General features: G+C 43.9%; 4 protein-coding genes across 5 annotated transcripts in view; 3 read left to right on the top strand and 1 right to left on the bottom strand.

Annotated features, from left to right (window-relative positions):
• The window catches only part of LOC311241628 (amine sulfotransferase-like), a gene marked incomplete at both ends in the record, with an annotated part of 39,175 nt that extends 32,950 nt beyond the window's left edge, over positions 1–6,225 (top strand). Inside the window, one exon of the mRNA XM_084330504.1 lies at positions 6,095–6,225. Within this exon, the coding sequence (XP_084186630.1) occupies positions 6,095–6,225 (131 nt within the window). The remainder of the gene's footprint in view (positions 1–6,094) is intronic.
• An 18,216-nt stretch (positions 6,226–24,441) lies between these two features.
• LOC311241627 (amine sulfotransferase-like) lies at positions 24,442–39,902 on the top strand (the record flags this gene model as incomplete). The annotated part of the gene is made up of 8 exons (XM_084330503.1): positions 24,442–24,543; positions 26,389–26,508; positions 27,993–28,122; positions 33,108–33,316; positions 38,208–38,334; positions 38,518–38,612; positions 38,779–38,956; positions 39,772–39,902. The coding sequence occupies 8 exons, from the start codon at positions 24,442–24,444 to the stop codon at positions 39,900–39,902; spliced, it is 1,092 nt and encodes a 363-aa protein (XP_084186629.1).
• A 23,825-nt stretch (positions 39,903–63,727) lies between these two features.
• On the top strand, positions 63,728–66,185 carry LOC311241862 (transcription termination factor 2, mitochondrial-like). The gene is made up of 2 exons (XM_084330795.1): positions 63,728–63,776; positions 64,503–66,185. The coding sequence occupies exon 2, from the start codon at positions 64,552–64,554 to the stop codon at positions 65,725–65,727; it is 1,176 nt and encodes a 391-aa protein (XP_084186921.1). The 5' UTR covers positions 63,728–63,776; positions 64,503–64,551; the 3' UTR covers positions 65,728–66,185.
• Positions 66,186–66,349: 164 nt separating this feature from the next.
• The window catches only part of LOC311241861 (cryptochrome-1-like), a 39,580-nt gene continuing 33,840 nt past the window's right edge, over positions 66,350–72,089 (bottom strand). The window contains exons 12-15 of one of the 2 annotated variants that reach the window (XR_014620583.1): positions 71,628–71,705; positions 70,549–70,597; positions 69,955–70,060; positions 66,350–69,050 (exon numbers count right to left, since the gene is read on the bottom strand). Coding sequence is in view for 1 of the 2 variants with exons in the window: in XM_084330794.1 (XP_084186920.1) it covers positions 69,960–70,060; positions 71,628–71,705 (179 nt within the window). In the remaining variant the exon portion in view is untranslated. The remainder of the gene's footprint in view (positions 69,051–69,954; positions 70,061–70,548; positions 70,598–71,627; positions 71,706–72,089) is intronic. The other variant, XM_084330794.1, reaches the window with a different exon arrangement.

Below are 72,089 nucleotides of genomic sequence, written 5' to 3'. Positions count from 1 at the left end.
ACACCGTTAGCAAAATCCAAACACAGTCCCAGTGAATATCTTCATGTAATATACACACAGTTAGTGAAGTCCAAAACAATCCAATAGTGAAATAATATCTTCGGTGTGAGCAACACACAGAGGGAGATGGAAGGTCCCAAAAATATTATCCCATAAGGGAACAAGCAAAAATAGAAAAGCTGGGTGAGTGACTGTCTGACAAAAGGTGGTAGTCTTCAGTGTAATAGTTACACACGAAAAACAGAATAGATCAAGACAGTCAATAAAAACTCACCCAGACGCAATGCGTAATGGTGCTGGAACAAACAGCGGAGCGAGGGCGCGCCACGGGAACAGGTGTCCAAGGGAAGGCTTCTTGGAAATTCCTGGAGATAGCACAAGGAGCAAAGCAGCAGCAGCAGCAACACGGGGAAATGCAACCAGAGAAAAGTCAAGACGATCCAACAAACTTAGAGTGGAGAAACGGGGTATAAATAATAAGGGATCGATTGATTGAAAAGCAGTGACAGCTGGGGAATGTGATTGAAAAGCGTGCGGTCCTGAGAGAACCAATCAGCGACGTCTCTGATGACGTCACTGGGGAGAAGCGTGTGAATGAGGGAATTGAAATAATTAACAGAAAAACAAATGAAAACAGAGCGAGGGTGGTTAAAGGAACAGAACGAGTGAGAGAGCAAGGACAGAAACCTCACAGTTCTTCTGCAATGCTGGGGTGTCTAGCACTGTCCTGTGGTGTCTACTAAATCAAATCAAATCACATTTATTTGTAAGGCCCGACAACACACGTTAATGTCCCCGTGGGCCGTACACGTCTTCTTTAAACAAGTCAAGAAGAAACATCACAATAAGTCAAGAACAAAACAAGAACACCATAGGGTAAATTTTTTTTTTAAATAAATGCAAAATAAATGCAACACTCCCAGACATACCCCACGCGAAGGTAAGGAAAAACTCACTAAAACCTAGCTTCTTAGATGTCGGTGATAGTAGTGTTGCAGTAAAAACAGGCGAACAGTTGGTAAGCATGCACTCATGTGTGTAGTGAACATCCCCCTTGAACGGCCCTTCTAAAGTTTCTCTACTCATGATGGGTTTTTGTTCTTGATTTATTGTGATGTTTCTTCTTGACGACTGGTTTAACTCATTCACGGCCACTAGCTTTCGCCATCTGCACTGTTTGGGTCCAGCGTTAATGACCATTTTAGCTATGTTTGCAGACCCATCGTGTGTTCTGTATTATAGCTATGGAGACAATAGTCATTTTACAGGCATTGTTCATAGTCCATTACTGACTAATCAGCTCATTTCTACACACTGTAGTTTGTTACACGCTACACACAGTGGCCCATTTCCGGAATAATCCAGTATTTTCCCATAGATCGCGAGATCTATCATTATATGCAATAAGCCCGAATCGTTCTGGTTGATTCTGGTATATAACATGTATATTATGTACCTTCACAAAATCATCTAGGGGGGGGGGGGGGGGTAGTCTTAACCCGAAAATACAATTGTTCCAAAACGCTTGGTTTATGTCCGGTAAAGTAATACACTGTGATCGTCATTTGAACGTTGCGGCGGAGATGGCGCCACAACGACCGGCTGCCTGTCTGTGCGCTCCATCGAGACTGTGCTTACTTTTGTTAATATTTATAGTTTTAAGAGTTTTGTTTGTACCAACTGTTGGTGCATTTAATGTGTATGACCGTCAGTCACTCATAGACATTGGATTACGGGAAATTTACCAACTGGATTACTCTCTGGATCAGCTCTCTGAACCACAACAATGGCCTGTTGAGATCTTGAGAACATCAGGACCAGACCTCGACCCACGGAACAAAGGGACCAGGCGTCGAGGAAGGAGAGCGGGTGTCCGTAACAGATTGAGAACCAGGCGACACCGAACGCCACTACCCAGTATATTGCTAGCCAATGTACAATCAATAGACAATAAACTTGATGTCATCAGAGCAAGGATTCAATTCCAAAGAGACGTTAGAGACTGTAACGTTCTCTGCTTCATCAAGACGTGGTTGACGCCGGACGTCCCAGACCACGCTATTCAACCGGCCGATCACTTCTTCATTCACCGCAAGGATAGAACAGCAGAATCCAGAATTGGAGCGATCCAGCCAACGTGAAGGAACTTTCGAACCACTGCTCCCCCAACCTGGAATATATATCCATCAAGTGTCGGCCTTTCTTCCTCCCGAGGGAGTTAACGTCGATCATCCTGGTCGGAGTGTATATTCCACTACAAGCAAACACTGGTGACGTGCTCTCGAAGCTCCACGACGAGGTAAACAAACTCCAGGCAGCTAACGTTGATGCTGCTATTGTGGTTGTGGGTGATTTCAATAGCGCCAATCTGAGAAAGGTATTGCCAGACTTCTATCAGCATGTGACTTGTAACACCAGAGGCGGTAACATTTTAGACCACTGTTACTCGCAATTCAAGTGTGGATACAAGGCTCATTCTGCTGGCTGGCTTCGGAAAATCTGATCATGCGGCCATCCTTCTTTCACCAAAATATAAACAAAGGATCAAGAGTGCCCCGGTAGTCTCGCGAGAGGTGCAGAAATGGGATGTGGAGTCAGAGGAGACGCTACAGGCTGCACTTGAGTGTACAGACTGGAGTGTGTTCCGTGACAACACAGATAACATTGATGACTACACGGAGACACTGCTGGACTTTGTTCGTACTTTGGTGGAAGAAACAATCCCCACTACCATAATTAGAGTTTACCCAAATCAAAAGCCCTGGGTAGACAAATCCGTCCGTGAGGCTCTGAAAGCGCGCACCACAGCATACAACGCCGGGCTGGTGGCAGGCAACATGAATGACCACAAGGTGGTGCGATACAACGTAAGGAGGACAGTAATAGAGGCAAAACGGCGCTACAGGAATAAAATTGGCTGACTCCAGAGCTATGTGGCAGGGCCTCAAAACGATGACAGACTACAAAGGCACCTCCCTCAAACTGAACAGTGACATCTCCTTAGCAAATTATCTCAATACCTTCTATGCGAGGTTTGAGGCTGGGAATAACAACACCAGCCTACAAGCCACGGCAATGGGGGGGGGGGGGGGTCTGCTGATGGAGACTCAGTGTTCAGGGTAACAGAGCATGAGGTGAGGTGGACCTTTAAAAAAGTGAATATCAGGAAGGCAGTAGGACCGGACGGCATCCCCGGCCACGTCCTAAAAGTCTGTGCCGACCAGTGTTGGGACTAACGCAATACAAAGTAACGCGTTACAGTAACAAAGTTACTTTTGGCGATAACTAGTACTCTAACGCATTACTTTTGAAATTCATTAACGCTACTTACGTTACTGAATGGTTCGCTACTGCGTTATTTGCGTTATATACGGCGTAGATTGATAACGAGCGGTAGTGATTATTATTATTATTATCCTCATATCCTGTCTGGTTGCGGGGAAACGCTATGCTGGGGGCGTGTTTTGTTTACTATTCCTGATCCTGACTGATAATGGCAGCGCCCAGCTACTCGCGTATTTCTCTTTTGTCGAGCGAAAAGAAAATAACGTTTTAGTTATGTCATTTGTGTTTTGGCTCAAAGATACTGGAGTCTAACGTTAACTACCAGGACTCATCCAAATCCACTCGCCACCCGCGTAGAATGATACCAGGCGACACACAGCAAATGGGACGGAACACTTTTTCCAACTACTTGGAGAGAGAATATACAGTACAACATAGAAATGAGATAAAGAAAATGTTTAAGGGGCTGCTGGACTAACGTTACATGATGGGTGTAAGTAACTAGTAACGTAACAGTTACTTTTGAAATGAGTAACTAGTAAAGTAACTGAGTTACTATTTTTCAGTAACTAGCACAACACTGGTGCCGACCAACTGGCCCCAGTATTCACTGACATATTTAACCTGTCCTTAGAACAGGCTGTCATCCCCACCTGCCTGAAGAAGTCCACTATTATCCCTGTACCTAAAAAATCCAAGCCTGCTTGCCTCAACGACTACCGCCCTGTAGCTCTCACCTCCATAGCCATGAAGTGCTTTGAGAAGCTAGTAAAGGGCTACATCTGCTCCTCCCTCCCCATCAACATGGACCCCCTGCAATTTGCATACCGCCAAAACAGGTCCACGGAGGACGCCATAGCCCATGTGCTGCACACAGCAGCATCACACCTGGACAAGAGGCAGGGGAACTATGTGAGAATGCTATTCATCGACTACAGCTCAGCATTCAATACCATAGTCCCCTCCAAACTCATAGCCAAGCTCAGGGACCTGGGCTTGAACTATGACCTCTGCCAGTGGGTCTTGGACTTCCTGACGGGCAGACCCCAGGTGGTGAGAGCAGGCAACTGCACCTCCTCATCCATCACCCTCAACATAGGGGCCCCCCAGGGCTGTGTTTTGAGTCCCCTCCTCTACTCCCTGTACACACATGACTGTGTGGCTCAGCGGAACAACAACACAATCATCAAATTTGCTGACGACACAGTAGTGGTGGGCCTGATCTCTGCAAACGACGAGAGGGCCTACCTGGAAGAGGTCAAGGTCCTGGCGGGATGGTGCCAGGAGAACAGCCTCTCACTGAACGTCAGCAAAACAAAGGAGATGATTGTGGACTTTAGGAGGTCGGGGGTCAGGGACTACAGCCCCCTCAGCATCGACAGGGCACCGGTTGAGAGAGTGAACAGTTTTAAGTACCTCGGAGCCCACATATCCGAGGACTTGACATGGACCACACACTTTGACAGTGTTGTGAAGAAGGCACGGCAACGCCTCTACTACAGAAGCAGACTACAGAGAGTGACACGTTCAGCCGAATGCACAATTGGATGGGGGCTTCCCACCCTCCAGAACATTTACAACAAGCGGTGCAGGGGTAAGGCTAAGAGAATCATCAAGGACTCCAGCCACCCAAACAACTGCCTCTTTGAACTGCTGCGGTCAGGCAAGCGATACCGGAGTCTCATGGCAAGCACAGAAAGACTCAGAAGAAGCTTCTATCCCCAGGCCATCAGGCTGCTCAACGAACAATAACACTATGCAACAACCATCAAATGCACACAGCACACACATCCACACGCACACACTCACTTTAAACAAACAACACACTGCAGCACCCACTCTCCACATTTTAGAACACCTAAACACACTTTATATTTATTGGTAAAGGATTTGCACTACAACCCATGTAAATTGTACCTAAATTGTACCTCATCCCATTTCTGCTTTGCACTATATAGTATTGTATATTAGTACATTGCATAGTATATTGTATATTGTATGGTAACTCAGTTACTTCTATTCTGCATCGAACATTGTACATATGTCTATACTGAACACTGTGACTTCTATTTTTACTTCTATTTTACATGCTATACTATTTTATTTCATACTTATCTTGTCTAGCACAGTCTCTGGAGCGTAACAGTAAGAAGCATTTTGTATAAAAGTATTCTGTACTTCTGTATGACAACTATTAAAGAAACTAAACTAATAAACATGTTTCAGGTTCGGTAAAATAGACATAGGGGTCCTTACCTTAGCCAGACGGTAATCCAAAAAGAATAATTCCAATGATCCCATCGGCGATCGCGATTACTCGTTTATATGTAATTACACGTGTTTACGGGACACTATAGGTTTTGAGGCGAGCAGATCTGCTAGCGATTGCTTTGGAAGAGCTCCTCCCCCTCAGAGCGAGTCTCGATAGTCCGGTTCATTCATTGACCCATTTCTTTCCGAGTTCAAAAGGTAGGCGATACTGCCACCTGGTGATATTCAATCGGCATTGCAATTCCAACGTAGGTAGATGAATCATAGACACAGAGGGCTCCGGGTGACCGTATAGAACGTGGATCAAAGGAAAAGATCAAAACCCGAGTATAATCGGGTTTCTGGCGCTCAACGCATGGCGAGATAACCTGACTATGGCCGTGAAAGAGTTAAAGAAGACTTGTCCAGCCCATGAGGACATTACCTTGTGATTTCGGGGTTTACAAATACATTTGATTTGATCTGTAAAACTACCCGATACATGCTGTGTTGTTTATGTTTAAGATTAAAAGATCTCTCTCTCTCCCTCCATTACCAGGCACCATTGGTGACTGGAAGAACCACTTCACGGTTGCTCAGAGTGAGAGGTTTGACCAGGTCTTCCAGAGGGAGATGAAGGACTTCCCCCTCAACTTTACATGGGACATCAATGACATCGTACCTGTGTGATGTCATCAGTGTAATGCCATCAGCAGTCACACACTGAGGCTGGAATTACAAGAGGGTGGGTGGGTCAGTGTTGTCATAGAAACGTTCTGCGAGAACGCTAGGGGGCGCAACCTCATCCTCTTCTTATTATTCTACTACCGAGGAAGGAAATAGATGTTGTCTTTATGGCAGCGGTAATACGCATACGTCTGTCTCAAAGAGTCCTGCATGTATAACAAATGCGCATGTTGGTGAATTTATGACTGTGTGCCATTATTACTATCAATGTAATAATTGTGGAATATTTTTTTTTTATATTTTTTATTATTATTGCAAAACAAAAATTATTAAAAGTCAGTACTCAACACATAATGCATAATGAAATTAACAGTCAAGGTGGTTAAAGTTACATGCAAGTACAGAAACAAGACAAAAAAAAAGTCTATAATAACATTTTAGCCGTATACAGTGTATATCCAGCGAAATTAACAATTATATAAATGTTATATAGGACATACCCCTAATACCTATTTTCTAAAACCCTACACACATATGCTCTAGCTCGAACCCCCCCCTCCCGGACCCCTCCTTGGATAGTACCTCCATTATCCCTCACTCCTAACCAGACACTACCATTATAAGCTAGCTTTTATTCTCTCCACCACTTCTACCCACATTGACATTTTGGATTCGTTGAGACCCAGAATTCTTGCTGTAGATATTTCTTGATATATCACATCGAGATATGTAAGAGACCAAACTTTCCGGCACATTTTTTCCGGTTGAAACCAGCGTGATGCGATCAGTTTTTTAGCTACTGTGATACCCGATAAGACCAATCTCTTTAGCTGTGGATTTACTGCAAACTCAAAAACATCATTTAAAAGCAATACAGAGGGGTGTACTGGTATATTCCAAGATACGAGTTTTGATAATTGATGGGTCACATCTTTCCAGAATGCCTTAACTGGTGGGCAGTCCCAATACATGTGCATAAATGTCCCTTCGTCTCCATTTGTACATTGGGAGCATTTTGAGTCCTGTTTCAGGCCCATTCTGTTCAGCCTTATAGGAGTCAAGTATGTCCTGTGAATATAGTTAAGATTGATTTGTTGATGGTCCGGGTTCCTTGATGTAAGACGGACATTTGCCCATACTTCTTGCCAATCAAAGTCTCTTTCCAGGTCTGGAATATCCCTCCTCCAGACAGTGTCTAGTTGAAGGGTTTCATACGAGGACGTTAGTAATTGATAATAAAAACCTGATACAAAACCTCCCAATGTTTCTCTTTCATAGAAAAATGTGTGGTATCTGTGGTGTTCAACTGGTATGTGTAATGGAACACTGTGAGACCTCAAACATAGGCGTAACTGTATGTAAAAAAGCCATGTGGACTCGGTGAGGTTAAACTTTGTGCATATTTCTCCATAACTACAGAAGCCCTGGTTATTAAAAATATCCCCCCATAATTGTGGAATATTACTATAATGAGCTGTATGTGTATGAACCAAGCATCCTTTGTGAAGCACTTTGTTTGACAAGTGTCATGTTTAAATGTGCTATATAAATAAATTTGATTGATTGATTGATTTATGGTTACCGATTTCATGGTATTGTATAATTTTCTTATGAACTCATTCTCAAATGAAGTTGCGGCAAATTATGCATCAATGAAAACAAGTGTGTACCTCACTGCTGGACTGGAATTAAAACATGAAAAAGAATTGATCAGTATGAACAAAAAAAAGATTACAATGTATTTCACTAGTCGCCTGCGATGCATCGACTGCACTAACATTGCGCAATGTTTAATGCAAGAATGAATTGCTAATGTTGTACTTTTATAAATGCGTGTATACATTTATAGTACTACAATTGTTTGTTTATATTAATTCATCTGAATCAAGGGTCTAGTCACTAACCATGTTTCCTCGACAACATGTGGCAGTTCAGCATCACAGCAGTGCTGGGACCAGATCCTACTTAAAGGTGCTATAGACAACAGTCACAGATAATTCAACCACTAGAGCACCAGCTCTAGTCTTTCATCCAATCAGGTGCATTCCACATGGGGACATGGGATGTAGGGAGGGGATACATGCCTGCAACATGTAAACAACATTCATTTTGGACCCGCAAAACATTGGAATCATAAATGTTTTTTTGGGGGGAAAACAATACTTTTATTCTGCACCTATCTAAAAGCTCTGTGGATGTACTTTTTTTGAAGGATTACTCTACATTGGGGAGGCAATGGTACGTGTATTCGTCCCGCGACTTCACGGTACGGACGTCACGGTTCGGTACATCCAGCCATACGATCAATACGTCTCATACCACTAGGTGAAACTAGGGTTGCACGTTTTACAAATGTATGCTCAATATCTTTACTTTACACTGGCTTACTAACAGTCTTAACACAGAGGGTAATTCATTTAACGTTGAATATCAAGCTTGTATTGCCACATTTAGATGATGAATAAAACGTTGAAGCTTGTAAAGGCCTGCACTGGGCTGTTTCTCCCCTCATCCCCTCACTACAGGGGTCCCTGAAACAAAACCATGAATGAATGATGTTTGTCATTACAATAGGCTGAAAATGTTCATCGTTTTCTTGTTCGCCTAATAATGTTAACCAATGAAAAGACACACACACCAACGTTCTTCCGCGATAATTTCCCCCCACAGCTGTCAAGAAAGAAAGAAAATAAAAAACGCTAACGTACTTTTGCTGATCTGGATTGGTCCTCTGAGCTCCTCTCCAGTCGAGCTGGGTGTTTAAATCCAAAATATTGATAAATCCTCTGCCATTGTTGTGTAACATGGCATCTCTTCTCTATAGTCTTCTTTCTCTGCTTCACGTCAAGTTAAATCTACGACTAGAAGTGAAACTGAAATGAATATATAAATTATGAATAATTATTTTTCTGTTGTACCGAACTCGTACCGTACCGTGACCCCAAAACCGAGGTACGTACCGAACCGTGGCTTCTGTGTACCGTTACACCCCTTACTCTACATACAAATTGTATCTATAGCACCTTTAAGTGAATGAAACTGATCCCAGTCTACGCGCTGGTGGTTGTTCATTTCCGCATCGGTGACCAAATCCCTGTTGTGTAGAAACCCTGATCTGAATGTGTTCTGCTTTTACATCTCCATGGAAACAGAACTGATTGTTACAACGGGATAAGAAGGATCTTTATTATTGTACAGGAAGTGAAACTTGTCAAGGATGCGTCTACAAAAACTAGGCACATAGCGTGTCTTGTAGTGAGCCGGTTTAAGGATATTTAACTGCCATGAAGAGGAAGGGAAGCATCTAGGGTTATCAGATTAGACATGAAATTAGAAGGAAAAAAATGATTCCAGGTTACAAAATACTGTCAATACCAGTCGGAACAGACTGGTAACTTAACCTAGCCATTTTGAAAATGAAATTTAACACCTGAATATATTGGAATGATGATGATCCAAATAAAATGGCTAGGTTAAGTTAAGAAAGCTGGAGGGAAAACAACATTGTATTTGAAGTTACTGCACTTTGCCTGTACATTACCTGTATAATTATTTAAGGGAACTGTGCAGCAGAGTGCAGTATCTGCTTTTTGGGGGTTAATTAAAATAATTATGTCATATTTTTGTATGCCTAAAGATTACTTCATTAATACATGTTAAATCTGGGTACTATCATCTATCTACCTATAACACATTTTGGATGGCAAGTCAAAACACTTTAAAGCCATTTTTCACTGTTTGGAAGTTACTGCGGTCTGCCTGGTTTTTGAGTGTGATTTTGTAGTTACTGCAGTTTTTAAAACCCCATATCTCCAAAACTGAGCGACATTAACATCTGAAACTTGGTCACAAGATAAAACATTTATTGACAAGTTCAATTTCACTCATAACTCAATTCTGACTTTTTTTGAGTTACTGCGGTCTGCCTTGACAGGGCAGTATGGATGCAACATGTAATAGCCTTGTGACAAACCGTCAAAAAGGGCTTTCGTTTTTGAGATACCCCGACCAGAGGTAGAACAAAACAGAACATTTTCCTCATCTCTAAGGCCTCCCATATATGAAGTGGATTCTTGTATACATTTTTTTTACTGCAAACATTTTTTTATTTTTTAAATGAAAATTTGATACACCCCAAAACTAAACAAAGAGCTCAAATAAAGCCTGGCCATATGGGAGTTGAGGCATATGAACTCACTTAAATTAATAACACAAGCTTGGGATATACCTCTACATTGATTGATTGATTGATTGATTGATTGATTGATTGATTGATTGATTGATTGATTGATTGATTGATTGATTGATTGATTGATTGATTGATTGATTGATTGATTGATTGAAAACAGATTGCAGAATGGGTACAATACAGTACGGCTCAATACACACAATTGTTAACCCTTTCACTGCCACACGACAGAAGGTTAACCCTTTACTATCACACAACCGACGGTCGCCGTGAAAGGGTTAACCGGTTAGGTAGTGCAGCAGCGAAAGGGTTAAGGGGATGCAGACCAGAGAAAGACTTTCGTCTTGTTTACATCAGGGTCCCCCATTTTCAATTCACAAGGACATTTATGACATACACAACATACAGATATACAGATATATATCATGACATTTATGACATACAGGTATACAGTACTGTTACATTTGTGACATACAAGATATGTAAATATACAGTAACAGAGATCCTACCAGAAATATATACATACGCGGGGGAGGAAACTGTACATTTACGGGGGCCAGTTTCGAGTTGCAGCCTCCCGTAGCTGTTTTTAGAGAGCGGTTTTGAAGGTGGGTAGTTTTTTTTTACGGCTGTGGGTAGGGCGTTCCACATTGATGTGGCATAATTGCGAAACGTGTTTAGGCCCTTGTTTGTACCGAATCTGGGTTTAACATGATTTGTGGAACTCCCTCTGGTGTTGTGGTCGTGGTATTCACTGACCTTTGGGAAGTATTTCGACATGTACATGGGTAGCTTAGTGGTGTAGTGTATCTTGTAGACCAGGCCCATTGCAAGTTGCTGTACTCTGTCGTCTACTCTAAGCCATCCTAGGTTGTTAATGGGCAGGGGTGAGGTGGGTTCTAGGAGTAAGGTCAAGCAGTAGTCTGACCAGTTTGTTTTGTGATGTTTGTAATCTTGTTTTTAGTGCCTTTGAGGAGCATAGTTGTAACTGAGGGGTACAATTCCCTGACTGTATTACTAGATATGATACTTACTACCACTACCTTTGTACTTAATATTCGGCCACCCAGTACACGGCATAAATATATTATCATGAACACTCTCACGTAGATGAAACGGATCCAACACAAATGTACGAATTAGAAACAGGTCTTTATTTCCTACACAGCGATGGTGTGTAGAATAAGCACTTAATCACTTAATTACATTTATGAATTGAAATAGTATGCACTTTTATGGCAAGGAGTATTCGTCGGTATATCAATAGATAATGTCCAATCTCTGAAGGCGCAGGTGGTAAATATACGACCTGGAATAGTTAAGGAATAACAGCAATGATACTTTAATGATTATAGGCTGGATACACTAGAGGGGGTTAATCCGGTCGCTTGTAAGCCGACAGGAGTAGGAGGGGGGGGGGGGGGTAGAATCCAGCTGCCTCGTCCGGCCAAGGGTATCCCAGGAGAACCCACTGTAGTGCCGTTCAATGCGCCGGCGATCCTTGGACCACAGATGAAAGCAGGTGGACTCTTTGTGGGCCGGCTCTCTCCGGTCCACGGGGGAGAGATGTGGAGAGACCTCGTCTTGCAGAGCGTCTCCTCACCTTGCGTCCTCTCCAGGGGGGGGGGGGGTTCCAACACACGGTAGTGTCGGGGGTCTTTATCCATAGAATAATCAAAGTATCCAAAGCATAATCCGTGCCTGGGAAGGCGGGCTGTCGTCGGTAGAATAATCCGGTATACAGGTCCACTCGCTCGTCGGCTCTGGGGCTCCTCGGGTGCAGCTTCACATAGGGTCAACCACCCTGGGTAAGCAGCCAGTTCTCTGCCCGAAACGATGGGGTACTGACTACGGTAGTATTCTCACCGCACGAAGCACTATATATTAACAGACTATTATTAGCTTAATAGACTACGTCCAACTCGACGATATAGTGCCAAATATGACTATTCAAATATTAATATACACGATGTCTCAATACCGATGGTAGGCCGAACTTGGCCTTACTCCCACACGTGGCATCGCGGGGAGGCTTTACGTCTGTGACTCTATTGGAGGGTAAGAAACTGGACTGAAAAGAAAGTCCTACTTTAGTAGCGCAGTATATATACGCACTATGAACAAATAGTCCCATTAGTGGTGCGGTAGCCAAATTCCTACGCGGAACTAGGACTTGTTCGTACATGTCGAGCGGTACGTTTGAACTGGGTCTGAGGGGTATGGCAGCCTGGCACCAAGGTCTCGACCAATAGTAAAATGGAGACTATTATGGGATGTTCAGTAGGCTAGAATGGATATTCAATGCATATTGTACAAGGAATATACAAGGGATATCAGGGAATATTAGAGAATATACAAATACAATTAAATATATATATATAAATAAATATATATATTCGGTTTAATCTGGCCCTTCACAACAGCCACCCCCTGAATAGGTCCCAGACCTAATCAGTTAAACGGAGACAGATTAATCGTGTTGTCTATTTACACATAAGGGTTTGCTGTAGGGGTCAGTCAACTTCACAAAGTCATAGGGTTGTAGGGTCATGGTCATCATCGATTGTGTCTGGGAGTCGAGGCAGTTCTATGAGCCTTGCCACGGGACGGGTGTAAGTGCGACCCTGGACGAGCACTTCAGCTGTTCGGACCTTGCCGTCGGCACCGGTGATCACTTTGCTTACGCGGCCGGCCGGCCACATAGCTCTGGGCAGTGATTGATCAATAATCATGACGACTGTTCCTTCTGTCAAATTGTCTCTCTCCTTTACCCACTTCTGGCGGGTCTGTAGAGACGGTAGGTAGTGCAGTAGGAAACTGTTCCAAAACTTGTCGGCTAATACTTGGCTGTACCTCCACATTCGTCGGCCGTTCGCTTCTTCAGGCCGGTACATTGTCTGTGGTAATGCAGGATCTAGCCGCCCCATCAGGAGTGTGTTGGGGGTTCTGCGTAGGCGGCCACCCACTCTGATGAGGGTATGAGCGTCGCTCTCGGGGGCCAGATGAATTAATCTGCTGTCGGATGGGACGGGCTTTCCTCCCTGTAGACAGGCCAATTCATCGGGGAACGAGTCTCTCTGGGCTCGCTGCAGTAGAAGCAATTCTGCTTCCTCGTAGTTAGCTGCTGACATATCAGCGGGGGACTTGCACTCCGGGTGGTACCGCAGGAATGTTCTTTGTTGTGCACTCTCTATGGACGTGCAATCGTTTATGTTAGGGTCGGTGGAGGCTACGGTGCTCAATCCACAGAACACAGACTTCTTAATTTCCACCTCCTCTGGACTTGCTTCCCTCGGGATAGGCATGGGCCACTGTCCTTCCGGGAGTCTTAGGAATGCGGGGCCGTCACTGTAGACATTGCGACGGGTGAGGTCATCCAGGGGCATCCCCCGGGTGATGACGTCAGCTGGGTTCTGTTTTGTATCAACGTAGCGCCACTCTGTTTCTCCGGTTAACTCTTCGGTTAAGTCTTGAATCTCTGTGACTCTGACTCCCACGAAGACTTTGTACTTGCATGAGTCCGATTTGATCCAGGCGAGTACTGTCGTGGAATCTGACCACAGGATTGTTCTAGACACCGGTATGGTGAGCTCACGTTGGATGAGCGTGGCTAGGTGCGCTCCGGCTAGGGCTTCGCAGAGCTCTAGACGTGGGATAGATTGTTGCTTGCGTGGGGCCACTCTCGAGCGGGCGAGGACAAATGCTGTGTAGATCTCTCCCCCCTGGTCTTGGGCCCGCAAGTAGGCCACCGATCCGTATGCGACCTCTGAGGCGTCACTGAAGACGTGTAAGTCCATTTTACATGTCTCTGGCCTCACCGTGGGTGGGAAGTAGCTTCGGCGCATATTAACGCCTGGGAGTGAGTGGAGCTCCATCTCCCACTCTCTCCAGGTGGATGTAAGGTGTGCGGGAATGGGGTCGTCCCAGCCCTGGTCCTTGTCCCACAATGCTCGTACAATCATTTTTGCCCTGGTGGTGTACGGTAGAATACATCCTAGCGGGTCATATTGTCGGGCGAGTGTTGTGTACACACTCCGTCTGGTGGTCGGCGCCGCCGCCGGCCTTCCCTGCTCCGTAGTCAGGGGCTTGTGTCTGTAGTGAAGCGAATCTGTTTTGAATCGCCACACCAATCCCAGGGTCATCTCCTGGGCTTCTCCCGGGATTGTAGCCATCCAGGTCTCGCTGCTGGCTGCCTTGTCCTCGGAGGAGAGGCTGCGCAGTACTTGCGGATCGCTGCTGGCCCACTGCCTGAGATCAAAGCCGCCTTTGATCAATGAGGCGCGGAGTTTAATCAGGAGAGCCTCGGCTTCTTCCTGGGTTGAAAGGCTTTGTAGACAGTTGTCTACGTAGAAGCTGTTCTTTACGCTGTGTCGGACCTCTTCGTCCGCTGCTGGGTCCTCTGCTACATGTTTCTGTAGTGCAAATGTCGCACAGCAGGGGCTGCACGTCGTTCCGAAGGGGAGGACTTCCCATTGGTAGATGGCTGGGTGCTCATCTCCTGGCTTCTCTCTCCATAGGAACCGTAACAGGGGCTTGTCCGCCTCTACTAATCTCACCTGCAGGAACATTCCTTTAATGTCCCCGCTGATGGCCACCTTTTCCTGGCGGAAGCGGAGTAGAACGCCGAGTAGGGAGGGGCCGAGTGTGGGACCGGGCAGTAACTCTTTATTCAGATTTTGGGATCCGATCTGGTAGCTGCAGTTAAACACTATGCGGTCTTTACCGTTGTGATGGACCTTGTGGTGGGGCACGTACCACGATTCAGTGGTCTGGTCAGCCTCTTTAATGTCCATCTTTGTGACGTGTCCCGCTGTGATGAGCTTCTCAATCTCAGCGCGGTATACACTCTCTTGGGCGGGGTTCTTGGCTAAGCGCCGCTCCGTGTTCAGCAGGTACCGTTCTATGGCGTCTGTCTTGGCGTGGAAAGTAGGCATTCCTTCTCGCCGCAGGAGTGGCGTGGCGTATCTCAACACGCCGTTGACCGGGACTCTCTTGGTCCCTGTCTCGAGGAGGTGAATGGCGTAAATGTCATCTTTAGAGCGAATGTCTTTCTTTCCATTCTTAAAGGGCATTTGTTCCAAGCTCCATAGCCGCTCTACGTGTTGCAGGAGTGCGGTTTCTCCCTCTGTGACTCGGGAGTGGAGACATCTAGTGGCTGTACTTCGGTTGAGAGATTTGGCGAGCGGGCCTTGGAGAGTCCATCCCAAACGGGTCTCGACTGCTGCAGGACAGCCTCGGGGTCCGGTATGAACCCGGTCTATCGGGACAATGAGGTCTGCATGGTCGGAGCCTATCAACAGGGTCGGCATAGCATTGTCTATGAGCGGGATCGGTAACTTGCGCAGATGTGCATATTTCTCCATCAGCTTGGCGACGGGGTATGTGTACCGCGACAGTCCTATTTCTTGGCTGGTGAAAGCGTCTGCAATCTGGTACCGTCGCTCAGGCTGGCCGCTTGCTGCGATAGAGAATGAGACATTCTCGCCCTTTATCGTCTTCAAATCTCTTCTTATTGTCCGAATTGTCATTTGGGTTTCGCTTCCCCGCAGCCCTAGCTGGGCCGCAGCGGAGGCGAGCAGCAGGGTCTTCTCTGACCCGTCATCGAGGACGGCGTAAGTGTCCAGGACTTTATTCTGGTAGCTTAGTGTCACACGCACTACTTTTAGGAGTACTCGGGCTCCACTGCTGCTGGCGGGATCGATGTACATGACGCTCGCTTTGCGGCTGGATGGTGCAGGTGAAGGGCGCCGTCTGTTACTGTCGTGAAGTATGTCCAGATGGGCTCCATCGCACTTGGTGCACCTTTTCTTTAAGCGGCATTCGGCTGCCATGTGTGAGCGCGCACAGCGAAAACAGCGCTTGTTGGACTTTATCCATTGACCTGCTTCCTCCGCGTTCAGCTTGGGGAAGGAGTCACATTGCGCTAGCCAGTGTTCTTTCTCACAGTAGGGGCACACTATCTTCCACTTCTCCGTTCTGGAGGGGGTACTGTGGCTCCTGCTGCTCGGTACTGACTCCGATTGGTGCATCACAGTCACCGATCTTCTTCCATCATTTAGTCGTCTGGTTCCTTCTCTGGAGCCAGGGGTGCTCCGTCCGAATGTATCTAGCCGTAGGCTGCTGACTTCTCTCGCCAGGAAGTCTGCTAGATCGAGGAGGTTCGGTTCGGGGCCATTCGGGTCTCTGTGGTCCCTCTGCCGCCTAAAGCGCTCCTGACGAGCGGGCGGCAGCTTCTCCAGGATCCTTTCCACATTTGAGTTGGCGTAAAGTTCATACTTCCCCTTCTCTCTTTGCGCTCCCAACATCCCTACCAGGGACTGCACTCTGATGGACAGGTCGTCCAGTGCTCGATTGTCTATTGCTGGGGGTAAGCGGTCGATGTGTCGGATCTCCTGGATCACGTAATCCCATATGCGCCCATACCTCTGGTCCAATGCTACCAGCGCTGCTGTGTATGGGGTGGTGGAAGTCGCGTAGGCGAGCGCTATATTATGTGCGCGTGGCACCTTTAAGTGCTGCAGTAGGATGGCATATTTGTGGCGTTCATCCAATACATCCACCAACATGGTCTCCAGACACATGCAGAGTTCTGTATACTGGGCCCGGTTCTCTTGGGTGAAGTCGGGTACCATAGGCGTGCCAATGTATGACGCTGACTGTGGATACATCGGCGAGCGTTGGGGGGGAGGCCTCCTAGGCGAGTCTCCTCCCGCTCCTTGGTATGGGCTGGTACCGGCAGTGTACCATGGCCCGCTTGTCCAGGTGCTGTTCCTCGGTGCGGGTCGTGCGTCGTGCTCACCCGTGTATAGAGTCGGGGGTCTGTAGCGCAGCTCCGCGGGAGTATAGCCTGGGCTGTACCGGACCTCCTGGTCCGGTAGAGTACTGTGCTGTCTTCGGGCGCGGTTCTCCTCCTCTTCCTCTTCGTCTTCAGTTAGGTCATCCAGTGCTTGTAGTCTCTGGTTTAGCCTCTCCACAGGATATGCTGCTCCTTCCCGGTTGCTAGGTCTCGCTTGGACCGGTGGGGGGAGGTGGTCTGTGGGGGGTATAGACCTCGTCTGTTGGTCAAGTTCAGGGTTGTTTACTCGGCTAGGGGATGCCGCCCTGGAGGTGTGTCTAGACGAGTTCCTGGAGCCTCTGGCGGAGGGAGAGGGTGTTGTCCGTCTGATCAGCTGTTCTATTAGTTGCGCTTGCTGTCTGTCGCGCTCTGCGTCCCGTAGAGCACCAGCAGCTGCTCGCTGGCTGTCTGCTCGGTCTCGGGCCACATTCTCTTCCATCTGAATGCGTCTTATCTCCAGGAGTATGTGCTCTTCTTCGCTCCGTTGCTGTATCTGCAATCGATCGCGTTCACCCTGGAGTCTATCGCGTTCAGTAGAGGCTTTCAGGCTGACGAGGAATGCCTGCTGTAGGGTCCTCTCTGCCTCGCTGGGAGAAGGCGGTTGTATAGGGGAGCCTTCCCTCGGGGTACTCCTTGCGGAGCCTTGGAGCTCTATCTCCACGGTGCTCTCCCCGTCTTCTTCCGTGCCGAGTTCTCTCTCGGTAGCGTTGTATTCCTCCCGGGACTCATCGGGGACTACTTCTTCAGTACTGGCGGGGTGTGAAGTCATGTCTGGTTCCCACTGGTCCCCACCGTGAACTTGGTCAGCCACATTAGAGCCCGTAGGGGCCTCTATGGTCGGGGCAGTCTGGGCGCTGGGGCTAGACATACCTTTACTTTCTAGTTTTACCGCGTTTACTGTTAGTAGAAGACTAGGTTGTTGACTGACAGCGTAAGCCTCTAAGTACTGAGGGAGCCGTCGTTCGCGCTGCGGGCGTTGGTTAGGAGGATCGTTTCGTGGAGTGTTCATCATAGGCCACTTCAATATTAATAACACTATATTAATACTACACTGATTACCATCCGGCTCGAAGGACCAATTGTAACTGAGGGGTACAATTCCCTGACTGTATTACTAGATATGATACTTACTACCACTACCTTTGTACTTAATATTCGGCCACCCAGTACACGGCATAAATATATTATCATGAACACTCTCACGTAGATGAAACGGATCCAACACAAATGTACGAATTAGAAACAGGTCTTTATTTCCTACACAGCGATGGTGTGTAGAATAAGCACTTAATCACTTAATTACATTTATGAATTGAAATAGTATGCACTTTTATGGCAAGGAGTATTCGTCGGTATATCAATAGATAATGTCCAATCTCTGAAGGCGCAGGTGGTAAATATACGACCTGGAATAGTTAAGGAATAACAGCAATGATACTTTAATGATTATAGGCTGGATACACTAGAGGGGGTTAATCCGGTCGCTTGTAAGCCGACAGGAGTAGGAGGGGGGGGGGGGGGTAGAATCCAGCTGCCTCGTCCGGCCAAGGGTATCCCAGGAGAACCCACTGTAGTGCCGTTCAATGCGCCGGCGATCCTTGGACCACAGATGAAAGCAGGTGGACTCTTTGTGGGCCGGCTCTCTCCGGTCCACGGGGGAGAGATGTGGAGAGACCTCGTCTTGCAGAGCGTCTCCTCACCTTGCGTCCTCTCCAGGGGGGGGGGTTCCAACACACGGTAGTGTCGGGGGTCTTTATCCATAGAATAATCAAAGTATCCAAAGCATAATCCGTGCCTGGGAAGGCGGGCTGTCGTCGGTAGAATAATCCGGTATACAGGTCCACTCGCTCGTCGGCTCTGGGGCTCCTCGGGTGCAGCTTCACATAGGGTCAACCACCCTGGGTAAGCAGCCAGTTCTCTGCCCGAAACGATGGGGTACTGACTACGGTAGTATTCTCACCGCACGAAGCACTATATATTAACAGACTATTATTAGCTTAATAGACTACGTCCAACTCGACGATATAGTGCCAAATATGACTATTCAAATATTAATATACACGATGTCTCAATACCGATGGTAGGCCGAACTTGGCCTTACTCCCACACGTGGCATCGCGGGGAGGCTTTACGTCTGTGACTCTATTGGAGGGTAAGAAACTGGACTGAAAAGAAAGTCCTACTTTAGTAGCGCAGTATATATACGCACTATGAACAAATAGTCCCATTAGTGGTGCGGTAGCCAAATTCCTACGCGGAACTAGGACTTGTTCGTACATGTCGAGCGGTACGTTTGAACTGGGTCTGAGGGGTATGGCAGCCTGGCACCAAGGTCTCGACCAATAGTAAAATGGAGACTATTATGGGATGTTCAGTAGGCTAGAATGGATATTCAATGCATATTGTACAAGGAATATACAAGGGATATCAGGGAATATTAGAGAATATACAAATACAATTAAATATATATATATAAATAAATATATATATTCGGTTTAATCTGGCCCTTCACAACAATAGTCGTGGTACGTATTGAGCCGTACTGTATTGTACCCATTCTGCAATCTGTTAAATAAAGTTTTCATTCATTCATTCATTCATTCACCCTTGAATGAGTGCTCCTGTTAAGAGTCTTCAGGGTATTCTTGTTTACCAGAGAGGATATCCGGTACAAGGATCTTGTTCGTTGGTTGACTTTTTTGATTACGTTGGACGCCATTTTGTCACAGGAAAGATTTGCCTCTAGGATGGAACCCAGGTATGTAATTTCATCTTTCCTTGTGACAATATTGTCACCCACTGTAACAGAGAAGCCACATAACAGAAAATACTGGATGTGAATATCTGATCTATGCATGTAGGAAATATAGACCTATGAACACGTAACCTAACATAAGGAGAAATGTAAAAAAGGTTTATATCTATGTTAAATGTTGTCATTTACTACAAGAATTGTCATAGAAACAATGTGTTCATGTGTTGAAAATACACATATTTTCAATGTGTTGAAAATGTGTCATTGTGATGAATCAGACAATGTGTAGATGTAACATTAATAGTGAGGGGGTTACGTCACTAAATGTCACTTGTGAAACACTGACAAATAGCGGCTCCAATCTAACACCACCCAGTACCTGGGGTGAGAACAATACTAATACATTCAACTAATGTAAAACGTGTCATCAGCCAATTTGATGATTGTGTTGTTGTTCCACTGTGCCACACAGTCGTGTGTGTACAGCGAGTAGAGGAGGGGACTCAGAACACAGCCCTGGGGGGCCCCTATGTTGAGCGTGATGGATGAGGAGGTGCAGTTGCCTGCTCTCACCACCTGGGGTCTACCCGTCAGGAAGTCCAAGACCCACTGGCAGAGGTCATAGTTCAAGCCCAGGTCCCTGAGCTTGGCTATGAGTTTGGAGGGGACTATGGTATTGAATGTCGTCGATGAATAGCATTCTCACATAGTTCCCCTGCCTCTTGTCCAGGTGGCGTGTATATTTTACCTAACGGAGTTGCACTTCTGCGTTCGGTTTGCATGATCTGATTGGCCACTGACGTTTTTCTCAGCGCCAATCGCATTACTCCTAACAAACTGGTTAAGCTTGGCGACTCTTTCGAAGTTGCTCTCTTTCGAAGTTGGTTAGGGTTAGGGTTAAGGTTAGGGTTAGTTGGTTAAGGTTAGGGTTAATGTTAGGGTTAGTTGATTAAGGTTAGGGTTAGCCGGGTAACAGCCTGCTGGCACGATTGTTAGGAGTAACGCGATACTCTCTTTTCTGGACTCTTTTTGTATCACAAACAGTACTGTATTTGCAAATCTGGTATGTCATAAATGTATAGATGTAGCAGTACTGTCTATCTGTATGTCGTGTATGTCATATATGTTATGATGAATTGAAAATGGGGGACCTTGATGTAAACAAGACGAAAGTCTTTCTCTGGTCTGCATCCCCTTAACAATTGTATGTATTGAGCTGTACTATACTGTACCCATTCTGTAATCTGTTAATAAAATGTATTTATTGTATATTTTTGTAAGTATTTTGACATGTACATGGGTACCTTGGTCGTGTAGTGTATCTTGTAGACCAGGCCCATTGCAAGTTGCTGTACTCTGTCGTCTACTCTAAGCCATCCTAGGTTGTCAAAGTGGGCAGGGGTGAGGTGGGTTCTAGGAGTAAGGTCAAGCAGTAGTCTGACCAGTTTGTTTTGAAATGTTTGTAATTTTGTTTTTAGCGCCTTTGAGGTGCTTTGGTACCATGAGGTGCATGCATAGTCGTAGTACCCTTGAATGAGTGCTCCTGCCAGAGTCTTCAGGGTATTCTTGTTTACCAGAGAGGAGATCCGGTACAAGAATCGTGTTCGTTGGTTGACTTTTTTTTATTACATTGGATGCCATTTTGTCACAGGAAAGATTTGCCTCTAGGATGGAACCCAGGTAGCCATACATCTGCAAAAAATTTCAGGGCAGAGGGAATAAGTGCTTACCCTACAAACCCCAAGTCTGTTAGGACAGCAGACTCGGTTGGCACTGCTCAAAACTTACCTTTTTAAAATAGCTTTTAAATGAATTATTATCTTTATTTCATTCTTATTTTTCTTTATTTCTATAAATTTTACTTAAATATTTTATTATAATTTGTATCATTGTTTTATGTAGTTTTTTTAATCATTTTATTTGTTATTTTTTAATGTCAACATATTATTTAAATTATTCAAATGGCCTCAAACATGTTCCGTTGTGATGTCACCAGTGTTGGGCAAGTTACTTTTAAAAAGTAACTAGTTACAGTTACTAGTTACTTCTTCCAAAAAGTTACTAAATAACTTACTCAGTTACAAATTATAAAAGTAACTAGTTACTTCAGAAAGTAACTATTGCGTTACTTTCAAGTAAATGTTTTACATAAACAACATACACAAATCTAAACTATTTTAATGTTGCTGTGGGACAAAGTGAGATAGCCTCCAATCAAATGCCATGTATGTAGATATTATAATTACTATGTTTATATAGTGGATCATACAAATACAAACACAATAGATGTTTTGGAACTTTTGATATGTATTGCCCCTCAACAGGCCACAACTGGACAACATTAAATACGAGATTACTCGTTATTGAAAAATAATAATAACTGGATGTCACAGTATGATATCATAATCAAACATTCTAGAACATTTGTGATGTCACAGTATGATGTCATAATCAAACATTCTAGCACATTTGTGATGTCACAGTATGATGTCATAATAGAACATTCTAGAATATTTGTGATGTCACAGTATGATGTCATAATAGCACATTCTAGAACATGTGTGATGTCACAGTATGATGTCATAATCAAACATTCTAGAACATTAGTGATGTCACAGTATGATGTCATAATCAAACATTCTAGAACATTAGTGATATCACAGTATGATGTGATAATCAAACATTCTAGAACATTTGTGATGTCACAGTATGATGTCATAACCAAACACTAGAACATTTGTGATGTCACAGTATGATCATAATCAAACATTCTAGAACATTAGTGATGTCACAGTATGATGTCATAATCAAACATTCTAGAACATTAGTGATATCACAGTATGATGTGATAATCAAACATTCTAGAACATTTGTGATGTCACAGTATGATGTCATAACCAAACACTAGAACATTTGTGATGTCACAGTATGATCATAATCAAACATTCTAGAACATTTGTGATGTCACAGTATGATGTCATAATCAAACATTTTAGAACATTTGTGATGTCACAGTATGATGTCATAATATAACATTCTAGAACATTTGTGTACATTATATATTCAACAATTCTCTCAGAAGGTCTCAGATCTCAGAAGACCTCTGATTGGCTTACCATGACATTTTACACAACCTCAGCCAATCGTGCACTGCCCACTAACCAAGGAAAAAAGGTATTGCTTCTCGGCGCATAGATCTGTCTGATGAAAAAAACAGCTTCAATCATAGTAACACGCCGCATTTTTTGGCAGTAACGGTAACAGCGTTATTAATATTGGAAGAGTAATCCGTTAGATTACTCGTTACTGAAAAAACGAACGCCATTAGTATCGCCGTTATTTATAACGCTGTTATTCCCATCACTGGATGTCACAGTATGATGTCATAATCAAACAATCTAGAACATTTGTGATGCCACAGTATGATGGCATAATATAACATTCTAGAACATTTGTGATGTCACAGTATGATGTCATAATAGAACATTCTAGAACATTTGTGTACAGTATATATTCAACAATTCTCTCAGAGGATCTCAGATCGCAGAAGACAAGTGAAGATCTCACTTGTTGTGTCCGGCTACTTGTCTGTAAGCTTGAATATATTCTGTAGATACCATTTTAAAATCCCCACATGGTAAAGGAAACAATGTCCTGTACAATCCTTAATGAGCTGCGTCTGGAGGGAAGGTTCTGTGATGTGGTTATTAAAGTCAACAGCACTGAGTTGAATGCCCACAAGGCCCTCATGTGTGACTGCAGCGACTATTTCAGGTAAGTTTAGCTTGGTTCAGGTTAGCTTGGTTGAGGTTAGCTTGGTTCAGGTTAGCTTGGTTAGTAAACAGATACCATACTGTACTCTTACTGTAAACAGATACTATACTGTACTTCTACTGTAAAAATATACTATACTGTACTTATACTGTAAAAAGATAATATACTGTACTTATACTGTAAACATATACTATACTGTACTTCTACTGTAAACAGATACTATACTGTACTTCTACTGTAAACATATAATATACTGTACTTCTACTGTAAAAAGATACTATACTGCACTTCTACTGTAAACAGATAATATACTGTACTTCTACTGTAAATGGATACTATACTGTACTTCTACTGTAAACAGATAATATACTGTACTTCTACTGTAAACAGATACTATACTGTACTTCTACTGTAAAAAGATACTATACTGCACTTCTACTGTAAACAGATACTGTACTGTACTTCTACTGTAAAAAGATACTATACTTCTACTGTGCTAAGACCCTATACTTCTACAGTGAAAATATATTACTACACAGGACAGAATGTTGCTTACTGTTTACGCATCAGATATCTCTATACTCTGCATCCCACAGAGCCCTCTTCACTCGCTGGAGCGACTCAGAGAAAGCAGTCTACAATATCCCTGGTGTGTCCCCGGGTATGATGCAGCTCATCATAGAGTACTCCTACACACGCTTTGTGCTGGTGACAGCAGAGAACGTGGAAGAGCTTCTGGTGGCTGCAGACCAGCTTCTCGTCACTGGCATAGTAGGAGCGTGCTCTGACTTCCTAGAGGGCCAGCTGTCTCTGGAAAACTGTGTCGGCATCTGGAGGTTCACGGACATCTACTGCTGCCCTGACCTGAGGCGCAAGGCCCATCTCTTCATCGTGTGCCACTTTGAGGAGATGTTGCACGTCTCACAGGAGCTTGTGCAGCTGTCCCCGCAGCAACTGGTGGACATCATCGAGAGGGATGACCTGAACGTGAAGAGCGAGGAGACGGTGTTCGAGGCCGTCCTCCGTTGGATCGACCACTCCCTTGAGGAGCGTAAAACACACATCCCTTTGCTGCTGCCCAAGGTAACTAATTGTATTACGGATACGCAAACATGGTTGCTAGTGCCTGAGCCACATTTCTTTTTAATAAAATTTTTATTATTTTACTTTTTCTTGTTTGTCTGTCTCTTGTCAAGGTCATTATGATTCATGTTACTGTTATTATTGTTGTCGTCGCTGTTGTCATTGTTATTATTATTATTATTATTGTACTGGTATGTTCTGTTTTATGTATGAAAAAAAAGAAAAACATTTATAATAATTCTCAAACATTTGGGTCCAAACTGTTCCCTAGCAACAGAAACCGTCTACAACCGATGTCTAAGTTGTACCCGCTGTCTGCCTGTCTCTTCCCAGGTTCGCATGGGCTTGATGAGGCCTGACTACTTCAGGAACAACGTCCAGAACAACCCTGTGGTGAGGGACAACCACGACTGCAGGCCCCTCATCCTCAGCGTCCTGAACCCCTCTGGCTCCGACAGGCTCCAAAACCCCCTGACCCGCCCACGCCGGCCCCAGGAGGTCCTATTGGCCATCGGAGGATGCGTTGGCGGCATCCAGACCATGGAGGCTTACGATATCCGAGCCGGTGGATGGATGGACGTGAGCGTTGAGGGGGAGAGTCCCCGCGGAGGCCACGGCACCGCTTATCTCCACGGTCTGGTCTACTGCGTCGGCGGCGTGGACGGCTTCGAATTCCTCAGCAGTGTGTGCAGGTTCAACCCCGTCACTCACAGCTGGCTGCAGGCGGCTCCCATGCACTCACGCCGCTGTCAGCTCAGCGTGGTCGTGTTGGCCGGCTGTATCTACGCCATGGGAGGGTGGGGCGGACACGTGGACCTGAACACCGCCGAGCGCTACAAGCCTGAAACCAACCAGTGGACAGTGATCTCACCCATGCTGGAGCACAGGAGCGACGCCGGGGCAGCAGCCCTCCAGGGCAAGGTGGGTGGAACTGAGGGACACAAGGTGGTAGATGAACACAAGGAACGTTAGATCAGAAATGATAAATGTCTTTATTGCCAAGTGAGCTTGCACATACAAAAGATGTGTCTGGGTCCTTTGGTGCATCAACATAGACACTTAAGTAGAATTAAATTAAAGTAGAATGAAATCAAATGGAATATATAAACTAAATTAGAATATTCTTTCTTATTACAGGTTTACATCTGTGGTGGAGTGTATCTGCTCACAGCTGAGTGCTACAACCCAGACACCGACCAGTGGACTCTGATCGCCCCCATGAGCAGCAGGCGTGCCGGAGTGGGAGTCGCTGCATACGGAGGACAAGTCTATGCGGTAGGTGCACACAGAGACAAATGCTATATACTAGATATTTCTATAGATATGTATCATTTGACTTGCAATGCTGCTGTGATGCCCTCATTTCCCTAAATGGATTAATACAGTGTATGCCTGCCTGAGCCACACACTAAGACATTCCTCTCATGTCATCAGGTGGGAGGGTGGGACGGTGTAAACGACCTGCGTAGTGCGGAGGCCTACAACCCCTTGACTGACTCCTGGAGCGCCCGGCCCAACATGCTCACCCCCCGCAGCTACTTTGGCATCGCGGTGCTGGACGACCTGCTCTTCGTGGTCGGAGGCTACAGTCGCGTCACCTCCATCTCCAACAAGGTGGAGCGCTACAACCAGAGCAGCGACAAGTGGACTGTAGCCGAGGACATGGAGATCCCGCGCAGTGGCCTAAGCTGCTGCATAATGCATGGCCTGCCTAACATGAGCCAGTACGATGCTCCCCGTGGAGGAAGAGGAGGAGGAGGAGCAGGAGGAGGAGGAGGAGGAGCAGGAGGAGGAAGAGGAGGAGGAGGAGGAGGAGGAGGTTATTATTATTATTATTTAAAAAATACTGTAGTCTTAACAGGAAGGTGAAAACTGTTGCGGAGAATGAGGACTGCATCCATGGACATTATGTTTTCCACAAAAAAATCATTAATTTGTACATTTAATTGTATAATCCATCAGAATTTCCTTGATGACACAAATAAATAAACAATATTAATAAAGTTTTAGAGAAACATTTTGAGTTTTGAATGCCACCATCCACTCCAATGTTAACTTAATATCGCCTAATCTATGTTTTAAATTATGGCTATGTGTCTAATCTGCCTGTCGCTTATCAAAGACTCATTTTCCAGTCAACATTGTCAAGGCAGATTGTTTTTTTATCGCTTCATTTCCGTTTGTTAGCATTTTGAAAATCACTAGTTTTCGCGGAAAAAACAACCCATTCTATGATAATCGTCTTTTACTGGAATATTCCAGAACGTTGTCATTTGTCGGCCTATTTATTAATCGTTTTCAAATAAACGCTAGATGATCGATAGTATATGTGTGCGCACGCACGCTCGTGCCGCGCGCTGATAATCGCTGCTCTTATTTCCTGATGGCTTTTACAGTCAACACAGCTATATTACATATAGGGGAAACGCTTATATATCCGTGAAAACGAGTCTGATTATCCTAAGACTGATACCATAGATTCCTTACCTGAGGTCAGATGGTATTCAAATGGTTTATTCCAATTTCCGATCGCCATTCGAAAAAATCGCTCATTTGATTGATCCATCGTGTATACAGTAAAACACATATTCGCCGCGGCACCAAGGCTCCAGAATGAACTCTGGTAGACCCCGGTTACATCAGTGAGAAGTAAAATGTGGAGTCAGAAATCCTTTCTCCCATTCACTTTCATTGAATCCAATCCAAAAGGGTGATTTACCATCTGGGAGACGATAGGGGGTGCTTTTTTCACATCTGAGTGCCGGCGGTGCCTGGATCTCCAACGGTAGGCTCGCTTGATGCAATATGATTTCAGATCGCTAATAAAAAAAAACTGGCATTCAAAGTGTTAAATATTATAAAATTAAGTCAATGGTCCATAGAAATCAATGCGCTAATGAGAATTTAAGCACAAAATGTACTAAAATATTAAAACAATTAATTGTTATGAGTAAACAACTCATTGTAAGAGAGAGAGCACATTTTTATCTTTAATATTATGTTTTGTTTACTTGAATAAATGCTAACCTTTATTTAGAAAAGATCACGGCCATGGTAAATCATTGATTTCATGAGAATGACCCATCACGGTATGTCTCCATTTAGATTCCAAAGACCATCCCGCTGATTTCCAGACTCCTGGATTGATACCACATAGAGGTTTCAACTTGATCAAGGGGTTCCACAATCCTGATGAAGTGGATCAGATCCAGAGCTTGGAGATCCGAGACTCTGACATATTTGCCATCACGTATCCCAAGTCAGGTGAGGTGAAAGATAGTGGTTTTCGTCACGTCTGTTGTGTCATATTTAACCTTTTAGCTTCTGTGTGTGACTTAATGTACAGTAGGTGTAATTATCCAACACAGTCTCATCAGAAAGCGTAATGATTACTAATCGACCACAGGAAAAGAGGTACATAATGTATGTTATAGCCATAAGTAATATCTTTACGTATTTCGGGCGAGTTTTAACGGTTATGGTTAAGATATAAAGTTATGGTTATGGTTAGGTTTTCTGAAAACATAATTGAATATGTAATATAGTATTATTTTTAATACGTACACAGGTTACATTTTCGATACAATACGTAAATATATTACTTATGGCTATAACATAGCGTACATTATGTACCTTTTTTCCTGTGGTAGATTACTACATATTCCAAGCAATATCGGACTGAAATATCAGATGCGGTGAGGAAATCCAACAGTGTTTGTGTTGGGAACCTGAGATGTTCCCAGATGGCCTGAGATGTCCCCAGGCTGAGGAGCCTATTTTAGGCTATGGGGGGGGGGGGGGGGGGGGGGGGGGCTGAGCCCCAGCTCCAGTTATAGGAGCGTAGAGGGGCAGTGTTTCCAGCAAGTCTCAAGTAGCCAATATACTAGGCAGCTACACACAACCAATATGCACGTGCCACACTCTTGCAATATATATAAATAATATACATATAAAAATACAGCAGAATAAAGACATTCACAGCCAATAAGAGTGTGTGCATTATAATAACAATCAGGCCGCGTGAACACTTTAGGCAACCAACATGCGCTTCCGCGTTTCTCTGATTGGCCGAGCGCCAGCGCGGCTCCCCCTTAAGCTCCAGGAGAGAGGAGAGAGGAGAGAGGAGAGAGGCTGAAAACCTGCAGTTCTTGCCCGACTGATGGGAGCCGAATCCTGGATCCGATTTTTCTGATGAATACCCCCAAAACATGGAGGTCCCGAACGCATGGAAGTATTGATTGCGCCGTAACGAATCATTAAAAAAATATACCGCTAACTGGAATATGTTGTGCCTTTACACATATGTTGGATTATGTAATTGGTTTGTCATGACAAACTACCACCGAAACTACCACCAACCAACTACCACCGAAACTACCACCGAAACTGCACAATGTGAGAACACAATATAGGCCAACACTTCAGACAGCCGCTGTCTGTCCCTCTCCTCATCCAAAGAGAGAAGAGGAAAAGAAGTCAACACAGTCTTCAGAACGGTGATTATCAGACACAGCGGTGCCGGCACAAATCCCTCATGGGCTGCAGCCGACTTGAGCGTGGAGATATTCTTATAACGAAACACCAAACCCACCTCCCTCACGCCGGGTAACTTTTCACTAATCTCAAAGTGGTGTATACAGACACTCGCCGTGGTGAAAACAAGGAAGGAGCTGTTAGTATGGCCACACCCCTGCTTATGTAGAGGAGCGGATGGGGGTGTGGCCAGGCGGATGGGGGTGTGGCCAGGCGGATGGGGGTGTGGCCAGGCGGATGGGTGTGTGAAGGTGCATGTGAACTGATATGGAAGTGTATTCCAGTAGACGCAGAGCAGAGCTACACGACTTATAACCATGTATTCTCAATTATAGCACTAACTGAAACATGGCTTACAGAGAAAATTACTTCGCTATTTGAAATCACCGACTATACAGCCACACATAGGTGTAGAGAAGGCAGAGGTGGTGGAGTTTCTCTCTATGTTCAAAAGGGTCTGGAATTTAAACAGATATCTGACCTTGAAGTGAAGTTTCATGACTGCAACTGTGAATCTGTTTTTCTAGAGGTTCAATCTATTGCTCTGAATGAGAGTAAAATAATGATTGTAGGTTGTATATATCGTCCTCCTAATACAGACATCAACAAGTTCAAAGTAGGTCTATTAGATATCTTGGAACAAGTTGATAAGGAGAGTCAAATGTGTTATTTACTAGGTGATTTTAATATCGACCTTCTAAATGAGGAAATAAAACACCACAGAGATGACCTCTCAAACATACTGTCTTCCAATTACTTTTATCCTTTAATTAGCAAGCCTATAAGAATAACTCGTACATCTTCTACACTAATAGATAATATTTTTACGAATGCATTCCCTCATGTTGTAAAATCCGGCATTCTTTATACTGATATCTCCGATCATATGCCTGTTTTTCAACTTTCTATTCTCCATGATAAGTCAATTATGTCTAAACCAAAGAGGTCTTCATTTCGAAGGTTCAATGATATAAATATTATCAACTTCAGAGAGATGTTGGCAGAATTGTCCTGGGAAACAGTCTACGAGGCAAATACAGCTTATAATAATTTTTATACCAAATTCTATTTAGTTTTTGTCCAATGTTTTCCTCTTATAACTAACAGTAACAAAAACGTTGCAAACTTGAACAAACCATGGTTCACCATTGAACTTAGAAAATCTGCTCTAAAGAAAAATTAATTATATAAAAGATATTTACAAAGTCCTACTCCATTAAAGTATGCTTCATATAAGACACACAGGAATAAACATAATCATCTTCTTAGAAATGCCAAACGGGATTATTATAGTGACCAATTTATTAGCTCTTCAAACAATATTAAATCGACATGGGACACCCTGAAAACATTACTCAATATGAGACACTCCTCTTCTCCATCCACAACTGAATTTCAGGATGGTACGGATAAGATAACAGAGCCATCCCAAATTGCAATGCTCATGGTTCTCCAACTGATTTTATAAGTAAAGAGTATGCTTCTCTAAATGCTTTTGAGCCTGTAAAGACCTCAGAAGTACTTGATATTATTATGAGCCTAAAAAACTCTTCTCCTGGCCATGATGAAATTCCAGCCTCTTTGATCAAAAAGGTTGCATCTTCAATTATTGATCCTTTATCATTAATTTTGTCCATGTCCCTTGAATCAGGCACTATCCCTCAAGCCTTCAAAGTTGCCAAGGTTATACCACTGTTTAAAGCTGATGACCCCTCTGTATTCTCAAACTATCGTCCTAGATCGATACTACCTTGTTTTAAAAAAATTCTTGAAAAGCTGGTATATAGTAGAATCATGAAACATCTAGATGACAACAATATCTTGTTCGAACATCAGTATTGCTTTAGAAAAAAATACTCTACAAAATGACAGCTGCACTGGAGAAAAATGAATATACCTTAGGCATTTTCTTAGATTTATCAAAGGCTTTCGACACAGTGAATCACGAAATTTTATTATCAAAAATTTCATGTTATGGTCTTAAAAAACAGGTTATACAATGGGTTGAGAATTACTTATAAACAACAGAGAGTAATTTGTAGTTTTCAATGGTAATCGATCACAGCTGGCTGTACTAAAATGTGGTGTTCCACAAGGGTCCATTCTAGGACCCTTGTTGTTTTTGATTTATGTGAATGATCTTGCAAATGCATCCAGTTTATTGTCACCTATATTATTTGCTGATGACACAAATCTCTTCGTCACTGACAAGAATTTTGATTCCCTTATTGATAAAGCAAATTCTGGACTCATCCATTTTTCCTATTGGTTTCAGTTAAACAAGCTATCACTCAATGTCAAAAAATCTAACTTCATTATTTTTAGAAATAAGAACAAAAACATTTCAGACGGAACCAAGATTTGTATCAATAACAATGAACTTGCACAAGTTTCATCAGTGAAATTCTTATGTGTCAATATCGATGAGAAACTCTTAGTATAGTAACAGTGTATTGCACTACCAAAGGACCTAGCATGTCCTCCATGCTCTGTAAATAACTATGCACAAATACCGATATGCCCTACTATGTTACCTGTTTATTGCACAATGTTGTTTTATTGGATTCTATTATATGTTGTTACTACTGTATTGCACATCGTTGCGGGCAAGACCACCCGCATTTCATTGTATACTTGTATGCCGTGACAAATAAAACTCTTGACTTGACTTGCTTTAAGAATCATTGTGAAATTGTTTGCAAGTAGGTTTCAAAATCGTTGGGCATTATAAAAAGGGTTAAAAAACTATTAAAAAAGAGCACATTACTAACTTTGTATTACAGTTTAATTTATCCTCACATCTCTTACTGCAATATAATTTGGGCCAGCACTTACCCATCTTACTTACAAACAATACATAGAGCTCAGAAATCCTTTGTAAGAATTGCAACCAACTCTTCTTATTTAGCCCCAACCAAACCATTATTTAAACAACTGCAACTACTCACAATTTATGAGGTCAACTAGTATCAAACAGGGGTTCTTATGTACAAAGTAATTGGTCTTCCTTTATCTTTGCCTAATTTTTTTCAAACTTATTTTGAGTTTAATTCTCATTATCATGCACATCTCACAAGAAGAAATAAAGACTTACGCATTCCTTTCTGTAGGACCTCTGTTGCCAAATTATCATTTGTTTAAGGTGCAGTGATGTGGAATGATATACAAAATCTAATAGAAACATGTTCCACTTTAAATATATTTAAAAGTAAGCTTAAAAATAACTACAGATCCTGTAGTCTATAGTATGCATGTGTATTTGTGTAAAGTTTTTTTTTTTTTTTTTTACATTATAATAGTTGTATAATGCTGTATTGTATGTATCTGAGAGGGATATGCGCATGTATGTTTGTGCATAATGTGGGGGGGGGTGGTGGGGGGGTTATCCATTATAGGTTTAAGAGGGGAGGTCGCTTATAAGCCCTTGTGTTTTTTGACCTTTCCTGCACTGTTCTGCTTTTACTTATTTTATTCCAGAATGTATGTTTGTAAGTGCAAATAACAATAAACCAAACAAAACCTGGCAACCTGGTCCCCAAGTGGGAATCGAACCCTGAATTCTGTTGTAAAGATGCAATGTGATAATCTGATGTAAAACATACCATGTGTCTCAAGAGCTTGTCCGTACCGGCCCTACATGCCCCGCCCCACCCCCCTTCAGCTATAATGGTTCCAACACCCATGGCCCTATATGTTCATCTTCTTCTTATTGGCAGGTACTATCTGGATGCAGCAGATTCTCAGGCTTCTAGAGACCAAGGGTGACGTCGCGGCCACAGCACATGAGCTGAACGTTAGCAGTGTTCCTTGGATCGAGCTCATCGGCGGTGGGCAGGGGTTTGCCTCGGCAGAGTCGCCCAGGCTACGGGTCTCCCACCTACCGTACAAGTTCATGCCCCTCGCTCTGAAACAGAAGAAGGGCAAGGTTAGTTCACCGACTGTTTTTTGCTCATATGGTGAGAAGTAGAAGCGTGCACAGCTTCAAACCTGGAACACTGCATCTGGTGCACTGGTTGTAGTGAGGGTCAAAACAAACAGAATACCGGCACTGAAAGCCATCATCAGTGTTAACCCTTTCACTACCACACTACAGAAGGTTAACCTTTCACTACCACACTACAGACTGTTAACCGTCTGTAGTGTGGTAGTGAAAGGGTTAACCCTTTGTCGTGTGGCAGTGAAAGGGTTAACCTTCTGTATTGTCGCAGTGAAAGTGTTAACAAAACCTACAGAAATGACAATTGATAGAAAACAGGTGAGGACCAAACGCCAGTCGGATAAGTCTGTGAATGAACCGCTCACATGTGGTGTTTCATAATTATTAGGGATGAGAGGAATACAGTACGAGCGGTTTATCTATTTCCTTCTACATTTTCCTTCCTTTCATTCACCTTTTGTGTGGGCTGGTTTTCAAAAGAAATAATGGGTGTTAAGCTGTTGATAACTGTGGTAATAATAACGCATGTGTACACTGGGAGCCGGAACTAATCACCAGTAAAGGTCAGCTGGTGTTTCCAGAGGACGTGAAGTGTGGCACACACAGTGGCAACGCAAGGGCCGTGATTGCGAAACCTAGCCGCATTTCTCGGAGACGCTCTCTGATTGGCACTGACTGACTCTCTCTGATTGGCCACTGACGCGTTTGCCCAATCGTGTGACGAGCTCTGTCTTTGCCCATTTCCACGTCAAACAGCCTGCAAACTACCTGGCATTCTATCGCCATGCTCTAAGACAAACTCTAACCTTAACCAACTTCGAGAGTGCCTAAGCTTAACCAGTGTAGAAACAGGCGTCGGCCAATCAGAGAGCGTCTCCGGGAAGCGTCTACCTTAATGATAAGCAAGCAGTGCAAAAATGCGGAAGCATTCGTCACCGCACGCCACTACGGTAAATCGCCTTTCTTTTCAGGCCCGCTTTGGGAGCTGTCGCGCGGAAATAGGCTGTCTATTGCCATTCTCTTTGACAAACTCTAACCTTAACCAGCTCCTTAACAGCGCCTAAACTTAACCGTTCTAACCTTAACCAACTCCGAAACAATGCCTAACCTTAACCTTAACCTTAACCATGCCTAACCTTAACCATAGAAATTATATTGCCATTCTCTTTGACAAACTCTAACCTTAACCAGCTCCTTAACAGCGCCTAAACTTAACCGTTCTAACCTTAACCAACTCCGAAACAATGCCTAACCTTAACCTTAACCTTAACCATGCCTAACCTTAACCGGCGAAAGAATACACGTAAAAAAAAAAAATCACGTTAAAAAAAAAATATTCGATGGGATTCGAACTCGCCAGCAAACAAGCCATAGGATCCACAGCCATGTAGTCTTGCCAATTGAGCTATTTCTAGATACTGAATAAGGGGCGGTGACTTATATATATTGAGCTCCGCTCGTGTCGAACCAAGGCGGGATCTCATGCGCATGCGCGGGCACCTCGCGCGAGCACGCCGGCGCACGCACGCACCTGAGCGAGCACGCCGCCGCCGGTGCACGCACGGGCGCTGGGCGGTGGAAAATGAAAGGCGCATTACCGCACGCCACTACGGTAGAATGCTTCCGCATTCTTGCATTGCTTGCTTATCATTAAGGAAAAGGCCTCCGGGAAATGCGGCTAGGTTTCGAAATCACGCACGCAAGGGGCGTGCTTTTTTTCCTTAGCCTCTGTGAGCGAAGACACTCTTTGATTTCAGCGAAGAAGAAAAATATGCTCTCCGATTGGCTAACCCTAACCCTACCTCTAAGCATAACCACGTCGAAAGAGGGCCTAAGCATAACCACTTCGAAAGAATGCCTAAGCATAACCAGTTCGAAAGAATGCCCAAGCAAAACCACTTCGTAAGAATGCCTAAGCATAACCACTTCGAAGTAGAGAATAATTTAGTACAAGGCGGAAGAGACCCTTCGTAGCTAAACCAGTCAGAGAGGGTCTTTTCTTCTTCGCTGTACGCGGCCTAGCCAATCAGAGAGCGTCTTCGCAAACAGAGGCTACGGAAAAAATTCACGCACGCAAGCGAGTTAGATGAGATCTCGGCCATGTGGACTTTTTTTTATTTAGAAAAGCAGTATTTGTTTTGTCATTAGACCGCTAACTAAAGAAATCAGCAGCCGCTCAGGAAGGGGCATCAGACGGAACTGACCCCAGGCCTGTGATCTTGTGTACAGATTTGGTAAGCTAACCCCTACCATTATTCAGCTGTCTTCTTTGAAAACCAGACCATTTATTCAGTTTCTATTCTGTTTTAAAGATTAAAAAAAATCCCTGGTAGGCAGACACTTTGATTTATCTGAACATGATATGTTCTCTTATTGTATGATGTATGTTATCTTGTTGTATGATGTTTGTTCTCTTGTATGATGTATGTTCTCTTGTTGTATGATGTATGTTTTCTTGTTGTATGATGTATGCCATGATGTATGTTCTCTTGTTGTATGATGTATGCCATGATGTATGTTCTCTTACATTTCAGGGTATAGAGAGGTTGTACATGGTTTTAAAAGGAGTGGTGATAGGGACATATTTCTGTTACAGAGGGAAGCAACATAGATCCAAACATTCCACAGAGCACAAAACGTTTTGAACGAGGAACTGCTGTTGGGTTGCTTATTCACGGTCCTTAACTCATTGGACGCCGACAATATACGTGTTTGTCCGACAACCGTTGAACGCCAACCACGTATATATATGTTATTTGATCGTTATTCCTTTTATTCGATATTTCTATTCATTACAGGCCCACTGACTCGGCGTTAACATTGGGAATCGCATTGAGAATGCCTAGGTGCAATACCGGCTGCATCACGCTAGACGGCGGTATCGAGCACCCTTTCTACCCTTGTATCTTTCTATGTGGGACGGCCCCAGGTCTCGGGTTACATTTTTCCTTGTCGGGCAATACGAACGGTTCTGCCGGTTACATTGAAGCGTGTCAGATATCTCCGATCCATATGTTGTGGTGAATTATGCCGTTGAGCAAATGGAAATTGGATATACCGGATGGCGATCAAACAATTGGAATATTTTTTTTGGATTACTCCCGGCCACAGGTAAGGGCGATTTGACATACATTTTTGCTTGGTCCTGCAATGCTTTCATACTGATCGGGCTGATAACCGTTTTTTGTGTTCAATGCGAATGACAATCAAATAATCAGAAACGACCCCCCCCCCCCACTTTCATGCATTCATGATGGAACATAATACCTATAATGTGGATTTGATTCCAGAACAATAGCAGGTTCAGGAAGGAAACGGCAATGTCTACAATGTAATCAAGCATTTCATGAATTACCGCTCTAAAACCATACTTATATTCACCACGGTATAATATATTTTATGGATGGAAAAATTATCTCTTTTTTGCATCTTGACCGGAAGAAACTCAATGTCAAATGACTATAGTATTGCATCCATGGCTATATATAGAGAATATAGATTTAGCTCTACAAACAAGGTGACTAACTCCCATCGTTTACAGCTTGGCAGTAGCTACCACAGGATAAGGATAATAGCTGGCAGCCAATGAGTTAAGATTCAAGAGGTTTATTTGTCACATACATACCAGGGCATTCAGTGAAATGTGGGTGGCCATGCCCGCTTTGATTGTGAAATAATACTAAATAATAAAATAGACATAATAAACAGGTCATAAAATAGACCTAAAATAGACATGATAAAATAGACATGTTAAAGTCCTGAGATAATGCAATACAATGTTAGCTACGAATTAAGGCACTGGGTCCTATGTACACTACTATACAATATACAGTTTTTACTCTATATCCGTATGCTATACTTGCTATTTCTAAACTATACTATACAAGATTATGTATTTAGATTGTGTGAATGTAAAGAATTCAATGACATTTTACTATGCTCTCTGAAAAAATTCTAACTATTTAACAGGGTCATATAGCTCTTAATACATTTTAACTATTTAACAGGGTCATATAGCTTATAACTCTTAATTAATTTCCTTTTATATGCCATTTGTCCCCATTATAGACTAATAAAAGAGATGTATCTTTATATTAACAGAGTTGTCTGAGCTCTCATTTACATATAGCATTTATTAGTGCATTTGTCAGTTTTGAGCATAGACACATTTGATTATGAAATAAAAAAAAATCCTCAATCAAGGTCATATACAGTGTCAATGTATGTATAGTATGTATTATGTCTTTATAATGGTGTTTTGCATCTTCATTTATTTAACTGGACCGTATGGCTCCTTATAATATATCTTTTCGATTCTTCTGCTACGTTTCCGGTCTTTGCTGATTACAGTTTGGACCTCACTTGTTTTCTATTAATTGCCATTTCTGTTGGTTCCAATTACGCTGATGATGGCCTTTAGCTGAAATGCGTTCCTTGTTACCCACAATAAATAGGAAGACTATTGATCTGCAAGTACTGGTATTCTATTTATTTTGTATTTTTCTCGACCTTCCAACAACTTTGCTATGCAACGGTATATCCAGTGATGAATCTTAAAGGTGCTTAGATAACATTCAGCCACTAGATGTCAGACTAGAGCACCAACATATAATTTATCCAATCAGGTACGTGGGGAAATGGAAAGTAGGGAGGGGATACATGCACGCAACATGTAAACAACAACATTAATTTTATTAAATGTTTGATTAATTAATTATAATTCATCAATCAAGTTATTTTGGGGGAGGGGAAGCTTTTTAATTATTACTCTACATAAACATTTTATCCATAGCACCTTTAAATTACAATTGGCAATCAACATCAAAATACAAATCAATAAAAATATAAATTCTAAAATGATGTCTATTGTTTATTCAAGGTAATATACGTGAGCAGAAACCCCAAGGATGTTCTTGTGTCCTATTTCCACTTCCACAAGTTGACAGCCATACTGGAGACGCCAACGGATTTCAATGACTTCCTTGAAAGGTTCATGAAAGGGAACGGTGAGACCAGTGTTGAGCACAACATGGAGAGCTGACTCTAGTCAACTCTGGTTCATAATCATTAATGCTGACAGTCTGCCTCTGCACATGTGATCATGACATTGGTTCATAATAATGAATGCTGATAGTGACAGTCTGCCTCTGCACATGGGATCATGACATTCTTGCTTTTTGTCATTGCAGTGTTTGCGAGCTGCTGGTTTGAGCACATTAAGACTTGGCACTCTCACAAGGACGACATGAACATCATCTTCATCACTTACGAAGAGATGATTCAAGTACGAACTCATGTGATTTAGTCATTTTAGTGGGTAACTATCGATAATTATACAAAGTGTTTGTGAAAAGTAGTCTGGTTTATCTCTGTCTGTTTGCTGTGTGTGTGCGTGTGCGTGTGTGTGTGTGCGTGTGCGTGTGCGTGTGTGTGTGTGTGCGTGCGTGCAGGACCTGAGGTCAGTGGTGGAGAGGATCGCTCTGTTCCTGGGTAAGGAGCTGTCTGATGATCAGCTGGCCAGCGTGGTGAAACACAGTACCTTCGCAAACATGAAGCACATCCCACAGGCCAACTACGAGCATGCGCCTGATCTGTTGAACCCCAACCATGGGAAGTTCATGAGGAAAGGTGAAGTATGCTGTTATATACTTTTACAAATATATATATGTGGCAATCATTTCAGATAAAGCAATTCCCCTGTTGTCCTGAGTTTCATAACCACGTTTTGGCCTCACTTTCCATGGTCTTGTTCTTCTGCAATGCTGGGGTGTCTAGCACTGTCCTGTGGCGTCTACTAAATCAAATCAAATCACATTTATTTGTAAGGCCCGACAACACACGTTAATGTCCCCGTGGGCCGTACACGTCTTCTTTAAACAAGTCAAGAAGAAACATCACAATAAGTCAAGAACAAAACAAGAACACCATAAGGTAATTTTTTTTTTAAATAAATGCAAAATAAATGCAACATTTTTTTACGGGACACTATAGGTTTTGAGGCGAGCAGATCTGCTAGCGATTGCTTTGGAAGAGCTCCTCCCCCTCAGAGCGAGTCTCGATAGTCCGGTTCATTCATTGACCCATTTCTTTCCGAGTTCAAAAGGTAGGCGATACTGCCACCTGGTGATATTCAATCGGCATTGCAATTCCAACGTAGGTAGATGAATCATAGACACAGAGGGCTCCGGGTGACCGTATAGAACGCGGATCAAAGGAAAAGATCAAAACCCGAGTATACTCGGGTTTCTGGCGCTCAACGCATGGCGAGATAACCTGACTATGGCCGTGAAAGAGTTAAAGAAGACTTGTCCAGCCCATGAGGACATTACCTTGTGATTTCGGGGTTTACAAATACATTTGATTTGATCTGTAAAACTACCCGATACATGCTGTGTTGTTTATGTTTAAGATTAAAAGATCTCTCTCTCTCCCTCCATTACCAGGCACCATTGGTGACTGGAAGAACCACTTCACGGTTGCTCAGAGTGAGAGGTTTGACCAGGTCTTCCAGAGGGAGATGAAGGACTTCCCCCTCAACTTTACATGGGACATCAATGACATCGTACCTGTGTGATGTCATCAGTGTAATGCCATCAGCAGTCACACACTGAGGCTGGAATTACAAGAGGGTGGGTGGGTCAGTGTTGTCATAGAAACGTTCTGCGAGAACGCTAGGGGGCGCAACCTCATCCTCTTCTTATTATTCTACTACCGAGGAAGGAAATAGATGTTGTCTTTATGGCAGCGGTAATACGCATACGTCTGTCTCAAAGAGTCCTGCATGTATAACAAATGCGCATGTTGGTGAATTTATGACTGTGTGCCATTATTACTATCAATGTAATAATTGTGGAATATTTTTTTTTTATATTTTTTTTTATTATTGCAAAACAAAAATTATTAAAAGTCAGTACTCAACACATAATGCATAATGAAATTAACAGTCAAGGTGGTTAAAGTTACATGCAAGTACAGAAACAAGAAAAAAAAAAGTCTATAATAACATTTTAGCCGTATACAGTGTATATCCAGCGAAATTAACAATTATATAAATGTTATATAGGACATACCCCTAATACCTATTTTCTAAAACCCTACACACATATGCTCCAGCTCGAACCCCCCCCTCCCGGACCCCTCCTTGGATAGTACCTCCATTATCCCTCACTCCTAACCAGACACTACCATTATAAGCTAGCTTTTATTCTCTCCACCACTTCTACCCACATTGACATTTTGGATTCGTTGAGACCCAGAATTCTTGCTGTAGATATTTCTTGATATATCACATCGAGATATGTAAGAGACCAAACTTTCCGGCACATTTTTTCCGGTTGAAACCAGCGTGATGCGATCAGTTTTTTAGCTACTGTGATACCCGATAAGACCAATCTCTTTAGCTGTGGATTTACTGCAAACTCAAAAACATCATTGAAAAGCAATACAGAGGGGTGTACTGGTATATTCCAAGATACGAGTTTTGATAATTGATGGGTCACATCTTTCCAGAATGCCTTAACTGGTGGGCAGTCCCAATACATGTGCATAAATGTCCCTTCGTCTCCATTTGTACATTGGGAGCATTTTGAGTCCTGTTTCAGGCCCATTCTGTTCAGTCTTATAGGAGTCAAGTATGTCCTGTGAATATAGTTAAGATTGATTTGTTGATGGTCCGGGTTCCTTGATGTAAGACGGACATTTGCCCATACTTCTTGCCAATCAAAGTCACTTTCCAGGTCTGGAATATCCCTCCTCCAGACAGTGTCTAGTTGAAGGGTTTCATACGAGGACGTTAGTAATTGATAATAATAACCTGATACAAAACCTCCCAATGTTTCTCTTTCATAGAAACATTTGTGGTATCTGTGGTGTTCAACTGGTATGTGTAATGGAACACCGTGAGACCTCAAACATAGGCGTAACTGTATGTAAAAAAAGCCATGTGGACTCGGTGAGGTTAAACTTTGTGCATATTTCTCCATAACTACAGAAGCCCTGGTTATTAAAAATATCCCCCCATAATTGTGGAATATTACTATAATGAGCTGTATGTGTATGAACCAAGCATCCTTTGTGAAGCACTTTGTTTGACAAGTGTCATGTTTAAATGTGCTATATAAATAAATGTGATTGATTGATTGATTTATGGTTACCGATTTCATGGTATTGTATAATTTTCTTATGAACTCATTCTCAAATGAAGTTGCGGCAAATTATGCATCAATGAAAACAAGTGTGTACCTCACTGCTGGACTGGAATTAAAACATGAAAAAGAATTGATCAGTATGAACAAAAAAAAGATTACAATGTATTTCACTAGTCGCCTGCGATGCATCGACTGCACTAACATTGCGCAATGTTTAATGCAAGAATGAATTGCTAATGTTGTACTTTTATAAATGCGTGTATACATTTATAGTACTACAATTGTTTGTTTATATTAATTCATCTGAATCAAGGGTCTAGTCACTAACCATGTTTCCTCGACAACATGTGGCAGTTCAGCATCACAGCAGTGCTGGGACCAGATCCTACTTAAAGGTGCTATAGACAACAGTCACAGATAATTCAACCACTAGAGCACCAGCTCTAGTCTTTCATCCAATCAGGTGCATTCCACATGGGGACATGGGATGTAGGGAGGGGATACATGCCTGCAACATGTAAACAACATTCATTTTGGACCCGCAAAACATTGGAATCATAAATGTTTTTTTGGGGGGAAAACAATACTTTTATTCTGCACCTATCTAAAAGCTCTGTGGATGTACTTTTTTTGAAGGATTACTCTACATTGGGGAGGCAATGGTACGTGTATTCGTCCCGCGACTTCACGGTACGGACGTCACGGTTCGGTACATCCAGCCATACGATCAATACGTCTCATACCACTAGGTGAAACTAGGGTTGCACGTTTTACAAATGTATGCTCAATATCTTTACTTTACACTGGCTTACTAACAGTCTTAACACAGAGGGTAATTCATTTAACGTTGAATATCAAGCTTGTATTGCCACATTTAGATGATGAATAAAACGTTGAAGCTTGTAAAGGCCTGCACTGGGCTGTTTCTCCCCTCATCCCTTTACTACAGGTGTCCCTGAAACAAAACCATGAATGAATGATGTTTGTCATTACAATAGGCTGAAAATGTTCATCGTTTTCTTGTTCGCCTAATAATGTTAACCAATGGAAAGACACACACACCAACGTTCTTCCGCGATAATTTCCCCCCACAGCTGTCAAGAAAGAAAGAAAATAAAAAACGCTAACGTACTTTTGCTGATCTGGATTGGTCCTCTGAGCTCCTCTCCAGTCGAGCTGGGTGTTTAAATCCAAAATATTGATAAATCCTCTGCCATTGTTGTGTAACATGGCATCTCTTCTCTATAGTCTTCTTTCTCTGCTTCACGTCAAGTTAAATCTACGACTAGAAGTGAAACTGAAATGAATATATAAATTATGAATAATTATTTTTCTGTTGTACCGAACTCGTACCGTACCGTGACCCCAAAACCGAGGTACGTACCGAACCGTGGCTTCTGTGTACCGTTACACCCCTACTCTACATACAAATTGTATCTATAGCACCTTTAAGTGAATGAAACTGATCCCAGTCTACGCGCTGGTGGTTGTTCATTTCCGCATCGGTGACCAAATCCCTGTTGTGTAGAAACCCTGATCTGAATGTGTTCTGCTTTTACATCTCCATGGAAACAGAACTGATTGTTACAACGGGATAAGAAGGATCTTTATTATTGTACAGGAAGTGAAACTTGTCAAGGATGCGTCTACAAAAACTAGGCACATAGCGTGTCTTGTAGTGAGCCGGTTTAAGGATATTTAACTGCCATGAAGAGGAAGGGAAGGATCTAGGGTTATCAGATTAGACATGAAATTAGAAGGAAAAAAATTATTCCAGGTTACAAAATACTGTCAATACCAGTCGGAACAGAAAACTAACATTTACACACACTGACAGTGGCCGAACTTTAGAATAGAAGAGAATCTGGTCGTGTACCTGTCAACATGTCTGGTGGAGTAGCCAAACTAACCTGCCACAGACTAAATCTGGTAGTTTACCTGTCAATGTGTCTGGTGGAGTAGCCAAACTAACCTGCCACAGACTAAATCTGGTAGTTTACCTGTCAATGTGTCTGGTGGAGTAGGCTAACCTGCCACAGACTAAATCTGGTAGTTTACCTGTCAATGTGTCTGGTGGAGTAGCCAAACTAACCTGCCACAGACTAAATCTGGTAGTTTACCTGTCAATGTGTCTGGTGGAGTACTAGTAGGCAAACTAACCTGCCACAGACTAAATCTGGTAGTTTACCTGTCAATGTGTCTGGTGGAGTACTAGTAGGCAAACTAACCTGCCACAGACTAAATCTGGTAGTTTACCTGTCAATGTGTCTGGTGGAGTAGCCAAACTAACCTGCCACAGACTAAATCTGGTAGTTTACCTGTCAATGTGTCTGGTGGAGTAGCCAAACTAACCTGCCACAGACTAAATCTGGTAGTTTACCTGTCAACGTGTCTGGTGGAGTAGGCAAACTAACCTGCCAGATTAAATGGATCAGTATTTGGACTGGTGGTAGTTTCCCACCCTGACTGCAGTAGAAGACAGCGGTTCTCAACTTGGGGAGTTGGGAGCCCTCAGGGGGTCATCGTGTTTATCATCTTTGGCACAGATGCTTTCTTCTTGAGAAAATAAGGAATATTTAAAGTCTAAAGTCCTCCTCAAGGTATTAATCAAGTTAAATAGCCTGAAAGGGAAAATAAAATACATTTTTTTGATGCCAAGTTCACCATTCTGTCTATGCTGCAGCTTGAGTATGTAGGGGGGGTCACTAATAGGAATCCTTCTATTCTTAGGAGTCGTGAACCAAAAAGGTTGAGAACCACTGGTAGGATAGTGTTAACTCACTGCTGCCCTCTGGTGGACAGCCATGGTTTTTCTCCAACTGTAATCTTAAGGCCAGGGAGTTGTTTCAAGTCATGCATTACATCAATTCAGCAACAGACGCAAGTTTAACATACATCTGTTGATTTAATCGCTCCCAAGGTATAAATGAATAATCAAGGCTGTGTAAATGCCCCTTTCGACTCACAACCCAACCATCACTTAAGAGTCTTTATCCCTAGAAAATAAACATGGGGTTGGTTGGTCTTGGTCAGGTGGCGATATATTCCATCTGGTGACGAGGGGGTTAGTCTTGTCTTAATGACGAGAGTCCTCGCTCTTATTCCTGCCTCAGTCCTTATCGCTGCCCATCGCTAAAGGGTCAAAGTCTGGGTCGTCCTCATCCAGGTCCAAGTCGTCGATGTCCTGGAACAGAGACTCGTCCACCTCAACGCTGTTCCCGCCTGGAGCAGAGGCAATGAGACAAGAATTTTATGAATCACTTAAAACATGAACTGTACATGGACTCTCTATTCTCCATGTCTAGTGTCTGTGTTATGGTTTGACACCGACCCCAAACGCAACGACACAAGAGAGTTGGATTCAGAGTTGCCAAATACAAGGGCTTGTTTATTTGGTGACTAGAATAAGTGAAACAGGGAAAGCAGGTCAACAAGAAACAGGTACAATGAACAAGGGGCAAAGTTCTGCTGCTCTGCAGCTTCTCCCGGAAGGGTAGTCTTGGGAAGCAGGAGCAGACCTCTGTACCGCTCTGCAGACTCTCACGGCGGACCTCTCAGATGTTGTGCAAGACCGAGAGAGGGAGAGAGGGAACGGGTCAGTGACAGAGCAGACTTGAAACGAGCTGGAGGACAGGGTGTTATATTCTTCGTGTTAAACAACACAGTGATGAGCAATATTCCAAAACAGCCCAAGTGAATATCTTCATGTAAACACACAGTGAGCAAAAAACCAAACACCGTCCAATTGTGAAATACTATCTTCATGTAAATACACAGTGAGCAAAAATCCAACACAGTCCAAATGTGAAACAATATCTTCGTGTAAATACACAGTGAGCAAAAATCCAAACACAGTCCAAATGTGAAATAATATCTTCGTGTAAAGACACAGTGGGAGGTGGAAGATCCCAAAATATTATTCCATAAAGGAAAGAGCAAAAACGTTAATGGCTGGGTGAGTGACTGTCTGACAAAAAGGTGGTAGACTTCAGTGTAAAGGTTACACACGAAAATCGGAATTAGGTCAAGACAGTCAGTCTAGAAAAACTCACCCAGACGAGCTGCGTAAAAGGAACAGGAACAACAGTGGAGGCGAGCGCGCGCCACGGAGCAGGTATCCAAGCGAAGGCTTCTAGGAATTCCTGGAGAATAGCACAGTGAAACAGAAGCAACGGGGAAAAACATCCAGCGACAAATCAAGACGAACCAACAACTTAGGGTGGGGAAAACGGGGTATAAATAATGAGGGATCGATTGATTGAAAGGCAGTGACAGCTGGGGAATGTGATTGAAAAGCGTGGGGAAGTGAGGGAACCAATCAGCGACGTCTCAGATGACGTCAGCGGGGAGAAACGTGTGAACGAGGGAATTGAAATACTTGACAGAAAAAATGAATGAAAACAAAGCGAGGGTGGTTAAAGGAACAGAACGAGTGAGAAGGCAAGGACAGAAACCTCACAGTACCCCCCCCTCAACGGGAGCCGCCCGGCGACCAGGCCGACCCGGCTCGTCAGGATGGGCCCGATGGAAGTCGGTGATCAAGCCGGGATCCACGATGAGCTGCCGGGAGACCCAGCTACGCTCCTCAGGGCCGTAACCCTCCCAGTCCACTAGGTATTGGAATCCCCGGCCCCGCCGACGAACGCCCATCAACCGGCGGACCTGCCACTGGGGGTGACCATCCACTAGCACAGGAGGCGGTGGATCAGGAGCCGGAGGCATAAGGGGACTGAGGGAGACGGGCTTAACCCGGGAGACATGGAACACGGGGTGGATGTGCATGGATGCAGGAAGCTTCAGGCGCAGGGCCGCCGGACTGAGTACCTTCAGGACCTCGAAAGGACCGACGAAGCGAGGGTTGAGCTTCTTGGCCGAGGACCGTAGCGGGAGGTCCTTCGCGGAGAGCCACACCCTCTGCCCAGGGCGGTAAGTCGGCGCGGGAACCCGGCGCCGGTCGGCACCACGACAGGCGCGCTCAGATGTCCGGAGCAGCGCGGTCCTGGTGATCTCCCAAACGCGACGGCAGCGGTCGAGGTGGACCTGCACGGAGGGAACTGCCACTTCCGTCTCCAGTGCGGGAAAAAGAGGGGGCTGGTAGCCTAGGGAGGCCTCAAAGGGGGAGAGGCCGGTGGCGGAACTGACCATTGAGTTGATCGAGTATTCAACCCAGGGAAGGAAACGACTCCAGGATGCCGGCCTCTCGGCTGCCACACACCGAAGAGCAGACTCCACGCTCTGGTTCATCCTCTCCGTCTGCCCGTTTGTCTGGGGATGGTAGCCGGAGGAGAGACTGACCGTTGCCCCCAATCCCTTGCAGAAAGCCCGCCAAACCTGGGAGGTGAACTGGGGCCCCCGGTCAGAGACGATGTCCTGGGGGAAACCGTGAAGGCGGAACACGTGGTGCGTCAGGAGGTCCGCCGTCTCGGCTGCTGAGGGAAGCTTGGAGAGGGCCACGAGGTGGACCCCCTTGCTGAATCGATCCACCACGGTCAGAAGGCAGGTGTTCCCCTGGGAGGAGGGTAGTCCAGTGATGAAGTCGAGCGCCACATGTGACCACGGACGGCTTGGAACGGGAAGTGGCTGCAAGAGCCCGGAGGGTGCCTGGTGAGAGGCCTTGCTGCGGGCACAGACCGCGCAGGCCAATACGAACTCCTTGACGTCGTTTCGCATGGTGGGCCACCAGAAACGACGAGCCAGGAAGGAGAACGTGCGATGGACGCCTGGGTGGCAGGCGAACCGGCTGGTATGGCCCCACAGCAGTACCTGGGACCGGACAGAGTCAGGGACGAAGAGACGGCTCCTAGGGACGTTGCTTGGAGCACGTTGGAAGCGTAGGGCACGCCTCACCACACCCTCGATGCCCAAGGTGATGGCTCCAACCACTCGGGCCTCCGGGATGATGGGAGATGGGTCCTCAGAGGGTGGAGCCCCCTTGGAGTGCATCCGGGACAGGGAGTCGGCCTTCGTGTTGCGGGAACCAGGGCGGAAGGTCAGCGAGAAGTCGAACCGACTGAGGAAACTGGCCCATCTCGCCTGCCGACCGTTGAGGCGCCTGGAAGCGCGGATGAACGTTAGGTTCTTGTGGTCCGTCCAGATGGTAAAAGGCTCCTCGGCACCCTCTAGCCAATGACGCCACTCCTCCAGAGCCGCCACGACCGCCAGTAGCTCCCGATTGCCGGTGTCGTAGTTCCTCTCGGCGGGGAGGAAGCGACGCGAGTAGAAGGCGCAAGGATGTACCTTCTGGTCGGAAGGAGAACGCTGGGATAGGACAGCGCCCAGGCCAGAATCCGAGGCGTCCACCTCCACGATGAACTGTCTCTTGGGGTCAGGGTGGAGCAGGATAGGAGCGGAAGTGAACCTTCTCTTGAGGGAGCGGAACGCAGCGCATGCCGCTGGGGACCAGTCGAACGGCAGAGCGGGGGAGGTCAGCTTGGTAAGAGGCTCCGCCACTTGGCTGTAGTTCCGGATGAACCTTCGGTAGAAGTTTGCGAACCCGAGGAAACTCTGTAGCTCCTTCCGAGTGGTGGGTTCCGGCCAATCCTCCACAGCCTGGATCTTGCGAGGATCCGCTCGGGTCAAGCCCTTCTCCACGATGAAGCCCAGGTAGTCGACGGAGTTGGAGTGGAAACGGCACTTCTCCGCCTTGACGAAGAGCCGATTGTGGAGGAGGCGCTCCAGCACTCGGCGGACATGCAGGATGTGTTCCTCGAGGGTCCTGGAAAAGATAAGAATGTCGTCCAGGTACACCACCACGAACACCTCCAGCATGTCATGGAGGACATCGTTCATGAGTGCCTGGAATACCGCCGGGGCGTTGGTGAGACCGAACGGCATCACAAGGTACTCATAGTGGCCCCTGGGGGTCTTGAAGGCGGTCTTCCATTCATCGCCCTCACGGATACGGACAAGATGATAGGCACTTCGGAGATCCAGCTTGGTGAAGAACGAGGCCTGGGTCAGTGGCTCGAAGGTGGAGCTCATGAGAGGTAGGGGGTATTTGTTCTTGATGGTGATCTCGTTGAGCTGACGATAGTCGATGCAGGGTCGCAGGTCCCCATCCTTCTTTCCAACAAAGAAGAACCCGGCCGCCACCGGGGAGGAGGAAGGCCGAATGAGTCCTGCTTCCAATGACTCAGAGATGTAGAGATCCATCGCCTTCTTCTCCGGGGCAGTCAGACTGTAGAGGCGGCTGCCGGGAAGGGGAGCCCCTTGGCGGAGGTTGATGGCGCAGTCATAGGGGCGGTGAGGTGGAAGGGACTGAGCCCTGGTCTTACTGAATACCTCCATGAGGTCGTGGTACTCGGGAGGAACGGACGAGGGATCCGGGGGCAACTCACCAGCCGGTCTCCGGGGCGGGGGACAAGACGCCGCCTGTAGACAGCGGGCGTGACAGGAGGAGCTCCAGCCCCTGATGGTACCGGAGGCCCAGGCGATGTGGGGCTCGTGCAGCGCGAGCCAGGGCCTACCCAGGACCACCGGGACAAGGGGGGATTGGGTAATGAGGAACTGGATCCTCTCTACGTGGTTCCCAGCAATGGTCAGCAAGACTGGGCCGGTCCGTTGAGAGATGTCGGCCAGGCGGTGTTGGTCCAACGAAAAGATCTCCAAGGGCCTCACAAGGGCCTCAAGAGGTATGTTGGCTTGGGTGGCAAACTCGAAGTCGAGGAAGTTCTCGTCTGCCCCAGAGTCGATGAGGGCCTCCACCGTGGCACGTTGGTCCCCCCAGGCCAGGGTGACGCTCAACAGATGGTCAGGTGGTGCGCGGCGCTGGGAATGGGAAAAACGGCTCACCAGGATCTCCCGGGGTCTTGGTGAGCCCGATCTTTTGGCCGGATAGGGCAGTCGGCGAGAAAGTGTCCCGTACCTCCGCAGTAGAGGCAGAGATCGGACCTGAGCCTTGCCTGACGCACCACCTGGCTCAGACGAGAGCGTCCCAGTGGTATGGGTTCCTCCTCGCGCACCGGACGGGGAAGCCTGTTACCATCAGTAGTGTTGGGGACGGGGCGTCCAGGAGTCCGGGGTGCTTCAGGAGGTGACAGTCGGGTCCTCTCGCGCCTTCTCTCCAGGAGGCGTCCGTCAATACGGATGACAAGGCTAAACAGCTCTTCGAGGGAGTCGGGCACCTCCCTGGTAGCGAGCTGGTCCCGGACTGCGTCACTGAGCCCCCTAATGAAGGTTAGGCGAAGAGCAGGTTCGTTCCATCCACTCTCCACCGCCGCCAGTCGGAACTCCATGACATAGTCCGTCACCCTGCTGCTCCCTTGTCGGAAGGTCCCCAACCGGGCTCCAGGGTCCAGACCTCGGGCTGGATGATGGAACACTCTGCGGAGCTCCGCCACGAAGTCTGGGTAGGAGAACAAAAAATCTGCTTCCATTGCCCAGGAGGAAGTGACCCACTGGGCAGCATGGCCTGAAAGTAGGTTGGTTATATAAGCCACTCGGGACCCATGAGCAGAAAAACGGCTTGGTTGATGACGGAAAACCAACTCACATTGCATGATGAATGTGGCACACTCCTCGGGATTACCGTCGAACAGCCGTGGGACGGAGAGAAGGGGTTCCCGAGGAGCGAGATCTGCTGGGGCTGCGGGGAATGTTCCTGAAGGGTGTGAGAGATGAAAAGAATTAACGGCGTCGCCCAGCGAGTTAAGCTGGGCGAGAATCTCGGACTGTTGTCCCGCCATAGCGGCCATTGAACCCTGCATAGGCAGGACCTGGTCCCTGAGGTCCTGCACCGCAGCCGCAGCCCGCTCTAGTTGGAGACCATGATCCCTGGTCAACTCGACTTGAAATGCAAGTGCGGTTCTGACCCCCTCTGTGTCGGCTGGGGTCGTCATGGTTGGTTCGTAATGTTATGGTTTGACACCGACCCCAAACGCAACGACACAAGAGAGTTGGATTCAGAGTTGCCAAATACAAGGGCTTGTTTATTTGGTGACTAGAATAAGTGAAACAGGGAAAGCAGGTCAACAAGAAACAGGTACAATGAACAAGGGGCAAAGTTCTGCTGCTCTGCAGCTTCTCCCGGAAGGGTAGTCTTGGGAAGCAGGAGCAGACCTCTGTACCGCTCTGCAGACTCTCACGGCGGACCTCTCAGATGTTGTGCAAGACCGAGAGAGGGAGAGAGGGAACGGGTCAGTGACAGAGCAGACTTGAAACGAGCTGGAGGACAGGGTGTTATATTCTTCGTGTTAAACAACACAGTGATGAGCAATATTCCAAAACAGCCCAAGTGAATATCTTCATGTAAACACACAGTGAGCAAAAAACCAAACACCGTCCAATTGTGAAATACTATCTTCATGTAAATACACAGTGAGCAAAAATCCAACACAGTCCAAATGTGAAACAATATCTTCGTGTAAATACACAGTGAGCAAAAATCCAAACACAGTCCAAATGTGAAATAATATCTTCGTGTAAAGACACAGTGGGAGGTGGAAGATCCCAAAATATTATTCCATAAAGGAAAGAGCAAAAACGTTAATGGCTGGGTGAGTGACTGTCTGACAAAAAGGTGGTAGACTTCAGTGTAAAGGTTACACACGAAAATCGGAATTAGGTCAAGACAGTCAGTCTAGAAAAACTCACCCAGACGAGCTGCGTAAAAGGAACAGGAACAACAGTGGAGGCGAGCGCGCGCCACGGAGCAGGTATCCAAGCGAAGGCTTCTAGGAATTCCTGGAGAATAGCACAGTGAAACAGAAGCAACGGGGAAAAACATCCAGCGACAAATCAAGACGAACCAACAACTTAGGGTGGGGAAAACGGGGTATAAATAATGAGGGATCGATTGATTGAAAGGCAGTGACAGCTGGGGAATGTGATTGAAAAGCGTGGGGAAGTGAGGGAACCAATCAGCGACGTCTCAGATGACGTCAGCGGGGAGAAACGTGTGAACGAGGGAATTGAAATACTTGACAGAAAAAATGAATGAAAACAAAGCGAGGGTGGTTAAAGGAACAGAACGAGTGAGAAGGCAAGGACAGAAACCTCACAGTCTGTCTACACAAACTATGCTGCCCTGTCAAGGCAGACCGCAGTAACTTCAAAAAAGTGAAACTGAGAAAAATGGCTTTAAAGTTTTTTGACTTGCCATCCAAAATGTGTTATAGGTAGATAGATGATAGTACCCAGATTTAACATGTATTAATGAAGTAATCTTTAGGCATACAAAAATATGACATAATTATTTTAATTAACCCCCAAAAAGCAGATACTGCACTCTGCTGCACAGTTCCCTTAAATAATTATACAGGTAATGTACAGGCAAAGTGCAGTAACTTCAAATACAATGTTGTTTTCCCTCCAGCTTTCATAACTTAACCTAGCCATTTTATTTGGATCATCATCATTCCAATATATTCAGGTGTTAAATTTCATTTTCAAAATGGCTAGGTTAAGTTATGAAAGCTGGAGGGAAAACAACATTGTATTTGAAGTTACTGCACTTTGCCTGTACATTACCTGTATAATTATTTAAGGGAACTGTGCAGCAGAGTGCAGTATCTGCTTTTTGGGGGTTAATTAAAATAATTATGTCATATTTTTGTATGCCTAAAGATTACTTCATTAATACATGTTAAATCTGGGTACTATCAACTATCTACCTATAACACATTTTGGATGGCAAGTCAAAACACTTTAAAGCCATTTTTCACTGTTTGGAAGTTACTGCGGTCTGCCTGGTTTTTGAGTGTGATTTTGTAGTTACTGCAGTTTTTAAAACCCCATATCTCCAAAACTGAGCGACATTAACATCTGAAACTTGGTCACAAGATAAAACATTTATTGACAAGTTCAATTTCACTCATAACTCAATTCTGACTTTTTTTGAGTTACTGCGGTCTGCCTTGACAGGGCAGTATGGATGCAACATGTAATAGCCTTGTGACAAACCGTCAAAAAGGGCTTTCGTTTTTGAGATACCCCGACCAGAGGTAGAACAAAACGGAACATTTTCCTCATCTCTAAGGCCTCCCATATATGAAGTGGATTCTTGTATACATTTTTTTTACTGCAAACATTTTTAAATTTTTAAAATGAAAATTTGATACACCCCAAAACTAAACAAAGAGCTCAAATAAAGCTTGGCCATATGGGAGTTGAGGCATATGAACTCACTTAAATTAATAACACAAGCTTGGGATATACCTGTACATTGATTGATTGATTGATTGATTGATTGATTGATTGATTGATTGATTGATTGATTGATTGATTGATTGATTGATTGATTGATTGAAAACAGATTGCAGAATGGGTACAATACAGTACGGCTCAATACACACAATTGTTAACCCTTTCACTGCCACACGACAGAAGGTTAACCCTTTACTATCACACAACCGACGGTCGCCGTGAAAGGGTTAACCGGTTAGGTAGTGCAGCAGCGAAAGGGTTAAGGGGATGCAGACCAGAGAAAGACTTTCGTCTTGTTTACATCAGGGTCCCCCATTTTCAATTCACAAGGACATTTATGACATACCCAACATACAGATATACAGATATATATATCATGACATTTATGACATACAGGTATACAGTACTGTTACATTTGTGACATACAAGATATGTAAATATACAGTACTGTTAAACAGAGATCCTAACAGAAAATATATACATACGCGGGGGAGGAAACTGTACATTTACGGGGGCCAGTTTCGAGTTGCAGCCTCCCGTAGCTGCTTTTAGAGAGCGGTTTTGAAGGTGGGTAGTTTTTTTTACGGCTGTGGGTAGGGCGTTCCACATTGATGTGGCATAATTGCGAAACGTGTTTAGGCCCTTGTTTGTACCGAATCTGGGTTTAACATGATTTGTGGAACTCCCTCTGGTGTTGTGGTTGTGGTATTCACTGACCTTTGGGAAGTATTTCGACATGTACATGGGTAGCTTAGTGGTGTAGTGTATCTTGTAGACCAGGCCCATTGCAAGTTGCTGTACTCTGTCGTCTACTCTAAGCCATCCTAGGTTGTTAATGGGCAGGGGTGAGGTGGGTTCTAGGAGTAAGGTCAAGCAGTAGTCTGACCAGTTTGTTTTGTGATGTTTGTAATCTTGTTTTTAGTGCCTTTGAGGAGCATAGTCGTAGTACGTATTGAGCCGTACTGTATTGTACCCATTCTGCAATCTGTTAAATAAAGTTTTCATTCATTCATTCATTCATTCATTCATTCACCCTTGAATGAGTGCTCCTGTTAAGAGTCTTCAGGGTATTCTTGTTTACCAGAGAGGATATCCGGTACAAGGATCTTGTTCGTTGGTTGACTTTTTTTGATTACGTTGGACGCCATTTTGTCACAGGAAAGATTTGCCTCTAGGATGGAACCCAGGTATGTAATTTCATCTTTCCTTGTGACAATATTGTCACCCACTGTAACAGAGAAGCCACATAACAGAAAATACTGGATGTGAATATCTGATCTATGCATCTAGGAAATATAGACCTATGAACACGTAACCTAACATAAGGAGAAATGTAAAAAAGGTTTATATCTATGTTAAATGTTGTCATTTACTACAAGAATTGTCATAGAAACAATGTGTTCATGTGTTGAAAATACACATATTTTCAATGTGTTGAAAATGTGTCATTGTGATGAATCAGACAATGTGTAGATGTAACATTAATAGTCAGGGGGTTACGTCACTAAATGTCACTTGTGAAAAACTGACAAATAGCGGCTCCAATCTAACACCACCCAGTACCTGGGGTGAGAACAATACTAATACATTCAACTAATGTAAAACGTGTCATCAGCAAATTTGATGATTGTGTTGTTGTTCCACTGTGCCACACAGTCATGTGTGTACAGCGAGTAGAGGAGGGGACTCAGAACACAGCCCTGGGGGGCCCCTATGTTGAGCGTGATGGATGAGGAGGTGCAGTTGCCTGCTCTCACCACCTGGGGTCTACCCGTCAGGAAGTCCAAGACCCACTGGCAGAGGTCATAGTTCAAGCCCAGGTCCCTGAGCTTGGCTATGAGTTTGGAGGGGACTATGGTATTGAATGTAGTCGATGAATAGCATTCTCATATAGTTCCCCTGCCTCTTGTACAGGTGGCGTGTATATTTTCCCTAACGGAGTTGCACTTCTGCGTTCGGTTTGCATGATCTGATTGGCCACTGACGTTTTTCTCAGCGCCAATCGCATTACTCCTAACAAACTGGTTAAGCTTGGCGACTCTTTCGAAGTTGCTCTCTTTCGAAGTTGGTTAGGGTTAGGGTTAAGGTTAGGGTTAGTTGGTTAAGGTTAGGGTTAAGGTTAGGGTTAGTTGCTTAAGGTTAGGGTTAGGGTAACAGCCTGCTGGCGCGATTGTTAGGAGTAACGCGATACTCTCTTTTCTGGACTCTTTTTGTATCACAAACAGTACTGTATTTGCAAATCTGGTATGTCATAAATGTATAGATGTAGCAGTACTGTCTATCTGTATGTCGTGTATGTCATATATGTTATGATGAATTGAAAATGGGGGACCTTGATGTAAACAAGACGAAAGTCTTTCTCTGGTCTGCATCCCCTTAACAATTGTATGTATTGAGCTGTACTGTACTGTACCCATTCTGTAATCTGTTAATAAAATGTATTTATTGTATATTTTTGTAAGTATTTTGACATGTACATGGGTACCTTGGTCATGTAGTGTATCTTGTAGACCAGGCCCATTGCAAGTTGCTGTACTCTGTCATCTACTCTAAGCCATCCTAGGTTGTCAAAGTGGGCAGGGGTGAGGTGGGTTCTAGGAGTAAGGTCAAGCAGTAGTCTGACCAGTTTGTTTTGAAATGTTTGTAATTTAGTTTTTAGCGCCTTTGAGGTGCTTTGGTACCATGAGGTGCATGCATAGTCGTAGTACCCTTGAATGAGTGCTCCTGCCAGAGTCTTCAAGGTATTCTTGTTTACCAGTGAGGAGATCCGGTACAAGAATCGTGTTCGTTGGTTGACTTTTTTTATTACATTGGATGCCATTTTGTCACAGGAAAGATTTGCCTCTAGGATGGAACCCAGGTAGCCATACATCTGCAAAAAATGTCAGGGCAGAGGGAATAAGTGCTTACCCTACAAACCCCAAGTCTGTTAGGACAGCAGACTCGGTTGGCACTGCTCAAAACTTACCTTTTTAAAATAGCTTTTAAATGAATTATTATCTTTATTTCATTCTTATTTTTCTTTATTTCTATAAATTTTACTTAAATATTTTATTATAATTTGTATCATTGTTTTATGTAGTTTTTTTAATCATTTTATTTGTTATTTTTTAATGTCAACATATTATTTAAATTATTCAAATGGCCTCAAACATGTTCCGTTGTGATGTCACCAGTGTTGGGCAAGTTACTTTAAAAAAGTAACTAGTTACAGTTACTAGTTACTTCTTCCAAAAAGTTACTAAATAACTTACTCAGTTACAAATTATAAAAGTAACTAGTTACTTCAGAAAGTAACTATTGCGTTACTTTCAAGTAAATGTTTTACATAAACAACATACACAAATCTAAACTATTTTAATGTTGCTGTGGGACAAAGTGAGATAGCCTCCAATCAAATGCCATGTATGTAGATATTATAATTACTATGTTTATATAGTGGATCATACAAATACAAACACAATAGATGTTTTGGAACTTTTGATATGTATTGCCCCTCAACAGGCCACAACTGGACAACATTAAATACGAGATTACTCGTTATTGAAAAATAATAATAACTGGATGTCACAGTATGATATCATAATCAAACATTCTAGAACATTTGTGATGTCACAGTATGATGTCATAATCAAACATTCTAGCACATTTGTGATGTCACAGTATGATGTCATAATAGAACATTCTAGAACATTTGTGATGTCACAGTATGATGTCATAATAGCACATTCTAGAACATGTGTGATGTCACAGTATGATGTCATAATCAAACATTCTAGAACATTAGTGATGTCACAGTATGATGGCATAATCAAACATTCTAGAACATTAGTGATATCACAGTATGATGTCATAATCAAACATTCTAGAACATTTGTGATGTCACAGTATGATGTCATAACCAAACACTAGAACATTTGTGATGTCACAGTATGATCATAATCAAACATTCTAGAACATTTGTGATGTCACAGTATGATGTCATAATCAAACATTCTAGAACATTTGTGATGTCACAGTATGATGTCATAATATAACATTCTAGAACATTTGTGTACATTATATATTCAACAATTCTCTCAGAAGGTCTCAGATCTCAGAAGACCTCTGATTGGCTTACCATGACATTTTACACAACCTCAGCCAATCGTGCACTGCCCACTAACCAAGGAAAAAGGGTATTGCTTCTCGGCGCATAGATCTGTCTGATGAAAAAAACAGCTTCAATCATAGTAACACGCCGCATTTTTTGGCAGTAACGGTAACAGCGTTATTAATATTGGAAGAGTAATTCGTTAGATTACTCGTTACTGAAAAAACTAACGCCATTAGTATCGCCGTTATTTATAACGCTGTTATTCCCATCACTGGATGTCACAGTATGATGTCATAATCAAACAATCTAGAACATTTGTGATGCCACAGTATGATGGCATAATATAACATTCTAGAACATTTGTGATGTCACAGTATGATGTCATAATAGAACATTCTAGAACATTTGTGTACAGTATATATTCAACAATTCTCTCAGAGGATCTCAGATCGCAGAAGACAAGTGAAGATCTCACTTGTTGTGTCCGGCTACTTGTCTGTAAGCTTGAATATATTCTGTAGATACCATTTTAAAATCCCCACATGGTAAAGGAAACAATGTCCTGTACAATCCTTAATGAGCTGCGTCTGGAGGGAAGGTTCTGTGATGTGGTTATTAAAGTCAACAGCACTGAGTTGAATGCCCACAAGGCCCTCATGTGTGACTGCAGCGACTATTTCAGGTAAGTTTAGCTTGGTTCAGGTTAGCTTGGTTCAGGTTAGCTTGGTTCAGGTTAGCTTGGTTAGTAAACAGATACCATACTGTACTCTTACTGTAAACAGATACTATACTGTACTTCTACTGTAAAAATATACTATACTGTACTTATACTGTAAAAAGATAATATACTGTACTTATACTGTAAACATATACTATACTGTACTTCTACTGTAAACAGATACTATACTGTACTTCTACTGTAAACATATAATATACTGTACTTCTACTGTAAAAAGATACTATATTGCACTTCTACTGTAAACAGATAATATACTGTACTTCTACTGTAAATGGATACTGTACTGTACTTCTACTGTAAACAGATAATATACTGTACTTCTACTGTAAACAGATACTATACTGTACTTCTACTGTAAACATATACTATACTGTACTTCTACTGTAAAAAGATACTATACTGCACTTCTACTGTAAACAGATACTGTACTGTACTTCTACTGTAAAAAGATACTATACTTCTACTGTGCTAAGACCCTATACTTCTACAGTGAAAATATATTACTACACAGGACAGAATGTTGCTTACTGTTTACGCATCAGATATCTCTATACTCTGCGTCCCACAGAGCCCTCTTCACTCGCTGGAGCGACTCAGAGAAAGCAGTCTACAATATCCCTGGGGTGTCCCCGGGTATGATGCAGCTCATCATAGAGTACTCCTACACACGCTTTGTGCTGGTGACAGCAGAGAACGTGGAAGAGCTTCTGGTGGCTGCAGACCAGCTTCGAGTCACTGGCATAGTAGGAGCGTGCTCTGACTTCCTAGAGGGCCAGCTGTCTCTGGAAAACTGTGTCGGCATCTGGAGGTTCACGGACATCTACTGCTGCCCTGACCTGAGGCGCAAGGCCCATCTCTTCATCGTGTGCCACTTTGAGGAGATGTTGCACGTCTCACAGGAGCTTGTGCAGCTGTCCCCGCAGCAACTGGTGGACATCATCGAGAGGGATGACCTGAACGTGAAGAGCGAGGAGACGGTGTTCGAGGCCGTCCTCCGTTGGATCGACCACTCCCTTGAGGAGCGTAAAACACACATCCCTTTGCTGCTGCCCAAGGTAACTAATTGTATTACGGATACGCAAACATGGTTGCTAGTGCCTGAGCCACATTTCTTTTTAATTAAATTTTTATTATTTTACTTTTTCTTGTTTGTCTGTCTCTTGTCAAGGTCATTATGATTCATGTTACTGTTATTATTGTTGTCGTCGCTGTTGTCATTATTATTATTATTATTATTATTATTATTATTATTATTATTATTATTATTATTATTATTATTATTATTATTATTATTATTATTATTATTATTATTATTATTATTGTACTGTTATGTTCTGTTTTATGTATGAAAAAAAAGAAAAACATTTATAATAATTCTCAAACATTTGGGCCCAAACTGTTCCCTAGCAACAGAAACCGTCTACAACCGATGTCTAAGTTGTACCCGCTGTCTGCCTGTCTCTTCCCAGGTTCGCATGGGCTTGATGAGGCCTGACTACTTCAGGAACAACGTCCAGAACAACCCTGTGGTGAGGGACAACCACGACTGCAGGCCCCTCATCCTCAGCGTCCTGAACCCCTCTGGCTCCGACAGGCTCCCAAACCCCCTGACCCGCCCACGCCGGCCCCAGGAGGTCCTATTGGCCATCGGAGGCTGCGTTGGCGGCATCCTGACCATGGAGGCTTACGATATCCGAGCCGGTGGATGGATGGACGTGAGCGTTGAGGGGGAGAGTCCCCGCGGAGGCCACGGCACCGCTTATCTCCACGGTCTGGTCTACTGCGTCGGCGGCGTGGACGGCTTCGAGTTCCTCAGCAGTGTGTGCAGGTTCAACCCCGTCACTCACAGCTGGCTGCAGGCGGCTCCCATGCACTCACGCCGCTGTCAGCTCAGCGTGGTCGTGTTGGCCGGCTGTATCTACGCCATGGGAGGGTGGGGCGGACACGTGGACCTGAACACCGCCGAGCGCTACAAGCCTGAAACCAACCAGTGGACAGTGATCTCACCCATGCTGGAGCGCAGGAGCGACGCCGGGGCAGCAGCCCTCCAGGGCAAGGTGGGTGGAACTGAGGGACACAAGGTGGTAGATGAACACAAGGAACGTTAGATCAGAAATGATAAATGTCTTTATTGCCAAGTGAGCTTGCACATACAAAAGATGTGTCTGGGTCCTTTGGTGCATCAACATTAAGAGACAATTAAAGTAGAATGAAATCAAATGGAATATATAAACTAAATTAGAATATTCTTTCTTATTACAGGTTTACATCTGTGGTGGAGTGTATCTGCTCACAGCTGAGTGCTACAACCCAGACACCGACCAGTGGACTCTGATCGCCCCCATGAGCAGCAGGCGTGCCGGAGTGGGAGTCGCTGCATACGGAGGACAAGTCTATGCGGTAGGTGCACACAGAGACAAATGCTATATACTAGATATTTCTATAGATATGTATCATTTGACTTGTAATGCTGCTGTGATGCCCTCATTTCCCTAAATGGATTAATACAGTGTCTGCCTGCCTGAGCCACACACTAAGACATTCCTCTCGTGTCATCAGGTGGGAGGGTGGGACGGTGTAAACGACCTGCGTAGTGCGGAGGCCTACAACCCCTTGACTGACTCCTGGAGCGCCCGGCCCAACATACTCACCCCCCGCAGCTACTTTGGCATCGCGGTGCTGGACGACCTGCTCTTCGTGGTCGGAGGCTACAGTCGCGTCACCTCCATCTCCAACAAGGTGGAGCGCTACAACCAGAGCAGCGACAAGTGGACTGTAGCCGAGGACATGGAGATCCCGCACAGTGGCCTAAGCTGCTGCATAATGCATGGCCTGCCTAACATGAGCCAGTACGATGCTCCCCGTGGAGGAAGAGGAGGAGAAGGAGCAGGAGGAGGAGGAGGAGGAGCAGGAGGAGGCGGAGGAAGAGGAGGAGGAAGATTAGGAAGAGTAGGAGGAGGAGGAGGAGGAGGAGGAGGAGGAGGAGGAGGAGGCAGCAGGAGATCCATCTAAGAACCTTACACATTTATTAGACCAAAAGAAATCCTAAGAAATTTATAAATTACTATCAGCCAAAGGTGGTGTATTTCTTTCTTCTAGTAATTCAGACAATATCAGTTTTTAGTTTGTGTACCCGTCGGGCTCTATGTGTGCACGTGCCTGCTCGCTGTGCCCTTGAGCAAGGCACCTCAGCTTTAACCGCTCCAGTGTTAGCTGCTCAGGGGCCAGTAGTAGAGTGCCTGACCATAGTGTCTTTATACCTGTATCACTGGACATATAAATGCATATTAAATCAAATCAAATTGATTTGTAAAGCCCGAAATCACAAGTTAATGTCCCCATGGGCCGGACAAGTCTTCTTTAAACTATTCAATAAGAAACATCCCAATAAATCAAGAACAAAAAACCCACCATGAAATCCAAAATAAATGTAAAGTAATAAATGCAACACTCCCAGACATACCCCAGCGAAGGTAAGGAAAAACCTATAGCAATAGGAAAAAAGCACCACAGGCGATGTGGAGGAGAGAAACCTTAGAAGGGCCGTTCAAGGGGGGATCCCCCTTCTTGGATGTCGGTGATAATAGTGTTGCTATGGATGGGTGGAGAATAAAACAGGTGAATAGTTGGTATGTATGTACATATACGTGTAATAAAACACAAATATGTGCATGCAATAGCAACTGGGGTACATACGAAATTTTTTGAAACATTAAAATATATTACAACTCATACATGTGATTAGCATTATACTCAGTAGAACAAATGTATATATCTTATACCCAGCTTAATCACTATATTAATATTACTATTGCACTTTACTGTTACATTTGCACACAGATGCCCCACTTATTTTCATTGTAATGTACTGCTGTATGATGACAATACATTTCAATGTAATCTAATCTAACTGGTACTATGACCTGAATGATGGTCCTAGAGGTCAGTGATTTGATGCTCTTTTGGTGTTTTGGCGTAAGAGAGTGCTGTCTTAACGTAAGAGAGTGCCGTCTTAACAGGTCGTGGGAAATCTCCCATATAGGCATTGGATTGGGTGGAGAGCTGGTGACTGCATGCGAATGCCCTCGTATGCCCTGTGTATGGGGACATGTCAGCCATATAGAAACACACCTCTTCAATCAATATCTGAGATGCAAATAAATAAATAACCTTCTTAATAAATATAATATTTATATTGTAGTGGGTTCTATAGAGACATAATTCCCCATGGTATTGTTTTGATGTGTTGATGGGGCACTGTCACTTTAAGGAGGTTGGTTTTGGGGTTGGGCTGAGAGGAGACGCCCTGTGTGGGGTTTCATTGATAAATGTTTGATTACTACGAGCTGTCAGAAGCTAGCCCGGCATAGTTCTGACAGCTGTCACTTGTGCTACTGCGAAATAAATGCCACACGGCTTTGTGTTGTCAACTGATTGAAATTGTGCGTTTCTCTATTCCGATGATTTCTACAATATATATATAAATAACTGTCTTTTACTAGTACCTTACTACTAGTACTATGTTACTATCCGTATACTACTACCTACCATGCTAATATGTCTATTATACTATGCACTCAGGGTGTAACACTCAAGTTCAACACTATTTGACGAACAATGCCACTGACCATAAGCTGCCAGAGATGCACATCTCCTGCTGACCAGAAAACCACACACTTTTCTGATAGTGGGGTGCCTGGACACTCAGTCATTTAAAATGTATATGCGAAAGTTTCGTTTTCACTTCTAATTTGAAGATAAGGATCTATAGAACAATTTTGGCTTGAGTGTCAAGGAACCAGTTGAATTTAATAAAAACATATCCAAAATGGCCACAATCGAAATCATGAATTCTTTAAAAACGTCTTAATGTTCACACAATTGCTGTGTAATATAAGTGTGTGAGGAATCAACTGGAGTTCAAATATTGACGTTTTGAATATTCTGGTATGGCAAAAATCAAAGATGGCTGCAATTTTCTGTATTTATTTCGAATTACCCTTCATAACTTTTATTCTATTGAACCTAGAATGGTGATGTTGGTGCCTGTACCTAGGTTTTCATGAATGAGTAATTGAATACAAATTAAATAAACATGATTGGAGCGTATCTTATATGATATTTCACACAATGAGACAATAAATATGTGGAGAACTAGAGTTAGATATGAGAACTGTAAACAACAGTTGATTGTGAAGAACAAACGATGATTGTGAAGAATGTCCTCATCACAAGAAAGGATCTGCATCTCAGCACCAATGTCAACGCCATGCCAAAGACCTGATGGAGGTGTTGCTGAGCAATGCGGGAATCCCTTTGAGGAGGGCAGTAAAGACCTGGTTACATTAGACAATAAGGTGTGTGAGGGCGGAGCTTCCTACAGGCGATATAGGCGGTTGCCTAGACGGGGGCGCCAAAATTAACAACATTTAAAAATTATTTTAAATTTGTTTTGCTCGCCGCAGTTTTGGCGCCCCCCTCTATATCTGCAACCATTATTTTTACATAAAAAAAATTCTAACATAAGGGAAAATGAGCCAAAAATCTAAAACGGTCGGTCGGTCTGAGCCTCAGCTTTAGGTGTTCACAGTCAGAACAGCCTAGAGCGCTGTGCATTGATGGGTATCGGTCAAGTGTTTATGGAATTGAGCGTTGAGGAAAGAAAGACTAACGTTAGAGAACTATGAAGAGGCAAAAGACATCCGGCCATCCAGTTTAAAAAGAGAAGAAAAGAAGAAGACGAGAAACGTGCCAAGGTGAAAGTTTCTACGCCTAAAATGTACAGTTTCTACGCCTAATGTATATACTCTTTTCTTTCTGGACTCTTTTTGTATCACAAACAGTACTGTAATTGCAAATCTGGTATGTCATAAATGTATAGATGTAGCAGTACTGTCTATCTGTATGTCATGTATGTCATATATGTTACGATGAATTGAAAATGGGGGACCCTGATGTAAACAAGACGAAAGTCTTTCTCTGGTCTGCATCCCCTTAACAATTGTATGTATTGAGCTGTACTGTACTGTACCCATTCTGCAATCTGTTAATAAAGTTTTCATTCATTCATTCATTCATGCAATTTAGTACAACTTCCAAGACCTGCCACACCAAATCAAATCAAATTTATTTGTAAGGCCCGACAACCCACATTAATGTCCCCATGGGCCGGACACGTCTTCTTTAATAAGCACATTTGGTTATTGACTCCGCCCACACACAGGCGCACATGCAGAGGCATGTTGTTATGAACGCGTCATAGCGGAGGAGGAGGAGTCAGAGGCTCTGCGCACCGACGTGTCTTCAGCTACCGTTTGGAAACTGGTAAAGAAGCTGGTTCACTATTCGTTTTTATTGGGCTACACTACAGTATGACATTTACAGCTATATTTGCATGTGTGTTTTATTTAATTGGATCGTTCACGTTGTTGTTCTTCTGACTACGCTGCTTTCAGTGAGTTAGTAGTAGTAGCAGCAGGTCCTCGCTGTGCACGCGCATACAGTACACAATGTCCACTGGGACAGTATGTGAGTTGATAACAGCCACCCCTTCACTGTACATTATGTACAGTTCCAACACAAAGAAGGTTTAAAACGGCAGTTTTGGATCACCCGGGTCACCTTATTTCAGTTTGAAATGACCACGTGTCCTTGGAGTTAGTTAGTCTATAACGTTATTTTTCAGCTGTCTTGTTAAACAAGACGAAAGTCTTTCTCTGGTCTGCATCCCCTTATTAACAATTGTGTGTATTGTAGTACCCTCTGCAATCTGTTAATAAAATGTTTAATCAATCAATCAAATCAGAACATTATGTATGAGTTTTAACACCAATTAAAAAAAATTTAAAATAATTAATTTATATATTAACAATTAACCACGAATGGATGATTTTGTTAACTATTTAATTATGGTAAATTATTCTATTGAAAATGTATATTGAAAGTTATATCATGCAATAAGTGATAGGCTATAGCTATCCTTTGATTATTGTTGACGATTGCTGATTAGGCCTTGTGTGTGTGTGTGTGTGTGCGCGCGCGCTGCGGCAGGTGTGTCGCGCAGGTCATCAATGCTCGAGGCATCGAGGGTCTGTCCACAATGTTCCGCTCCACCACTGCCTCCCTGTGCACCTACTGCCAGAGGATGAGGAGGGTCTTCAGCCCCCCCCCCGCCGGTGCTCCTCCTGCCTCCACGTCGACCGCCCTCAACAACAACCAGCGACCGGAGAACCGCGTCACGGTGGACTCGCTCAACGAACTCTCCGTGGACGTCTGTAAGGTGCGCAAATCCAAGGGCCGCTGGGTGTTGTCAGAGAACTCTACCTACGTGTTCGAGACGGCCGACCTGCTGAGGGACATGGGCGCGGACGCGGCCTCCATCGCCCGGGTACTGGAGACCCACCCCGAGGCCGTCCTGTGTCGACCCCACGAGGTGGCCGCCCAGCGGGACCTGTGGGCCTCCGTGTGCCGCGACACGCGAGAGCTGGTGAACATCGTCGAGAAGTTCCCCGCCTCCTTCTTCGCCCTCGCTCACCACGACAACCAGCGGGCCAACATCCGGTACCTCCGGAGCCTGCGCCTCGGCAGGACCGTCATCGGCAGGCTGATGGCCAGCACCCCGCAGAGCTTCAGCCGGCCGGTGGAGCGCAACCAGGAGGTCCTCCACACGCTGAGGGAGACCTACCTGGACCTGGGCGGAGACGAGGGGAACCTGCACGTCTGGCTCCGCACGCTCCTCGGCCAGAACCCTCACGTCCTGGCGCGGCCCGCAGAGGCCTGGAGGGACAGCCTGGGGTTCCTCCGGGAGCAGGGCTTCACCACGGAGGAGCTCCTCGACCTCATCTCCAACCTCAGCAGGGCCTCCTCCTGCGTCGCAGAGCTGCAGCCGGAGACCATGCGGCGGGCGCTGGGCTACCTCGAGGGCGCTCTGGTGTGTTCCAAAGAGGAGCTCCGGGAGATAGCCGTCCGCTGTCCCGCCGTGTTGTACTACTCCTTAGCGACACTGGTGGGTCGTCTCCAGGGACTGATGGACGTCGGGGTGACCACGGAGCAGGTGAAGGAGGCTCCTTGCGTCCTGGAGCTCGCCACGCAGGTGGTGCTCTACCGGATCCGGAAGCTGGCGCTGTGTGGGTACGACGTGCGCGGCGGCGGCCTGGACGTGGTGGTGGGGACCAGGGAGGACTTTGAGAGGAGCTACGGTGAGCTGCACCTCATGCAGCAGTGGCCGCTCGTCTGCAGCCATGATGGAGCCCCTCCTCTCCGGGATGAGTTCTAGGAATTAATATGTTTTTAATATGTGGGATTTGGGAACGTTTGTAAAGAACAAGCTTGGGGGGAAAGTCAAACTGTTGATTTGACATTGTGCTTTTTTTCTCTCTTTTCATTCGTGGATTTGAAAAAGGTTTAACCTCTTCTTAGCGTTCCCCCGAATTGCGCAAATCTGTTGTTGATCTATTGTTGTGAGAGAATGGGGGTGAGAAGGGGTGGTGGCGTGATGATTACACAAACAAGCCGCATTTCTCGGAGACGCTCTCTGATTGGCACTGACTGACGCTCTCCGATTGGCCACTGACGCGTTTGGCCAATCCGTGACGAGCTGTGTCTTTGCCCATTTCCTCGTCAAAAAGCCTGCAAACTACCTGGCGTTCTATCGCCATGCTCTAAGACAAACTCTAACCATAACCAACTTCGAAAGAGTGCCTAAGCTTAACCGTCGAAAGAACTTGCCGTCACGCTCTAAGACAAACTCTAACCTTAACCTACTTCGAAGAGTGCCTAAACTTAACCAGTGTAGAAACAGGCGTCGGCCAATCAGAGAGCGTCTCCGAGAAATGCGGCTTGTTTGTGTAATCACGCGGGGTGGTGTACTGTATGTGACAAGAGACTAGTTAGGGAGGGGGAGAGGGGACTGAGGTAGTGTTGACTGACTCATCGCACACCTTTAGGCAAAACACCTAAACATACCATCACATAGATATGTGTAAAACACTCATCCTTTGTGATGTTGTTATCGACTTTGGACATGTTCCAGGTCAGACTTCAGGCTATGGCCCCAGCAGTGTTCAGCTAATAATAACTATAGAGTAGATAGTTACTACTATTGATCTGCAGGCATCGGTTTGCAAAATAATTCAGACGAAAATGAAAAAAAAACTCTGTACATTTATGACAATAACACTCCCAATTTAATTTAAGTATCTAATCGACAGGCATTTTATGCTAAATTTGCAGGACTGTTAAGAGGTTAACAATGACCCAGTGACACCATTATGGGTGTTTCTATGCGTGTTGTGATGTCTGTGATGTGGCCTAACAAATGGTTCTCGTTCGATATCTTACTGACATGACCTTTAATTTGCATTCAAGTTTCAGACATCAGGACAGGAGAGTTCAAATGGTGTTTCAGCCATGTGTATATATGTTGTATTCTATACTTTATACAACATCAATTTGATTACCTCTATAATCATAGAGATTCGTTCTAAATGAGTTTCTTTGCAAGTATATTGTTGATTATTTAGGGACAGGAGGTGAGACATGATTGATATGTTCAGTATCTAATCTCTAGCCACAGCTCTGGACTCAGTATCGCATGAACAAAGACATTGTGACTGTTCAGACATTTATACCTGCTCATCAACAGCACCTTATGTTAAAGGTAGAATCTGTAATGGCAACCTACGAAAGAGCAAAAGAACCCCGGCGCTTGGTATTGCACTTTGTTTACATCTTTTTGTTTTGGTCTGATTGGAGTTGATTGGGGATCGGATTGGAGTTGAGTGGGGATCGGGGAGGGGATGCTATTGCTGGCCACACCTCTGGCTCTGTCAAGAGAGGCCGGGAGATATTCACACGGTATAATAAGTTACTAAACTCCAACCCACACTCGTCAGACAAAGTGTAATACCAAGCGGGGCTCCTTTGCCTAGAGGTCGCTGTTTGACAGTATTACAGATTATACCTTTAAAGTGTGTAAGAATTCTTACAATAGTTCATTATTATTTAATGGCAAAAGAATGTTTTAAACGCATTATGGGAAAGTACTGAGCCTTTGGTGTAAGAATGTTAGTTTAAGCTTCAATAACTGCCATCAATCATCAATCATGCTTGTACATTGCTCTCTTCTGCTTTGACAAAGCATGAGTTATGACTGAACACAAAATAAATGCTGAATACAATTTGTAACTATTTTGACTTCTGAGACTCCAGTTAAGAGTGAATAGCACCAAAGTATAAAAATGTAACGGAAAAAATGGGGCCCCTTTAGTACTGTATGCATATTGTACCTTCATATGGACATCAGTTTGCAAGGAGTCTATGTTACGATGCATCACAATTTGAACTACATTTGACCAGTCTTTCATCTGAATTATGCAATTTGTTCTATCAATTATGTTGGCCTGAGAGGACAGCACCTGCTTTAGCCCCAGCTATTGATATACATACTGTACTGTGCTTTCTTGCATTCTGATTTTAAATAACAGGCTAGAGACCATATGTATATTAACACATGTTTTAATTAAGCACATTGAGAAAGAACAAGAAGCATATATAAAGTGAAGCACCACTACACTCCAGTGGTAGTTACTGGTGATTATTACACTTAAGGGAAAACCATGTTATGGAAAGTATGGATATCCCCATCACCTTTCTTCTACATAACCTTTGACAAGGGCAATAACTTGATAGCAACTTGAATCTAAAGCCCGCCCTCTTTTCTTGATCCTCCAATCACAACTGTTGCTTCCCTTGCAAACTGATATAATTCCCATCAGAAGCAACAGTTGCAATTGGAGGATCATGAAGAGGGGGCGGGGCTTGACAGGTCAACTGATGTTGCATACACAACAGCTTTTAATCAGCAGAATAAAACAAGTGCTGTTTGGTATCGAGATGGAAAAGGAAATGTATCAAACACCAATGGAAAAAGGAAAGACATGAGAATATCTGGAGACAAAATGGTGGATAACAAAAGAAGTTAAGGGACCAAACAAGTGGCTGAATTAAGCATAGAACTGGTGTCTCACCATCTACCGGACTGGACTGTACAAATGCGTGCACTTTTTTATTTATTTATTTATTCATTATTTCTTTCAACAAAAAAACAAACAGAAATAAAAATAGATTGATCCACAATGATTCTTTATATCAAAAATATATATCGATGGGTCTATGACTACACAACGAAGAGTGAAAAGGAAAACACATACAATATCAAATATGTACAAGTTGTATGTGAGGAGACATTTTAGCAAATTCATTATATACACAAAATAAATGTTTTTTTTCTCTTTGTCCCCGGCAATGTTGCGCTCCGGAGCCGCGCGGACGTCCGACGGCCTTTTCTGTCGCCGTGCCAACAGTGCAGGGACGTCGGCGCTGCCTGGACGGTTGTTAAAAGTCCACCAGGTACGAGTAATATACTGTCTGAAACATTAGAAACGTCCGTCTAATGTGCTTAAAAGACAGGATCATGCTCTCCTCTTTCGTCGCTGTGGTCCTCCATGTAACAAGGTGATAGTAGTAATACTGCAGTAGAGTCCATGTTTGTGATATCTGTGTGTACACGGTGTGATTGACAGTGGGAATCTGAAGAATCTGGAAGAAAGAGAAAAAAAAGAAAACGAGTTGGTCAAGTTCAGCCGTGTGACATTGAACCAGTCAAACTTGTTTCAACAGGAAACACACTCAATAAGATGTAGTTCATTTTAAAACACTCATTTGCTTATGCATTTTATGAAAAACGTTTACAGGTTTTCACCAGACTCTTGTCATACTACTACCATCGAGACTGCTTTTACTTAAAATTGCTACATTTATATGTAAAAATCTAAGTATCTTAAGTATTTAAGAAACATTTTCAAATGTATAATTATAAATTAATATATAAATAAAAAGAATATTAATTTGGGTTATGCCCAGATTGGATTTAATAAAAATTCTTTATCAATAACTAAAAGGTGTCCTTAAAGCTTGGGATTCTCCCCTCTGTTGCAGTTTAAAACCTTGGTCTCTAATCTTGTCAATCAAGTTGTCTGTGTTTTAATTTATTTGTTATCCTTGCTTTTTGCCTCGTCTTGTTGTTATGATTTTATATGCTGTGTGATTTTATAAGCTTTTTGTTGCTAATTTCTGTATGAACACCCGACATGACTGTAAATGAAGGAAACCTTAGTTGCCTTTTAAGTTTAAATAAAGGTTTGAAATTAAAATGAAATGAAAACATGTATTAATTGATCAATCTTTTTCGCCTCATTTGGAAAATATTCAACGTGGCTTCTATTCTCAACTCAACCCCATACTATTTCTCACCAAACAACGCTTAATACGTTTCAAATCTTCTATTGTAGTGGTGCTTTCGACACCATCAATTAGAACATCTTATGTTGCCGTGGCACGTCTAAAGACTCTGCTATACAGTTAGTTCTAGGGCTATATATACAAGAGTTGTATACAAATAGTGACTGACGGCTGAGAGATGTCTCCCAGGTGTCCATCTCACCTGTCTCAATGGCTGCTCTGTCTCTGGACCTTGGAACCGGTGCCGTTCCCGGAGTCCTCGATGTGGCGTTTACCGCTGATCAACGTGGCGGTGTGGTGTCCCAGCTCTGCAACAGAACAGAAGAGCTTAGAACACATAATGCTGAAAAAGAGGGATATTACCAATGCTATAGTGGAAACCAGCCAGCAGACAACTCTCTCTACTATTTTCTTCTTCTTCTACTACTACTACTACTACTACTACTACTACTACTACTACTACTACTACTACTACTACTACTACTACAACTACAACTACTACTACTACTACTACTACTACTACTACTACTACTACTACTATTACTACTACTACTACTACTACTACTACTACTACTACTACTACAACTACAACTACTACTACTACTACTACTACTACTACTACTACTACTACTACTACTACTACTACTACTACTACTACTACTACTACCAGGGGTGTAGCTCCAGATTCTGGGCCCCTTGAAAGAATGTATTTGTAGGCCCCCAGTGAATGTGAGCGTGCGAGCGGATTTTTTTTTTGCCATTTTTTTATTGATGAAAACGCATAATATGTTTTTACCTATACATTCGGATCAGCAGTTCAGCATCTGCACTGTTGGTGGGTGAGCCTAGTAAAGGATGTCGCATTGCGTTCATCTTCAATGAATGGACCAATGCAATAGTCTACCAAAGCCCCCCCTCTCTCTCTATATATCTCACACACACACACACACACACACACACACACACACACACACACACACACACACACACACACACACTTCAGAAACAAACATAGTATCAATGAGAGCATCAATAATACACCTGAGTGATGTCTAGTAAAAAAAAAAAAAAAAAAAAATTGGGCCCCCCCCCGTGCTGGGCCCTTGGAATCATCCTAAGCTACCCCCCCCCCAGCTACGCCCCTGACTACTACTACTACTTCTACTACTACTACTTCTACTACTACTACTACTACTACTACTACTACTACTACTACTACTACTACTACTACTACTACTACTACTTCTACTACTACTACTACTACTACTACTACTACTACTACTACTACTACTTCTACTACTACTACTACTACTACTACTACTACTACTACTACTACTACTACTACTACTACTACTACTACTACTACTACTACTATTTTCTGATCTTCTATTCTCAGATCTCTGAGATTCTGAGATATTCCTTTATTGATCCCCTTGGGGAAATTCGGGTGTCATAGCAGCATGGGGGAGGGGAGGTACAGGTATGGACACAGTAATAGAAGAAAGACATAAATATAGGCAATAAAATGTACTCTGAATATAAAAATATTAGATAGATAAACAGTGTAAACAAAGATGAGGGTCTGTATGCCCTATACATTACAATAGAAATATAGGCAATACATATATACAGTATATATATATTTTTTTTTTATCTGAATATATACTATGAGTAAAAGTAGATTCAAGTGAGGGTCTGTACCCTAACTGGCATGATATACGTCATAAATTATAGTCTGTGCATGTTTCGGTGGTTAAGAGTCACTTAGACATTCCTAATAGTTCTCGAATTCTGCAGCTACACAATAGGTGAGGAAATTGGTTTAGGTTTTCAGTCAATACATTGCTGGGTTTTATGCACGTCGTCAAATCACACCTTGTAGCATCACAGGGCCAGGAATCTGCTGGGAGGCTTGAGTGTAACACACCATGTTGTTACTGGGGCCTGCATAACCTGGAGGTTCAACAGAGAAGTCAGGGATGAGTACATACAGCCTACAGGATTGGATAGGTAGTGCTACATGAAGCAGTAGCCAGGCAAAAGAAAACCAATGTAAAGGCAAACATACAAGAAATGAAAAACGAGTCTATTGTGTAGCAAAATTTGAATGAAAGGCTACAATGTGTAGGATTCTTTTGTTTGAATCTTAATGTGAACACACCAACTCTCTACTGTGAGCTTCGACCAGCAGCAGCAATGCAGAGATATTCCATTCTAAAGGTTTCACAGAGAGGCTCACCCTTGTAACCAATCGGAGAAGCTCAAAGAGAATTGTGTTGGAATGAACACGAAATATAGTGGTTATTTAGTGGTTAGTCGACGTGGTACTGATTGCCA

The sequence above is a fragment of the Notolepis coatsorum genome (genome assembly GCF_963971535.1).
Source record: "Notolepis coatsorum genome assembly, chromosome: 15".
NCBI classification, from domain to species: Eukaryota; Metazoa; Chordata; class Actinopteri; order Aulopiformes; family Paralepididae; genus Notolepis; species Notolepis coatsorum.
Note: the sequence above shows the minus strand (reverse complement) of the source record. Positions and strands in the feature narration are given on the sequence as shown.

What these genes read in the sequence shown, in the direction of transcription:
- LOC311241862 (XM_084330795.1), top strand. Translation starts at nt 64,552, where the DNA reads ATGTTCCGCTCCACCACTGCCTCCCTGTGCACCTACTGCCAGAGGATG.